Below are 50,884 nucleotides of genomic sequence, written 5' to 3'. Positions count from 1 at the left end.
GAAGCAGCTCTGAAATTTCTGTGCTGGGCTTCCTTATGAATAATGAGGAACTTCACTCCGGGAGATCCAATGTTCAGAAATAAACCAAAATCCATTTCCATGTAAACACTGTTTCCGAAATATCTGCAAAACCAGTGCTCTCTTTCCTCATCCTACAGCTATTTTGGACCAAAATAGATGATCTAATAATTCACAATATAATAATCACACATGCAAAGCCACCCCACACAGAAACAAAATAGACCCTGAGCCTTTCCCTGCATGAAGTGAGGTCTGTTTGCCCAGGGTAGTTATTTTCCATAGACACAAAAAGGTTTTTTTTTTAAATTGTGGCCGCTTCGAAATGTCACACAGACCTTTTGCAAAGCAGAGGTAAGGATCTGATTAAATGCTCTGGTTTGCTGTGAAGCAATGGTGGATGCTGAGGCTGAACGGGCTGCTCGAAGAATGGTGTGCAGTCACTTCAGGGTTACTGGTGGCTGCCTCTTGTTTTACTTGGCAGGAGCCTCGGCATCTGCCTTGTGTGTAATCTCTTACATTTTACTCCCAGTCCAGAGAGTTGCTTGTGAGTCTGGGGCAAGTGTCCTTGGGCTGGTTGGCACAGCAATGTTTCCAGCAGCACAGGGTGAGGTTCGTGGCACCCAGCTTCAGCCATGTGTAATGCATGAGTCTCCATCCGAGATGCAGACTGGTCCCTTTGGTGTTGGTGGAAGGAAATAACACACGAGAGGAGTGTGTTCATCTCTTCCTGGAATGAGAGGAGAAAGTGCCACATTGTCCCACTAACTCCAATAGACCCCTGGAGGAGCAGCTCATATTGGGTGCTTCCTGCATTTGGGTAGGGGAAGCTCACCCTCTAGGAAACCTGCTCTGGCAGCGGATTTTCCTTGACTGCCCTTCTCTTCCTGCATTTCCTTCCCATGCTCTGGCCTGACTCAACAAGCAGCTGCACTTGCACATAGCTAGGAATGGTGTTGCAGTGCTATATTTAACTACAGATTCTTTGGAGATGCTGAACATCGATCTGCGCCTAACAGCACAAAAATAAATTAGCATTAAGGAAAAGCAAATTAATTTGTCTCTAAGAATCCGTTCCGTTGAATGCCCTGGAGAGTTATTAAGTTAAGCTTGCCGCAATGCCCAAGCAATTTCTGTTGGCACTTTCCCAGCATGATGCACACAGCCGTACAGCTCCCGCTGCCTGCATTATGTCAGGGTCCTGGTGTCTGTGTGGCAGCCCTGCTTCTCCTCGCGGGTGCAGGGGGACAGTTCAGGTCATCCAGGTGAGTGCCATGCTCAAAGCTGCCCTGAGAGCCGTCGTTCGCTCTGCTATAGAGCACCGGGATGCTGCGTGGTGTGGGCACCTCTGTGCTCTTCCATCTGCACCTGCAGAGCTTCCTGAAGGCAGCTCTGAATCTCTGTGACATCAGGCTGTAGATGATGGGGTTGATGGCACTGTTCAGGTAGATGCACATCCGGCAGAAGAGGAGGAACCAGATGTTGAGGTACGGGGGGTCCACAAAGGAGTTCACCACCACCAGTGTGCGGTACGGCAGCCACAGAAGGGCAAAGAGGACCACCACGACAGCCAGCATCTTGGTTACCTGGTGAGTGGGGAGATGGAGAGGAGAAAGAGCCAGGTGAAGCTAAAGCTCCCGCAGAGCCTTCCTGCAGACAGGTAATTATGTCACTCCTATCAGTTGCAGACAGAATCACAAACCATGAGACTCTCTGCTCCTCTCTAAATCTGTTTTGTTCGTGATGCAGTCTTGCATAAGGAAAACCTTTAACTGATAGATTTTCACCCACCACTCATGGCCTTCCATCCAAGGCACTGGTACAGCTGCCCAGGGAGGCGGGGGAATCGCTGTCCCTGGACATGCTCAAGAAACGTGGAGATGTGACACTGAGGGACGTGGTTAGTGAGCATGGTGGGGTAGGCTGGGGTTGGGCTTGGTGACTTTAGTGGTCTTTCCAACCTTAATGGTTCTGTGGTTCCTCAGGACCAGCAGCCATCAGTCTGGAAATGAGTTAGAAATAATCATGGGAATTTCTGTGGCAGGGAAAAAAAAAAGAAAAAGAAAGAAAAGAAAATAGCAACAGATCAGTGAGGAACTGAAGCTGTGCAAAAGTGTGACGCTGAGTTTTGGGGGCGCCAAGGTGAATCTCACCTGCCTGGTGCATACTGGTTTGCTGTTCCCTCCCAGGGACAGGGCTCCTGGTACAGGTGAGAACTGCCTGGAGTCCTGCATGAATTCCTGACTTGGCTGATATGGGAGTTGCTCAGCTCATCAGTGTGGGTAAATTTAATTTACAGAACAGTGGAGGAGCACTCCATCTGTATATTAGGAGCAAGAAGATATTGAGAATTCAGAATGGAGCAGTAATCACCCTCAGCTTGACTCAAATTGCTGAAGAAAATGTTTTGTTTTTTCCTCTACTGAAACTCCAATGATCTTAATAACTTCAACAGCTCTTTTTGGTAGGTGGCAATCATCCTCCAGCAAGCAGTCACAGATTACGTGCGTCCCCGAGGAGGAAAGTATGAGTAAACATCAATGCTGCACTCATACTGAGGCAGTGGTGTTTCATATGTCAGAAAGGCGTTGTGCAATGACTCCAGCCCTCTATAAGGAAATGAGCACTTGGATCACACTCAGTCTTTCTGCTTTTCTTGGAGTGTTCTGTTGTTTGTTTGTTTGTTTTCTTTTACTTAGTTACAAACAGCGTTGCCTTCCTGCAATGCTTTGAGTAGAAACTGCGTGGTGGTAACAGAACTTTCCCTACAAGAAAGGAGCAATTGTCAAGCTGAGGCCAAAATAGAGGTGTTTTGCTGCATGTGGTTTAATGGGGATGTGAGGATGCTTCCCAGAGTGAGATCTCACAGCAATACCATGAGTGCTTGGGCTGTTGCTTACACTGCAGCGTGCTCTCTGCCTCTGGAGAAGATAGGGGTTGGTACAAGATGTGCCAGAATCTGGCCTCAGAGCTTATGGGGTGGTTGGTCATATTTCTGTCTGAGGTTTATATCCAGAGAGTGAAATTGATTTGAACAAAAATGTGATAACAGCTGAACTCTACAGCGAAATGCAAGCAGCTCCTCTGGTTAGGTGACTCTAAGAGCAATTTGTTTAGGATGTAACCCCCCTACACCAAGCAGTTCAGTGCTCCTCCTGGGAGACCCGGCAGGCTCTGTGCTTTGCCCATCCCGTGGAGACAGAGCTCCTTTTGAGGCTGAGGCAGCTCTGACTTTTTGCTGCTGTCTCTCTCCTTGCTCAGGAACACGAGAGAAGTGTGAAGCGTGAGCTGAGCTCTGCGCAGCCGTGACAGAGCCGGAGGGTGCACACAGCACATCCCCGGGTTGAGAGGCGTGGTGGTTCCAGTCCTTTCTGAGACTGAACACGGTGAAGCGTTGTGCAGAACCGGTCATTCATCTGCTTTTCAGCCTCAGTGCCTAAGTACCTGCAGAGTACCTGCAGAGGTCGTTAGGAATCCCTCCAGCGGACCGGAGCACGGAGGCTGCAGCTCGGCCCACGCTTTGCTCCAGCAGAGGATGGACACCGACCCTCCCTCCCCCCCCCCCCCCTCCCCGGCCGGCAGATCCTCCTTCACACCCTCGCGTTTGGAGCCTTTCCTATTAGAGCCGTTTCCGGCGCTGTGTCCTCACTTCGGATGCTCAGGACAGGACCCTTCAGCTCCTGGTGACATTTTCAAGGGCTGTCAGCACTTCCCCGCAGTGTGACAGACAGGTGCCATCACCCGGCACGCCGCCTCTTTCCTCCCACCACGGCCGCGGGTAATTAACGAGCCAAGAAAACCAGTTAGGAGCTGCTCATCATAACAGCCCTGCCGCACTCGGGCAGGGTTTGCTGCTCCTGCCTCAGACCGAATCCCCGCCATCGGAATTTTGCCCCGTCCTGCTCTGCCCCTCCGGCCCCCTGTGCCTTCCCACCGCAGTTTCTCTTGGAGGTGTCACTGACCCTGCAGGGCTCTCTGACTTCAGGGCGTTGTTTTTCTCCCCGCAGACAGATGCAGAATCACCACTCACCGCAGCTCCTGCACCTCCACCCATCGCACTGTGAGCTGCCAATCTCAGGCAGAGCCAAGGAAGATGCTCTGTAGGACACGGCTTTGCACTGCTGCTCATCCTGCCCCAAACCCTTATCGATGTACCTGTGTGGGGCACAGATAACTTGTTTCTCCTGTAAACCAGTCCCTCAGCAATGAATCAATTGAGTCTATACTCATAGAATCATTGAGGGTGGAAAAGAGCTCTGCAGTCATCTAGTCCAAACTCCAGCCCATCACTATCATGCTCACTAACTGGTTCAAGCTGGGTCCTCATTTTGCAATTAGGAATTCAACACCTCTCCAAATCTTCCAAAGTCCAGTGAGTCAGAAGCAAATTGCTCCCAAATAGTATGATAGTTACAGTGAAACACATGGACAGCCCTTATCTCTGTCTGCAAAGCAGGATTGGGGAATCAAACAGATTTACATTGTGGCTGTGACAGAGCTTTCCCTCCTGGATGAACAGCTGACTCATAACAGCTTCTCAGAGGCTTCAGCTCAGCTTTTGTTTGGGCTATTTGTTGGTAATGGTACAAATCATCACATAGCTCCCTATACAGCGAGAATATTGATTATGATATCATTAAACACAATGGCATTTTTACTCCTGTGACCCCAGCTCTGAGATGTAAGCAAGCCAGGGGAGGTTTTGTCTGCTGAGATACTGCAGAAGGTAATGGAGATCTCAAGAAAACTGCCAGAGAAAAGAGCACAGAATGCTTCCAGGGATTGGAATGCCATCAACCAGCCCTCAAGTTCTTAAAGAAATATGCACTCCTGAGATGCTCATTCAGCTTCTGTGACTCTGAATCATTTCTCCTGGTCAGTAGAAGACCCTGTGCAAGTCAAGCAAGAAGTTGGGGAAATAAGAACTTTGAGGGGCTGAAACCTACTGCAAGCTGGCTGGAAATAACATCTTGCTTGCTCAAAGGCAAGAGGAGTGGCGATTTCAAAGTCTTCAGCTAGTTTCCAAGCTTCAACCCTTAACTTTGATACATACCATGTCTCAGAGCTTGAAATATGAATGGGACAGCCTTCATGCAAAGACCCATGCACAGATACTGACTCATCCCAGGACCTAGCAGGCAATGAGCATTAATTATCCCAAACCCCTGCACTTCAGTCACTCCCAGTGAACGCAGGCAGCTCTGCAGAGCTCAGTCAAAGCAGAGGGAGCCCATTTTCCAGCAAAGTGACCCTCCTGGCTCCTCCAGGAGCAAGCTATTGGAGCACTCCCCCCACCCAAAGCACCAGTCCCCTGTGCACAGAGCCTGCAGCCCACCGGGGTTCCGTACCTGCTTGCGGGAGCTCAGGATCCCCCTGCTGCCCAGGCAGGATTGCTGGAGGGAGCCACCTCGATGTGCTGAGCCCAGGGCATGCTGCGGGGCGGCGGGCAGCGGGCTCATGTATAGAATGCGGGCAATGAGGCCGTAGAGGACGGCTGCAAGTCCCAACGGTATGACGTAGAAGACAGCAAAATCCAAGAAATAAATGGGCATGTAAAGGCTTCTGGAGACACGGTAGCCACAGCTGACCTGTTCTCCATCTGAAAACGTGACCTGGGACGTGTCCACTAAGAAGAACCACATGAGGCAATAGAGGGAGGTGAAGATCCACAGCGAGAAGATGATGCGCTTGGCGCGGGCCACGGTGCACAGGAGCTGTGCCTTGATGGCATGGCAGATTGCGATGTAGCGCTCCACTGTAAAGGCGGTGATGGACCAGGAGGAGATGTTGATGCCCAGGTACTGCAGGTAGGTGATGCAGAGGCAGCCGACGTAGCCGTACACCCAGGAAGACACCACTTCAGAGATGTTGGGCAGCCCAGCCACAAGCAGTACCAGCAGGTCGGCCACAGCCAGGCTCACCAGGTAGCAGTTGGTGGGGGTCACCATGTGCTTGGTGCGCAGCACCACCAGCACCACCATGGCATTGCCTGCTATGCCCACCCCGCAGACGAGCAGCACCAGCAGGATGGTGACCACCTGGAGCTCCAGGGGCTGTCGGGGCATCCTGCCCAAGGTTTGGTTGCCCAGCACGGCTCCTGGGCTGGCTGAACCGTTCTCCATGGATGCTGCACCGATTCTGCAAGCACTGATGAGCTCCCCTCCTTCCCAACCATTTCCCCCTCCCCTTTCTTCTCCACCCACCTCTCCTGCAAATCCCCTCCATCCTCCTACCCCCTCCAACCCCTCCCCCTCTGCTGAACCACTGCTAGGAGGAGCAGGGAGCATTCAGAAAACCCCAACCCCTGCAACCTCCTTCCCACCCCTGAGGACTCTCAGAATCCCTCCGCACCCCCTCATGCACCTGCTCCCCACTTACACTTGTTGGGTCCTGGTGCACTGCTGAGCCAAGGAGAGGAGGAGGAGGCACAGGAGGAGGTAGAGGAAGGAGCCCAGCTGGGGTCCTGTCTTCCTTCCACATCTCAGGAGGATGGGACCGGTGTGATGCCTTCCCCATTTCCTTTGGGCTGGGGCAGAGCAGTGCTTTCCCTGGGGGTCTTAAACCTCCTCCCATCAGCTGTCCCATGGTCACCCCATCTCAAAGGAACAGTGGTGTCACTCCACTGGGGAAAGTCTTACCCACCCTGTGCTGGGAGCTCTGCTGGATGGGCTGGGCTGTCTGTATCTATCCCAGGCTGTGAGATGTGTTTCCCACCAGTCAGGTTAATGCAGCAGCAGCCTGACTCTGCTGTCAGCTCTTGCTCGCTCCTGATGTCTCTGCAGAAAATGTATTTTCAGATGGAAAGAGCAACTGTGATTGCTAAGATAGAGTGCTCATCATACCCAACCTGTGGAGTGGAGGAAAGGGCGAGGAGAAAAGCTCACTTTTCAATTAGATTACATTGCAATTAGAAGCAGAGCCACGCCATTAATCCCAGGCACAGACACCCATCTCCAAAATGTGAAGGATTTCCAATGCTGAGATTCCAGTCTAGGGCTTCAAAGGCGCATTTCCAAACGTGGGTGCTACAATCCCAGTGTGGATAAAAAAACTCCTGCCCAGCCCCATGCTCTTCTGCCTAAACAGCATTCTGTCCCCAGGCTCTGCCTTGCAGTGACAAATAAGACTTTCCCCCTTTTCTCTGGGTATGCCCCCAGTTGGCTTTACAGGGTGCAGTCACTGCAGTTTTTCACTCCCTTTTGTGACGTTTTGTTCAGCTTGGGCTCAGTTGTGAAGGGCAAATGCCCTCTTCTTCCCTTTCCTTTTCTTCCCTTTGGACTCACTGCTTCCTGCCCCAGGACTTCGCTCTCTGGATCAGCCCTGGGCTGGGGATGCAGTGGCAGGTCCTTGCCATGCTCATCTCTCCTCAGGATGCACTTTGTTCTACCTTTCCTCACTTTTTTAATAGATTCATATTTCATGGTACTGTTTCATGACAGTGTTTATGCTGCATTCCCCTACTGAGGTGTGCAGGAAGGCAGGATGCAGCTCATGCAGCTGCTCTTCACCCACAGATAGCACTCGCTGCTGCAGCCAATCTGATGGTGTCCATTACACACCTTCCTGTGGTGCTGGGGAGCTGACAGACAGAAGGTACTGCCATGCTCATCAGTCAACATTGTTGTCCTCTGTCAGGAACACCGCCTGGCTGCTCTGACTGCAGCATCCTGTTGCTCTGTGCACTGTTTTTTAGCAGAGCTGCCATACATTATCCCTCTCTGAAGTTGCTCCCTGACCCCACTGTGGCTTCCACCTACCTTGGCCTTTCTACAATTTCCTTTGGCTGCTGTGGGCTCGTCTGGTCCAACACACAGAGAGACCTTTGAGATTTAGCATATTTTGTAGACACTGCTGGGAAAAAAATGATCCTCTCACCCACCTTTGTGGAAAACACCTCTCCATTCTCTGTTGCTTCACAATCTGTACATATTACACCCATAAAACTGCGCCACTGAGGCTGTACCAGCACTCAGTGATGGTGAAAGTAGAAAAGATGCAGCATAAAAAGGTCACAAATGGGAGGGTTTGGGGCTGGACTATGGAATTTTAGACTGCAGAGGTCTTCAAAGCCCAACCCATGGCCCCTAACCCAACCAATGGCCAGAACCCAATTAGTGGCCCTAAAACCAAACCATTGCAGCAGTGTCACCAAGCACAACCCTGACCCCAACTCTGTAGCACTGTGGTCACATGGCAGCAGTGTTTCCCTAGATGACAACAGGGAAGTTAGTTTTACTCCCAGCCCCATTTTGTGGACACAGAAATGCACCTTGCCACCCATTCCAACTGCGGGGAGTAATTGAAGATTGGAGCAGCCTATAACTAGTTAACATATGCAGATGTGATACTTTTTCCACACTCCATTTGCACACTGAAATAGTCTCTGGCAGTGACTTCATTTCCTCTGTTGATTATCTGCAAAGAAACCTACAAAGAGTGTGAGCAGCCCCTGGTCCATCCTGGCTGTGAGCATTTGTCTGGAGTGACTGCCACTGCTTTTTCCTCCTTTCTTTCTGTTTCTGTGGGCTGAAGGCTTGGTATGAAGCACAAATATGGAAATTCACAGTTCCGAAATAGGAAGCATTGAGTCAGAGTGAAACGTCACACAATCTTCAGTTAGAAAGAACCAAAATGAGGAAAACTGTGGTGCACTGCAAATCACTTGTGGAATCTCTGCAGCCGTCTCGTGTCTTCAGCTCATTACAGTACATTTTGGTTCCTCCTCGGGGGCGGGGAGGGGGAATCTCTAAAGGCTCTTGCCCAAAAGAATGGTTTTCTGACAGTTCCCAATTCACTGTGCATCTGACTGTTACTCAGACAGCAGCTGGGATCACTGCAGAAGCAACAGATGCTGTGCCTGGTCGTTGGCTACTGGTCCTGGTAGTCGAGGACCATCCTGTGCAGGGTGGGAAAGGGAGCAGAGCCAGAACACAAGGCTTTCCATGGCTGTCCAGCCATGTACCATAGCATGGAATAGATTTCATTTATGTTTATTCATATTCCCTTTTCTAAATCTTAGGGTATATAGCCATTACTTTTCCATTTCATTTACTGTGCAAATGCTGTAGATAGGATAACATAAAAATGTAACATAAAAACGGAGCTTGATTAAAAATCAGGAAGTATTTCTGGAGAGGTGGTTGAGTGATTCTCTGCTCTGGTGGATGTAGGTTGGTGGCTCTGAGTGAAATCCTTCCCAGTGTACTGCCTCGGCTGGACAGTTTTTACATTTGCTCCTCAGCATATTAAGGCCATTCATCCCCTGGACAGCCAGCCATAAGCAGAAATTTAGCATGTATTTTACTTACAATTGCACTTGTACAGGGTGACAAATCCATAAAAATTCACCACAAAAACCCAAGGGTAACCAGGGGCTTTAGGGCACACCCTGTCCCATGGCCGAGGACCTCCCACCCCCTGCTGCAACTGAGCTGGTGAAGGAAAGAGCAATCGATGGGCCTTTCTATGTGTAATTAACACTTTTATTTAGGTTAGAAAGAAATTCCAAACCTCCACAAGTGCAAGGGAGAAAGCAAACAAACATATCCTAGTCTGGCATCAGCAAGGATTTGAGTTGGTGTTGGTGTTAATGAGTGATGGGAGAGTTGAAAATGCCTGACCCTTCCTCAAGGTAGTTAAGGCTCTCCTCCACCTGCAGCAGTGAATGATAGGTGACAGGTATCATCATGACTTTCCTTCCTACATTCAATAAAAACCCTTTTGACACCAGTGCGATGACTATTCATGATTGTCCATGGTGTAACATGTCACCTTTATTGCTTCCTCCGTCATGAACCAACCCCAGCATTGCCACGACAGAACTCGCTGATCTCCTACTCTCCAATGTTTCTACAAAGCCCAAACTCTTCCCTTTCTCTCATCACTGAAACCACAGAAACTGGTGTCGTGTGTGCAAAAAATTCATACAAATCTCTTTTTCATCCCTGAAGACCAACCTGCAAAATGGCAATGGCAGCACAATGCTTCAGGTACAAGTTTATGACAGCTGTGATGCTGGAGGCATAAGCAGAGTGGCAGTACCTGACACTGATCATTATCCTTTCAAGCTAATGCAATTACCCTAATCAAGGTTTCTTCGATGCTGAACTTTGGTGTTTAAAAGTACAAACTTTCCATAATCAATCTTTAGTAGTTAAAATTTAGGAGGAGCTGAAGGAAACTGGAAAAGAGAACCAGTCTGGACTGAGGTTAGTTTGTCCTAGCAAAGAGGAATTTTTGGGTTGAGAATGGATATTTCAGAAGCTCCTCCCACGCTGCTCAAATGCCCTGGGAGTGGGGCACTGCAAGTGTGAAGGATGCAGTGGGAACCTGTGGGTGGGACTCAGTCCTCTTAGTCCAGATCTGTGGTCTTCTCTGCTCCAATTCCTCTGAACCTGGGGGACCCATCTCTGAGCAAAGCCATTGGGATGACCCAACACTGCCCTGACTTTTCCAGCCTCATCTGCCCCTGTACCCCATATTTCCCCATATCTCCTTCTGCATGCCCCAGCAGGGCTCCTCGCTGCTCCATGGGCTGACAGCTGGGACAGACCCTGGACACCGGCTTCCCAAAATGCTACTGGCCAACACTTTAACAATTTCTTACACGGCATTAAAAGATTGCTACACATCTCTTGCCAAACAGATGAGTCTTTCCAAGGAAAGCTGTTTTTGATGTGCTCATTGGAAGGCACTGTGCTTCTGGAATGGTTTGTGGCTGTAGGGTTTCCCTGCTCTCCTTACAGCTCCTTAACTCCTGACCCCAGGTAATTTTGGCTACTCAATTGGCAAATGGGAATCTTTTTGCTTTCCCCAAACAGAACATCACAGAGTATTAGCTGCAGAAACCACATATGGCACAACTGCCCAGGGAGGTGGTGAGGTCACCATCCCTGGAGGTGTTCAAGAACTGTGGGGATGTGGCACTGTGCTCAGTGGACATGGCGGGATGGGTTGGAGTTGGACTTGGTGACCTTAGGGGTCTTTCCAACCTCAACAATTCTATAATTCTCTGGCAAAGCAGCCTAGCTGCTGCAGAGGGGGAAAGATACTTGTATTAATCACCTTAACAGCAGGGAATTAAGAAACCTGGGGAGATAAATATACCAGGGTTTTGTTAGATTGATGCTCAAAAAATAATCCAGATCTACTTTGTTTCAAGCTTCTCAGAAGCTGATAGATCTTTGTGCATCTGCAGCTGCCACTTCACTTCTGTAATTTAATCTCTTTGAGGTGCATTATACCAAATAATTATCTTAATGAAGACTCTAATGGGAAAAGAGAGGGAAATAATAGATGTGCTTTGAAGAAATGAAGCTGCAAAGTTGCTTTGTTTTGAAGCTGGCTCTTGTCCTTATCCAGGTTCTGATGTGCCTCTTTCAAAAGATATGCTTCAATGATGGATTTTTACATATTAGTTACAATATCACCATTTCTGAGTTTGAAGCAACCCAACACATAAAACTAGCTATTGCTTTAGCAAAGCCCAGCCTTTCATGTCCTGCCCCATCCTGCTCCCTGCAGAGCTCTGGCTCCAATGTCAGGTTTCACTCCACCACTTCTATATCCTCCTGGATATTGGCCTGAGCTGACCTTTTTTTGGCTGCCTTCCTCCTCTTCTGTAGTCCTCCAGCTGCTCTATCTGTTATTCTGGAGAGCCCTGGTGAAGAGATTTCAGCAAGTCCTCACGCACTGATTCCTACTCTCTCCCATGCCCAAGAGGTGCTTCTCGGTGTCACATGGTCTTCAGTTTCTTTCAGCAGGTTAAAACAACACTTTATATCATAAATGATATGCATTCTAAATAATAAGTAAATAATAATAAATTAATTAATGCTCCTGGAGATTTTCAAGAGAAGTGTAGATGTCTCACTGAGTGACATGGTCTAGGGCAGTCAGAGGCATGGGCTGATGGTTGCACTGCATGGTTGTTGTGGTCTTTCCAACCTTAATGACTCTGTGATTCTACAATTGATTTTTAATCAACTCTAATGTTTTGGGGTTTTTTGCTTGCTTCCTGTAGGGATCACTTCAGGGAGAAAGGAAGCAGTTGGGTGAGATGATCTCATAGCTCTTTCCAACCTAAAGATGGTATGAATCGATGAAGGGTGCACTTCCTCCAGCAGTGACATGGGAAGGTGAAGGAGCACTTCCTCCACCCATCTCCCACGCACACTTAGCCTTGCATAATGCTGCCAACACCCTCACAGTCATAGGAATTATCTTGGGTTCCTTTTTCCAACATTCCTGGATGAGTTCTAGATTGAATTAAGAAAAGAAAGTGAATGTAGCTCATTTTTTCTCAGATTAATCAAAATATCACTTCTGGCCTTTTTCTCTCTTAAATTGGCAAATATTGCTCCCAGGCTCCAACCACTTCTCTGACTCTAGAGAGTGAATTCTGCGATCCCTTTGCATATCCAGTTATTGCCACAAGCTCTTTGTCATTCCCTGCATGTCCAAAATTGTCCTTCATTTCTCAGCTGTGTTGCTTCCTGTGCTGCCGGGACAGCTTGCCATAGAGGTAACGTGCCCGCTCGTCCTCCCGGCTCTCAAAGAAGGAAGCAGAAATTTTCCTGCACAGGCGGCGTGCGTAGGTCTCCAGAAACACGGTGGCGTAGATAATGCAGAAGAGCAGCCCCACAACCAGCAGCACGGAGGGGTTGGGAGGTATCGGGGGGCTGATCCTGCAGCCAGCAGAGCTGAAGGTCAGGGAGTGGTGGTAGCTCCTATCAACGTCCTTCACGGGAAGTGAGATTTTCAGGAAGTCTATTTCAGCCTGAAATAAAGAGAGTAAGAGGTTCAGTGAGGTATGAGCCTGGAGGTGTGTGGTTGCTGGTATAGCTTGTTTGAGTGCGTTTAGATGAGGGTACTGAAGCACAAATATACTTCAGGCAGGAGCTGTGGGTGCTGAGCCCCTGGCGTGGTGGGATCCAGTCCTGGCATCGTCATCTGCTGCTGCAGCATTCACACCGAGCCAGAGCACAGAGAGCAGCAGGGGCTGCATGTTTTAACAGAAAGGTTTGTTTCTAAGCCCTTATTGCTTCACTATAAGCAGTTATCTGAGCTAGGAAGTGCACAGGCTGGGGCAGGAGGAGGATGGCAAGATAAATAGGGAATTAAAAAGCATAATGAGAATTAGAATCATAGAATCATAGAAACATAAAGTTTGGAAAAGGCCTCTAAGATCATCCAGTTCAACCGTCCACCTACCATAAAAACTGCCCACTAAACAACATCCATCAGTGCCATATACTTGTGGTTTTGAATAGCCCAGGCGTGGTGACCCCCCCACTTTCCTGGGTAGTCTGTGCCACTGCATCACCTCTCTTTCTGAGAATCAATTCTTCCTTATTTCCAACCTGAACCTCTCCTTGCACAACTTAAAGCCACTGCCTCCCGTTCTATCTTAGGAGCAGAGGCCGACCCCCACCTCACACAACCTCCTTCAGGGAGCTGCAGACAGCAGTAAGGTCTCCCCTGAGCCTCCTTTTCTCCAGACTGAACCATCCCAGTTCCTCAGCTGCTCCCCATAAGTCCCCACTGTGCTCAGACCCCTCACAGCCCCGTTGCCCCTCTCTGGACGCGCTCCAGGCCCCGATGTCTGTGTGGCAGTGAGGGCCCACAGCTGAGCACAGCACTCGAGGTGCGGCCCCACCAGAGCTGAGCACAGCGATGATCACCTCCCTGTCCTGCTGGCTGCGCTCTGATGCACACCGGGATGCTGTTGGTCTTCTTGGCCACCCTGGCACACTGCTGGCTCACGTTCAGCCGAGCGTCGACCAACACCCCCAGCTCCATTTCTTCCACACAGTTTTCCAGCCACCCTGCCCCAAGGCTGTAGCAACGTGTGGGGTTGTTGTGACCAAAGCGCAGGACCCAACGCTTGGTCTTGTTGAACTTCATCCCATTGCCTCAGCCAGGTGAGCAGCCTGCCCAGGTCCCTCTGTGGGGCCTTCAGGTCCCATTTCCTCCCACCTTGGTGTCACCAGCACCTCTTTACTGAAGATACACTCAATTCTCTCACCCAGATCATCAATAAAGATATTAAACAGGGCTCCAGTACCAGCCCCTGGGGAACCCCACTCATGACTGGTTGTCAGCTGGATCTAAGACGATATTAAAATAGATTGAAACTGGGGAGTTTTGTGAAACAGGATACTGGGTGACAGAAAGGCAGCGGGCAGGGCTGTCCCCAAGGATCTCCTGCACACCGAGCAGCATCACAGCCCAGGGCAGCGCATTAGAGAAGCCAACCCATCTGTGTGCCCCAAGCAGCACTCACCTGGTATTTGATGCTGAGCGTGATGGGCACTGCGGACAGCTGAGCCATCCTCCTCACTGCCACGTCCGCTACGCCAAAGACGAGGTGCTCCAAGGCCACCACCACCAGCACCAGCAGCAGGGCCACCGAGAGGCGCAGCGCCTGCGCCAGGCACAGCATCAGCTCCTCACGGGACAGCCTGAGGCCCGTGGGGCGGATGAGGCGTTGGGCTGAGCCCACCAGCAAGTGGGAGGCTCCTCCATCCTCAGCCAAACGCTGCAGCTTCTTGGTGATGTAAATGTTGTCGAAGCGGAGGTTGGTGAGGTAATTCTTCAAGTACCAGATGGACTCAAAGCAGAGGTAGAGCACGGAGAAGGCAGCGACCAGTTTGTTGCCTGCTCGCACACAATCTTTGACCAGCACCTCGACAGCCAAAAAATCCTTCCTGGCTTTCTCACCAGCGAGGTGCACCTGGTTAATCCAGGAGTTGTTCTTCACCAGTGAAAACTGAAAATGTCCATCCATGGGCTTCAAAATAGCGTAATTTTTTATTTCATCCCCCAGCTTCCAGGAAGCGTTCTCCAGCAGATCAGTGGAGTTCAAAAGGCTCTCAGAGGAATTCTTGGAGATGCACAGGATGACCTGCAGTAAGGTCTTGATGTTGCTGATGATGTTGGGGGTGATGTTAACCACTGCTATCATGATGCAGGCTGACAAGAGGAGCTTCCGGCCCTGCTTGGTGCCCAGTGTCGGCATGGTGATGCTGAAGGCACAGCGCACAGGGTGCAGCAAGAACAGGGCAAGGAGGAGGAGCAGGCTGAAGGTGATGGCCATTGCGATGGAGATGTGCTGGGGGTACTCCAGGGATGCAAAGAGCCAGTTGTAGAAGAGGCCTCCAAGCAGCACGGTGATGCAGGAGCACTGCAGAAATAGGGACCACAGCTCCCGGCTGTCTGCTGGGACTGGTTTGGAGTATATGGACCATTGCTCTGTCATGATCCTCTGCAACTTTGGGAACAGGGAGTCTTCATAATAGGCGTTGTCATGCAATCTGTGCAAAGAATAAGCACCAAGGTGTTAGTAAGGAAATACAAAAATGCACTAATTTGGGGAATTTGTAACATCCCTCTCTGATCTCGCTCTTTGCCTCTCTGATATCTGAGTTGCTGGCACTGGGGTCTTCCCTGCAACCATGCAGGCCAGGACAGTTCATAGCATTTGTTGAAATCGCTGTCTACAACTCCCTGAAAGGCGGTTGTGGCCAGGTGGGGGTCAGCCTCTGCTCCCCAGTCATAGCAACAGGACGAGAGGCGGTGGCTTTAAGTTGCATGAGAGGAGGTTCAGGTTCAATATTAGGAAACATTTATTTTCTGAAAGAGTGCTGATGCAGTGGCACAGCTGCCCAGGGAGGTGGTGGGGTCGCTGTCCCTGGAGGTGTTCAAGAAATGTGGAGATGTGGCACTGAAGGACATAGCTAGTGGGCATGGTGGGGTGGGTTGGGGTTGGTCTTGGAGATCTGAGGTCTTTTCCAACCTCAGTGATTCCATGATTCTATGAAAGATCTGATACCAGTTATAAGCAACTCCTCCTCCTCTAATATCATTAGAGAAAAACATTATATTACTCTATAAAAAAGAAGTCATTCAGAGTAGGCTGAACTCTTTAGCTGTGTTTAAGAGCAGGTTTGGTGGCTTCTTAGAAGAGAGAGAAAGGAAGAAAGGACTCCCAGCTGCTCTGGAAATTGTTAGTTAGCTCAATAATAAAGGTGCTTAATGGAACAGAGGAGCTGGAGCAGGAGCTTTTGCCTGCCTGCTTCTTAATAAGAGATGAAAATCCAAGTAGGAGACTCAGCAAATCTATGGGTGACAAATACAGAACTGATCAGAGAAAACATTGTTTCACACAGATGCCTTAGTGACAGAGGAAATCTCCAAGGTTAAGAATTTGGCTACTGCAGGCAGGATGAAAAGTCCCAGGGAGCTATTTAAATGCCTAATGGAAACAAATGTTTGGGAAGAAGTACTATTTCTCAGGCGTCTGATGTGGAATGACTCTCCAGAGAGCAGAAAACCTGGCGGGGAGAAGGATTATCCCACTGCAGCTTTCAGTCCTGTCCCAAGGACGAGACCAGCCAGGAGAGCCCATCTGTCCTAGCCTGGCAGCAGCAGCAGTAACCCCAGAGTGGGAATTGTGCCCGGCTAATCCATTTACCAGACGTTTGCCAGTGGATAGGCAGTTCAAAGCTATTGGGACAAAAAGACTGAAGCAGGTATTACATACCTGGATGACGAGATGTGTCCCTGTCCTGTCTGTAGGCTCCCCATGTTCTGATGCCCTGTTACTGCCACTGTGGATACTGGAGGCAGCTGCTGGGACACCCACAGGAAGACACCAGGCAGCCAGGACTCAAAAAATGGGCTTCATAAGGCAATTTGAGTCAACAGATGCTGTAAATTCCTGTTGTGAGTGGACAAAGCTGGTATGTGGAGCCCAGGAGCAACCCTGCTGTCAGACTGCCTTGGATCTTGCTGAAGTGCAGAGGCTTGGTGCGATGACATGCTGCTGAGAGAAATGAGTCAGCTCCATATGGAATGAGTCAGTACTATATGGAAAGACTGGGGGGAACAAGGATCACATGGGAGTTGGGGTGTCACTGTCCTGAATTGGGAAATCAGCTGTCTCATCCCAGCAGTATGTTGAGCACTTAGAGAAAAGGGGGCTTTCCTCCAGCAGGCATCAGTCATGGCCCAAAGGCACTTCTGGGCATGGAAGGCTCCAACAAATGCTCTGGTCACTGTTGATCAGTTCTGGCAGGCTGCATTTCTCTGCTGAAACTGTGAACTCGTGTGCTGGGCTCACAGTGCTTAAAGGGCAACTCCTCTACAACTCTCACTTCTGTACCCCTTCCTTGGTGGAATCTGGCTGCTTCATTCTACCTAACTCAAAGAAGTTTGCATTTAGGAAGCTTGACTCGAGCTTTTTGCTGAGACCAGCAGCCTCGTGGGAGCTGTAGATGAGCATCTTTTGGGGCCACGGCCATTGGCCATGCACAACTGGATCTGGGTATCTTGTGGTTCTTGCAAAGGAAGACCTGCTCCTTTCCCAATTCCCTGTGGCCAACAAATCCACCATAAATGGATTCCTGGGATTCCTGAAGTTCCAGCTGGGACTGGAATTGGTTCCAGCCTCCAAACCTCAGGGAAGGACCAGCAATGATGGCTGCTCCAAGACATGGAGGGGAAGATGTGTCTCCCTGCCAGAAAAACAAAGATGCTGTCTACAAGAACTGTGCACAAATCCTGCCTTCCTCCACTCGCAGAGCACAAAGAAGATCACCAAACCTGTGCTGGGGCCTCCCCAAGTGATGCTGCTGCCTTCAGCCCTCCTGCCGGTGGGAACATGGGGCTCCCAGCCAGTTCCCATGCTCCCTACAGCGAGAGAGGGCGAAGGGCTGGGGCTCAGCTGGGACACAGCTCCCTCCCCAGGGATGTAGCCGGTCCCCACAGTGGTGCAGCCATTGGAGGATGAGCAAAGCTGAGCATGAGCCTATCTCTGTCTGCTCCCTCATCCCTTCATGTATGGCACAGCTGAGGTGTTCTTGGAGTGCCCAGGGACCTGTGCAGAGAGCTGAGTGAGGTACTCTGAGTGGCTGCAGCCTTCAAGAGGAGCACTGAATGGTTTGAGCTGGAAAAGACCCTCAAAGGCCATCTGGTCAACCCCCCCTGCAATGAACAGGGATACTCACAGCTCCGTCAGGAGCTCAGAGCCCTATCCAACCTGACCTTGGATGTCTTCACGGCATCCACCACCTCTCTGGGCAACCTGTACCAGTGCCTCACTGCTCTTATTGTGAAGAGCTTTTTCTTATACGCAATCTAAATCTCTCCTCCTGTAGTTTGAAACCAGCTCCCCTTGTCTTATCAAGAGACAGGCACCAGGAAAAGCGCTTTAGTTTGGAGCATCAACAGCAATTGCTTGCCCTGGCCATGACTTAGGTGGTGATACCACTTCGCAGTTTATAAAGGAATGTGCCAAAAGGCAAAACTCATCAGGCTCATAGTGGCTATCCCAAGACTCATTTTTCTCACTGTACCCCAGAGCTAGCTGATTATAGCACTTGAGACCCCTTTCAGAGCGAGCAGGTAGCTTTCTGAGGTGGGAAGAAATTATCAATAGACCATTAAGAACCGAAAAAGAAATCACAGACCATTAAGAAAACAAACAAATACATGAATGATTAACAAACACAAGGAGCAGAGCAGCGTGTTCTCTGAGTCTGCTGCAGAGGGGAGCTGGAGTCTGTGGGGATGCTGCATTTGAACGGTGATTCTGAGCAGCACCGAGTACTTGTAAGTACGGCCGAACCTGGCTGGAATGTTTCCCAAGGCTCCACAGCGTTCCCTATATGCTGGACTATATGGGTGGGGGCAAAAGGATACACCGCCTGTGCTGACAGTTTGCCAGTGAGCCATTTTCACTGCTTGATGTTTCTCAGGACACAGTGAACAGGCTCGCTTTGTGTAGAAACAAAATTCAAAACCAAGCGAACAAACAAATAAAATAAAGATTTATGCAAGTGAGGGAGTATGTGCGTTTACCCACAGGCTGGGCGCAGGACGAGGCAGGATCCGGCATCTTTGCGAAGCAACTGTGACACCTGGCGGTCACACTGCTCCGGCGCTTCTGTCTGCGTGCGTCTGGGCTCATAAACGATGGATGTCTGCGGATGGGTGACTTTTTATGGAAAGCAGAGGAAGTGGAGGAGAAATGGGATGTTGTCAGTCGTGAAAATGGTGCTTCACGTTGGAATTTCTTCTCTAAAAGAATGGTGATGCATTGGCACAGGCTGCCCGGGGAGTGGGGGAGTCACCGTCCCTGGGGTGTTAAGGAAAAGGAGGTGTATTACGAGGCACGCAGTCGGTGGGCACTATTGGTGGTAGGTGGGTGGTTGGGCTAAGTGGTCTTAGAGGCGTTTTCCAGCCTTAGTGATGCTGCAACAGTATGATGGCAGCTGGCTCTGCATGGCCCCCTCACCGCTGCGGGGCCCCGAGGAGGACCTCTGTGTGAACAGTTCACAAAGCCACTCGAATGCTTCTGGGATAAAAGACACTACATAACACTTCCCTACTGTAAATAAACCAGAACGAGTTTCCTCCGAGTGTCTCAGGAGAACATGTGGATGTTCATCCCAGATCGGATGGGGAACTTCAAAGGAGCGAGGCAGAGATATTCTGGATGTTGAATTTCAATGCACAAGTGAGGCATTTCCTGTTTAATTAAAATTCACAGGCGGGATGCTAATGTGAATGGCTTTGGTGGTGGCTGTTGAATGTTGACGTTCTTAGAGAAATGGTGTGCAGGCAAAGGCCCTCTGAAACAACAGGGCTTAAGTTACAGAAGGTTGATACAGCACTAGAAATGCCCTCTCCCGAGATTTTTCGTATCTCTGGTCTTATCACAGAACCCTCAACAACAACCAGGTTGGCTTACTGTAAAAATAGAAACTTCTTCCAGTCAATTTTAGCATAGCAATGGGCCAGTGATGCAGAGTGCCCGAGTCATGGGGGCTGGCAGGGAGCAATCCTGCTCCTCCAGGGGACAAACCCAAAGCTGTGGGGTTAAACAGGGGAGAAGGAGGCTCAGCTCTACAGAGCAAACAGGACGAAGGGATGTGCTAACAAATGTGCTTTATTGTACATTTTCCATGATCATTAAGGATTCTGTTAGATGTAAGGATTCTGTTGAACATTCAGGATTTTTTTTTTCCAGAACATGACTGATCAAAGTTCTACATTTAGTTGGCGTTGGTGGTTTCTGTTCAGACCCAAGACCCTGCCTGAGTGCAGCCTTAAGGTGGACCCCAACTGGCCCCAGGCTTCATGAGCAGCACAAGAGCAGGCGGGGTGGGCTGGATCCCACTGTGCCAGCTCCAAAGATCACACCATCAAAGGGACCCAGCAGAGCCCAGTATCCATCCAGTCACCAACCTGCCCTAAATCAGGAATCAGATCCTTTATCTTTCCATCCATCTATGTCAATGACAGATCTTTAAATATTTTTAGATTCTTAGAGAATTTTTTTTTTTACAAAGGATAAAATGGTGATTAAAATCACAGTCAATTTGCAATGCTTTCATTGAAAGTATCCAAGCAATCAGAAATACAAAGATGTTAAGAATCAAAGCCTACTTTTCAGCAATGTCAATGATACTGCAGTGCAGCTTGCCCGCTGACCTCAGCAGGCTCTCACAAGTAGGTCAGTCTCACAAACCTAAGACTGGCCACATTCACCAAAGTTGAAACACCACTGATGTCCACACAGTTATGTCAGAAACAAATTTGGCCCCAAACCTCCATCTGTGCACTCAGTGCCAAGAACCAGGCAGCAGCTGAAAACCAGGTTTTCAAACCATTGGACATGTTTGGAAACAAACGGTTGCCTTCCTGTTTCCAAAGCATGGAGTAACACACCGAATCCTATTGACACATCCCCTGAATCATCCTTTCATGCACAAGCCTGAAGAAATAGTCTTCATCCTACATGAGAGAATTACTCATGAGACCACAAAGAGCCTCCAGCCTCCACGGTCCTGCCAGAAGCCCACGTTGCCTTCTCCCTGGGCCAGATTCTGATACACTCACTCACATTGGGTTGCACATAAATCCATCCTGAGCTGCTCTCCAAAATGAGGAAGGGTATCAGAAGCTGGAGTAGCAAAGCTCGCTAGCTTTCATGGGGGGAGAGGCATCTCCCCAAAGATGCTCGATGCCTATGGGGTTGTCCAGGTAACAACCACCTATGATGGACAGATGAAATTGTCTGGGAGTATCTGATAGGTACCTGTGGAAGGTGGGGAAAGGACCTTCGGAGAAAATAACCAATAGATGTTGCAACACTGACCAGTATTTCTAAAAATAAAATTAAACCCAAGGGTCTCATATAGTGTGGGCAGCCATGTGGCTTTCTTCCTGTGCATATGCTGACGATTCCAGTGCCCGAGTCCTAAGTGAGTGAGTCCTTCCCCTGGGGTAGCTTTGTTCATATTTTATTTAGTGCACTTAAAGTGACATTTTCTACAGCTGGCAAGAGTGATGTGGCATTTTCTGCATGGATGTTAGCCCATGCAGGGAAGGTCCCCAGCTGGAAGATACTCTTGGCCCATGTGTTCATAGCCAAGCTAAGAAGTAGAACTCCCATAAGATTCATGAGCAACCCAGTTCTCACCTACAAAAGAAACACAAAGACAACTGTTGAGTTCAGCTTGGACATCTACAGTATGAAGTTAGTTGAATACAAATGTTATAAAATGGAAGGTTTAATTGCCATTAATACTAGCAATTTTCTAAGAGGGCTTTCTTAAGCCACAAAGACCATTCCGCAAATGCTTTGCCAAGCTTTGATCCATCAAAAACATTAGTGCCTGTTTAGCCTCAGGAATGTGAGCAGAAACTGGGACTGAGCCTAATTTTGTTCATAAGCTGTATTTCACTGAGCTGGGGAACATTTCCTTCACCCAGAAACCTCTGAAGGTTGAGCTGCTGACACTGGCTGGAACAGGAGCAGGATCTGAGAGATGCTGAGCACAATTGAAACCACTTTTGTCATCACTTGGAGCCACAGCAGCTCCAAATTTCACAGGGTCAGATGTTATACAGGCTTCTCCCATATCTCTGTGCCTTCCAACACTACCTTACAGAAGTTGATTGCTTTCAGTATATTGTATATCCAAAGCAACTTACCATATCCTTAACCATCAAGTGTCCAGAAGAAAATGCAATCGAGTTAGGAGGTGTTGAGACTGGCAGCATGAATGCGTAGGAGCATCCTATTGTTCCTGGTATCATTAAATAGAGTGGATTGACTTTCAGACGAATGGCCTTGAAAAACAGAAATGAACAGAAACTGTATGTTGGGGATTAGGAGGGAAAGGCAGACACATTGATGGATACAGATAGTGCACTGCGCAGAGGCATATCCCACACTCTGTGACAGATAATCACGCATCTCACCAACAAGTGCTTGAAGGAGTATTATTCATCAGTGCTCAATTATGCTACAGGCACTTGTTTTATGGCTCCCAAGGATTTCAAAGTGCCTACAGCCCTGATCCAGGAGAGGAGAACTGAATGGTGCCAGCTCCAGACCTAGCACCACACGCCTGCCGGCACAGAGCAACTCTGAGCACTGGCTGCTTACCAGCTCTGCCAGGACAGGCAGGAAGATGATAATAGTGGCCGTATTGCTGGCAAACTCAGTGAATAAGGCGATGACAATCGTGATGAGGATGACAGCCACGGGTGGGGGTACGCCCTCCAGGGGGTGCAGGCGGCCTCCTATCCAGACAGACAGACCAGACTCCTGCGGAAGGGAGAGCAAACAAGCTGGAGAGCGGGGCTCCTGCATATCTGCAGAAGAGCTGATCCTGTCATAGATCTGCAAACTGCATACGACCTTCAGCCACCCACACAACCACCTATGTGCAGTGCCATCAGGGTATTTAACAGCAAGCAGTTTGAGAGGAGTTGCAAGATTTATTAACCTCTCCTTAATTATCTGCTATGTGTTGCTGTCTCAGGAGAGTTGTGAAACATGTCTTCAGTAGAGAAACATGTCCTGTTAGTGCTGTGACCCTGCAGATGCAAATTTCCAGAGCCAAACAAGAACCCCAAACAGCACGGCTGTACCGGGTCGCACCTCACAGCCCTTTGCCATGGCAAAGCCCCCTCCGAGCAGCAGGATGATGTTCCAGGGCACTGTTTCCTGGGCCTTCCTCCACGTCAGCAAGGGCTGTGTCTCAGTGTTTGGTGCTAGAAAAAGAGAAAATCCCCGTATCAAGCACCCACCCAAAGAGGAGCACATCCATCATCATCTGACAGAATGACATTATCAGCCTGACGTCAGTGCTGAAGCTCATCAACCATGAGTTGCTGATGATAAAAATATACACATGGATTCCCTCAAGCTAGACAATTCATCATTTCACTTAATATAAAAAATGGAGTTTTAAAACAATGAAAAGAAAAGAAACTCTAGTAGTTAAGGCTTTTTTTGAGGCTTCCTTGAGGAGACTTCCAACATCAAGTTAATTCCCTCTCTGTAACAGACGTGAACATTGCTCTCAGTAGATGGGAGTCCAAGGTAGAAGAAGTTTTCTACCATCTGAACTGTGAAGATGTTAGTAATTTTCCACTACAGCATTAAAGTTTTAAAGCAAAAAAAGTGCACCCCCCCCTACAACCCATCCCTCAGCACATGACAAAATGATTTCTGCCATATGAAAGGATGCACTAATGGATCTGCAATTTTCTGTGGAACCAAGGCACACATCTTATCCAGAGGAGTCTGGACAGCACAACCAACACGTGTGACAGAGCTCTCCATCCTCCCAGGGATGTGGCAAGCCAGTCCCAGGGGCCTCACCAGCTGCATCTCCATATGAAGGCCGTCTCTCATCATAAGTGGTTTAGGATTTGAAGCTTTTATCTCATTGCTACTCAAAGGGACAAAGCCAGGACCTCAAAAGACTTTCTGGCATCAAAACTTGCTGGAGAGCTTGGGCTTTAGGAGTTTAACTTCTAATTCATTCTGGGCACTGAGGAAGAGGCCTTGGGGGATCAACTACTCACCTTTGAAGTCAAACCACCACCTAAGGGAAGGCTTTTGTGAGGGGAAGAAGAACAGTATGATCACAATGGTGATTCCTGTAACTGCGTCGGAGACAAACCTGCCCAAAAGCAGCAGAAACACTAGTAAGAAGCATGAGCCTGTACAAAGTTTATGAGAACAGGGATTTACCAAAGAAGATTACAAGTTTCCACTAGGTTTGAACAACAGCGCTTGTTCACAGTTCTTTTTAATTCCTATCAAGCTGTGAACCCCCTAAAAAACTGCCCCACGGCCCTGCAAATGTAAGAAAGCATGAATGAATTCCTCCTCAGCAGTGATGCTCCAATGTTCTGCCTGAAGAACTGTGCTCAGTCCACCGTCCCCTCCCCCACGAGGGCTGTGGGGACAGACTTCCCCAGCTCTTACAGGAGCAGAGCCCACGTGAGATCTTTACAAAATGCTCAGAGTGTACAGTGACATGCAGACTTTATATTTGATTATAAGAAGACATTCACTGATGAGGAAAAGGTTCATAACTATTTTGTTCTATTAAGGAGTCATTAATTAAGCTAGAGCTCTACTAAAACAATCCAAAAGTCAAGTATGATTTAAGTTCTGTTTAGAAATATCCTCTCCGAGATTCAGCATTCCCCAACTGCTCTGTTTGTCCTCCCAAGGTATGAATGGATGTCATAAGGGAGATAAACTCACAAAACAGGCAGAACAGCACAGCAAGCCAACTCCTACCATCTCTCTTTACTCTCTGGACCTCCACTGAAATTCAGCATGTCACTGTAAATGCACTACATAAGTGCAGTCAGCACTCCAGGGATGGCCTCAGATGGGCATACCTAAGAATCTGCAGTGCCAGTTCCCACTGGGCTTCATGCACATCCTTTGGGACACAGAAACAATAAAGCTGGCTCTAGGAGTTCAAGCTTAATTTATTCCAGGAAACCTGAGTAACAGTGTTCAGCAACACAGTCAGAAACCCAGGAATCCCAAAGACTTTGAAATGCCATTGAAAAATGTGAGAATGGAATGAAAATAAAATCTCACCCTGGTGCAAACAAGCTGGCCCAGCCTGGAATGAATTTGGGATCCCTGGAGAAAAGCATGATAGCAAACATGCAGAAGAGGAAGAAAATTGCCTGTTCCGCAAACCTGAAATGAAAGGAAATGCAGTTAAAATGATGTTGTGCTAAAGGGCCAGAGCTGAGACGGCAGTACTGAGCTCCGGCTGCAGCAGCTGGGTGAAAAGTGAGGCAGCTTCAATCAACTACAGTGAATCACTGGAATAAGTTGCACATCTATGAGCAGATACTGATATTTGGCAGCAATGATCAAGTGGAAGATCTTAAGATCTTAAGATCCAAGATCAAGCAAGGATCTTAGTGCAAGACATGAAGGACAGGCCAGATGGGCACCATGAAGACCCAGGGCAGATGTCAAAACACATGTATGCAAAACTGACCATCCAGATGGGGCAGAGAAAGGCAAGGAGCTGCTCATGGCCATTCCTCTCGTCACTGCCCTCTGGGATGTCCTTAGGGCACAGATCGGGCTAATACTGACCAGTTAAGAATGGTTTCGCTCCATTTTAAGCAATATAAAAGGAGAGCTAAGATTCAAATGATACATGAGACAGCAGGAATGATCTTCAAAATCAAAACCTAAGCAGGGTCCCTCAAACATATGACAAATAGCAGGGGGTTCTTTGAACAGGAGCATCATACACCAAGTATTAGGCTTGATTCTAATGGGGTTAAGATTTAACCAAGGCAATGCCTCAAAACACTGTTTGAAACCTCTCAGAGCACAAGGAAGGGCAGGCAAGCCATTGGGAAGAAACCACTTGCATTGATTTTAAGTTACAGGGTTGCTAATCAAATTGGTTGAGCATGGCTTAATGGACTTTCTCGCTCCTAGACCTCAAAGAGAGACTTTGATTCTTCCAGAGACATTTTACAGGCTGCTTCATAATGCTCTGGATGGAACAGCTAAACCAATTTCTTTCATTTACAGCACAGGCTCAGTCTTTGAAGAACCACTCCATTTTGCACACAAGAGCAATAATTACAATGTCAATAGCACAACACAGACATCACTGAACCTTCACAGCACCACTGTGAGTATATTCTTTTAAAGACGGAGAACCACAGACATTTTGAGGTTAAGACCTACACTTTCAAAAATCTCTACTAGCCCTGGTTGCCAGGGGCGGGTTGGACATACCTGGGCTTTGATGCTTGTAGATACTCAACTTTTCCTTTTTCTCTCTACTTTGGAACTTCTCATACGTTTCTCACATTTCTTTCTCCAACATGTGATCCCTATCAATTTGCACACCTCTTCCAGAAGACAAAACCTTTGAGAAACTTCAACTAAAAGTGTTGTGTTCTTTCTTCACATTATTAATAAAGTTGATTATCTATTCCACAAAATGAATTTAACTTCTTCCTATATATTTTCTTTGAGCACCACTCAAGATTTCTTAATGTATATCCACCATCCACATGATTCATAACACGATTCATCAGTCTGCTCGGTGAGCACTTCTGCTTTGCAGAACAGCTACAGATCTGCAGAAATCTCCAAAATCTGGCCTGTGTCAGTTACATAAAACATGTAAAGCTTTGGTTCTTGGAGCAAAAAATTTACAAACAGTAACTAAGCAGCCTAACATGAATCCACACAGTAATATGAACTTTGTTCTTGGTAAGAGCTGAGGGCAAGCTGCTATTTGCTGTTACTCCTGTAAGCGAAGATGAGGAGGCTGGAGCATGCAGAAAAGCAAACTTCAGCAGGTCACAAATACTGAGTGGAAACATTCCGTTCATTATTCCGTTTTCTTCTAAAAATATTAAACTCAGCCCACCACTCTCAGGACAGGACATTTCCACCCCACTTCATTTCTTTTTCATCTCAATCCCAACTTCACGACTCACTTTGTTGGGCCCAGTTTCTGGTAGTCCTCCTTTATCACTTCTCTGGCTCGGGCTTCTGCATCCACTCTTACATTTGACTTTTTTGTTCTCCAGCCCCTGTCAAGAAACACAGTTACACTTTTAAATGTCTGAACCGAGGAGGAAGGAGCATGGCACTGAATACCAGTGGAAAAGCCTCGCATATGGGAACACCCATAGTTATAGTCTGGTCCCAAACAGTAGCAAGGCCTCTTTTTAGATCCACTTTCTCTCTGCTCTCACACAAAGAAGGCCCCACAGAGGGCAGAAGTTTTCCCTCATTTATATTCTAAACCACTTCCAGCATGGGCTGTGATTGCCAAAAGAAAACCCCAATGTTGCAGGGTTTCATCTCTGACAGATAATTACTCGGGTGAAACACTGGGAGGTGGCTGACGTGCAAAACGAACCTGTCCCTTCCCTTCTCAAGGCACCTGCAATTTCCTGGAAAATCTCAGGATGCTGTCAAGAATCGACAAATGCACAGAATTTCTGCATGGCCAGGAATGTTAATGTGCTCCTGGCTAAGGCTCTGAACTCTGAGCGCTCACTGGGCCGACATGCTGTTTGCTCCTTTGTAGTACGCGCACACAACAACGTATTCACACCTCACGCTTTCTCTGCCATCATGTTCTGCCTGTGACCTTGATTAAACCTACAACACAAGGCTCTACCTCAGGTGCATCCACCAGATCCCTTCATTCAGTCTGTTTCAAAGGGAAATCCTGGCTGTGTCTTCTGCACAAGCAAATGGTTGGCAATTCGGAAAATCCTGCATCTCAAAGAGATGTAACTGGCCCTTTGAGTTCTGGGGTGTTACGAATGGCAGCTTTATCTTCACTCAATCAGCCTACAGATTTCAGATTCGAACAGTGCCAGCCTGTTTTTGGCGAGGCGTCCATCTGTCTGTGCTTTCCTGCCCAGAGCAGCCGAGGAAACTCCTGCAGAAACACGGCTGTGCTTGTGCAGCTCTGCACTGTCCCTTCCGAGGCACTTTGCCACTGGGGAATAGTGCTCTGCAGCTATCCCAATAAAGCTGGGCTTCACACGGACAGAGATGAGCCAAACCAAACAAAAAGCATCACGTCCTCCAAGTATCAATGTGACATTTTGCTGGGGGCTTTGGCAAGCAGAACTCCCTCCTACCTCACCTGCTGAGCAGGCACCAGGGCCATGTCCCAGCCCTACACACAGGACGCAGGAATTGGGACACGGCACGAGGCAGCTCTGGGCTCATGACTACAGGGCAGAGCATCTCCCAGCCCATGCCTGCGATTTAAGGAGCAGCCTTTGTCATTTTCTGGGTTGTAACTTTCCCATTGATTTTTTTTCCTGTTGCTGAGAAAATGTAAATATTTGGACACCTGTTCTCTCTCTCTCTCTCCCCTTTTTTTTTTCTCCCTGCTTTTTAAACTCAAAATAACAAAGTCTTTTCTAAATATTAGAAATTCTGCATTGTCCCTAGGGGAAGCATGGCTGTGAGTTCATTTTTATCACACATGAGAGTCTATAGGAGGGAAAAGGCTCCAAATTAACCAGTGTGGCACTGCTGCCATTGTTGTAAGCAGCGTGCACTGAGGGCTGTACGTATCCAGCAAAGGTTTACCAGTAAAACACATTACTCTCAATTATAGATCAACATGTTGCTGTAAAACAAAGCCCTGCTATGAAGCACTCTCTTCCAAATCCAAGTTTCAGCATTAGGAGCAAATCTCAGCAGTTGTGTTCCAGGAGATTTCTGCTACTAATTCCAGGGCAACCAAGATTCCTTCAAGGTCTGACCCTGCTTTCCCTTTTACCAATGCAGTTCTGCCACTGACTTTTCCCAGAGCAGCTCAGGCAGTAAAACAGTGTACAAAAATTATGTTTCAGTGAATTAATATGTTAACACATTCCCTGCATGTGTGTATTTCAGTCAGGAAAAGTGTATGCAACTCTGAGAGTTCTTTAAAATTCCCCTGGTGCATATCTGCAACTGCTTACTGCATGCAGCCAAAGGCTCAAAACTGCTTGGAACTAGAAAGAAAAGGATGGGGACTTTTTAGGGAATATTCAATCTTAACTTTGATATATCCATGGAAGCCTCTTTTAATAGCAAGCATCTGCCTGAATGCCAGATCTCTGGGGGCAGATCCTGGGTCATTGTGTATCACACAGCTGTTTTGGTGTGATATGGCAATGCCCACTCGTGGATTGTGCCTGAGGGGTTATCCATGCCTGTGGCATGAACTTTGGGCACAGACATTTCTAAAAAGGGGTTTTGGTATGCAATGTTAATATGCTAGTGATCAATATTATTATTATTATTATTATTATTATTATTAAATTTTTTTTGCTTCTTCAGTGTTTTCTGATCTTTTAATCCCTTACAAGCCTGAATCACCCCTGGCCCCTTTCTGCACAGCCCCCATCAGCTCAAGCCCTTCCTGCAGCAGCCAGCTATCAGCAGTGAGCAGGGTGGAAGCAGAAAGCAGATGCTCTTAGTAGGAAAGATAAAAGACAATCATGGGAGCAACGTTCGGAAAACATTTACAGGACTGGGGCCTTGAGCTGAAGATGACACATGGGCAGCTGCTTAGAAATAGAGGATGAACATTCTAAAGTTAGCTATGAAACCCTCCCTGTCAAGATTCTGGGTGTTATCTGTAGATTTAGTATGAGAATTGTATGAAGGTGTATTCACAATGCTGTGATAATGAGCATAGAGTGAATATAAACATACCTCAGATCAATTCCTCCGTACAGGATGGAGATCCATAGCCATCCCATGAGAAGAAAAATCAGCATTAAAGGAAATGCAAACATAAACCAAGAACCAAAGTTCACCACATCACATTCTGGAAAATAACTAAGCAAATGGGAAAAAATCAAGTTAATGCAAGAAGGGAAAACCACCCTCCAATTTAAGGGCAAGCAAACATCTGAAACCAGTAGCAAAATATCCCACATAGTCACCACTTGTGCACTTAGGAACATTTCCCCTCTGTACTAGCAGCTGGGAGAGGCTTAACATGCTGCTTATGGAGGCCAGTGTTAAGAAATACCTGGAGGCACTTGGCATGGCACAAGGCCATAGTTCTATACACATAGGAAGTATTTTTTTATGCCCAAGAAAACAAGCCAGAAGTAGCAGATTCCTTATTTTCCTTTGCTACCATACAGCCCTACGTACAGTTGGCCACAGAACACTACCCAGCCTGTTTCATCACAGGAGTTACAAGGCTAGTTTTAAGCACGTGGCCGGGTTCTATTACAGTCAGCAGGGCTAAGAGCAGAAGTAGGGTGAAGCACACACACACTGGGTTGGCTGGCAGCCTGCTGGCTATGCTGGGAATCTGCTCCCCAACAGGCTGGGGATACAACTGCTCTCAGCCTTCATCCACTCCCAAAGTTTCCCAAAAGATGCTGGAAGGGCATGAATTTTCCAAGTTAGCTCTTGGCACAGAAAGGAATTTCCCACAGGGTTGGAGAATATCTCTTGGCTGTGCAGGATTTACCCTGGCAGACAGGCAGGGCTTTCCAGGAGAGCCTCCCATACCTCTTCAGCTGTCCCAGAAGGATGAGGTTTGGTGCGGTTCCTGTCAGCGTTGCTGTACCCCCAATGCTGGCTGCATACGGGATGGAGATGAGGAAGCCTTTCCATATATTTGTTTTGTACTCTTCCTCCTTCTTTAAGTCTGAGAGAGTGTCACTGGTAATTTCCTTCTCCTCCGCCAGATCTTTGCTTTAAAACAGTCCAAAAGAGAATCCGGTGAAAGCCCTGGTTTAAATACAGCGCAAGCAATTCAGAGCCTTGACAGAAGGAACATTCCCAGATTTTAGAAAGCCAAGCTAATGCTGCTCTGCAGGACTCAGCCAAGTGCCCCCTCACAGGGTCTGAGGTGCACTGAGGCCCTTCAGTGGCTTGCAAAAATCAGCATAGAGTTCATAGGACTGACCAGCAGAAAAAAAAAAATTGATAGCACCAAGAGGAAACAAAACCCTATTCCTGAAAAGCTGTTTAATTCCCACTGTTGTTATCAAAGCAGGACCACCAATGCTGTGTAAATCCTGGTGGTTTTTACACCACTTTCCATGCTCCTGGGAAAGCCAAGGGACAATTTCCCAGCAGGAGACACCTCTGGTTACTGCTCCAGAGAGACTGGAGGATCCCTGCAGTGATTTGGACGTGCAGAATAATGCCAGAGAAGGGGTTCAGCTCCATGGTCAGTCTGCTAGCAATTGGGAGCTGTGGTGTAATCAAACAGTTCAGTGACTGCATTTCAAATTCCTAAAACTCGGTCGGCTCAGGGGATAATTCTGTGTCTCAGTGCTGTAATACAAACTTTATGGTTAACTTACTCCTCAGTACTTGCCAGAAACTGCATCTCAGTTGGTACAGTGTAAAGTTTATTCTGCTGTAAAGGTGCTGAAAAAGAAAGATTAGGACTTTAAAACAGTTCAAAGCATCTAAAAAATTCTCCTTGAACCAAACAGTGGAACTGCTCACAAAAAGAAGGGCAAATTGCCCTTTACAGAGAAAGGACAGTGCAAAGAAAGAGAAAGCTCACACCACTGTGATGGGGTCAGAGGGGAAGAACAAGCCTGGTGACAACACAGCACCCAGCTTCTCCTCCAGCGCCCACAGGCACTCCTCCTGTCACTGCTTCAGACTCTGGAACATTGCAGATTGATGGGAGCTGGAGGGTGTCCCTTCTCTGCTGTTGGTTTTGTGCCCTGGGGGGGGGGTAAACCACAGCTCACTCTTAGGAACAAGAATTACTGGGCCTGCTGTATCCTCAGGGCACACCCCTCAAAGCCTGGACCTCAACACCAGTTTGGGGCCACCTGGGGGACGTGCTTGCACACCCAGTTCTTAGGGACCCTCCTGCACATTTCACACAGGCTTTGCCTCAGTGCACTTCTCATCCATCCCACTAAAGGTGAGCAGGGCACAGGGAAAGGATCTGTTTGGATCGCAATGACCCATCTCTCTTGGTCAGTGAACTGGGAGCTGCACACCATGCTACCGTACATCTATGGGCATATGCACCAGGTCTCAGAGATTGCAGGACAGACCAGAAATACAATCACGCAGGTTTTCTTAAACCATATCTCATACTAAGGTTTGTACCATTCACTGTGGCTATGGGAGCAGGGATGTGCTGATAAACTCTATTTTCTATACCCTCTACAGGACTGGAGCCTGTGTGGAGCCAGGGCTTGGACTCGATGATCCCTATGGGTTCCTTCCAACACAGGATATTCTATGATTCAATGACCTTTAACCTCTTTTAGCCCAGGTCACCACAGCTTCTGCCACTTTCCCTCAGGCACTGCTGTGTCTGACCTGAGGCCCACAGCCCCCTCCCACCACGGTCACCCCAGCAGCCCCCAAACTTCCTCGGGCCTCAACTCAACCCTCGTTGCTCTGCCTGTGCACCAGAAGCCGAAAGCAGTGTATGGAAGGAGCCAGTGGTCAAAGTCTCTGGACTAGCTCACCAATGACAAGCCGCTTGTTCCAGCTCAGTGAGCCAGACAGCTTGCACTCTCGTGTTTTACACGTGGCTAATTAACCGAAATTGAGTTAATTGGCTTGGATGCACACATGCTGAGCTTTCATCTCAAGGGTACTGCGATGGAGGGATGTAATTTGCAGAACATTAACCCGTGGCTGACTGTTGGTCTCCCACTGGATTTAGCCGGTCTCTTAGCATTGATGCCTAGTGCCGGCTCTGCAAACATACATATTTCATTCCACCTCTTCACATTTTTCCATTTTTTTTTTGCTGCTAAGCCCCACCTCCACCCCATCTCACCAGGAACACCTGTAAGTTACCTCTCAAGGAAGGTCTGTTAAAGGCAGACTTGCTGCAAAGTAATCTTCTCCTGTGAAGCCTGGAAAAAGGGGCTGAACATTTCTATAGGTCCATATGCCAGAGGAAGTCAAAAAACACTGAGCTGGGTGCTGGCTGTACACACCTTGCACAGAGCAGTATGAGAGATCAGTGGCCAATTCACCCCAATACCTCATATACCTTGTCCTGGAGAACTTTGGCCTTAATGATGTTTCTACAGCTCCTAAAAGACTGAAAAGGGCCAAGGAAGAGTATTGCCACCCTCTGAGAGGTGCAGGTGGCAGTGCTGGGCCACATCCTGCCCACACCGCCGTGGCAGCAATGACCAACAATGCACATTTCCCACCTGCCCCTATAGAGACATCGTTTCCAGGTCTGTGACCTCAGGAAACATCACAAACACTGACTGCAGTTCATCCTGAATCTGCAGAAGATTCAGACTCCTCTATGCAGGGAAGAAGATTATTTTAAAATATACAGATAATTAATCACTATTTGCAACTGGAAATACTTAATTTGCTTAGAGAAGTGAAATATTGGCAATGATGGGTTAGTGGGCAGAGAGCAGGACAGTCAGGCTCACAGTGACAGCAGTTTTCAGTTTGGCACACAACCAGCACATGGTTTGGCAATAGGAATGGAGATGTCAGACAGAGCTGTACAGAATTTATAACTCAGAATTTCAGACACACCAAGTCATCTAACTGATTTCTTCTGTCAAGCTGTGCAAAAATCACAAGAAAAGATTCCAAGCTTTGGCTCTCAACAACTCATGCATGCAAATATTTGCTTATCTTCAAAATTTTGCCCACATGGTTGAGCATGGGCACAGCTGATTGCAACCTGGAGGTTCTCAGCAGCACGGAAATATGGTCAATTGATCAGAGACCAGTGGGATGTGTCAGCAAAGCAATGCACCAACCACGCTGATTCACACACTTGACATTCCTTCAGAGAGCCAAATGCCTTTATGGGCACTGTAACGGATACATTATTTAGCATGTTTCTTTCCTATATATCTTTATTTTCTTTTTTTAGTCCCCTGCACACACCTTCTTTGTTATTAAAACATATCCAAGCCAATATGCAGATCGATGCTATCATACATAATCATAACAGTTCACTTCCACACACAGTCTACACTGCAAAAAAAGCTTCCTTGTCTGTGTCAGCCCTCAGATGACAACTCTTTAGATCACAAAGATCAAGCTGATTTCTAAATAAACATACCATCTTCTTACACTGAAGCAGGTCAGATCTACAAACAACAAAGGGCAACAACCCATCCAAGAAGTGCAGCCAGTCCTAACTGCAGGCGACACCTGATGGACAGGAAAGCCTTGCACAAAGCTCACCTTCACCTCCCCTCTCCCACGTATACAGCAGACTCATTGGTTTCGACTGCCTTCAGGCTCAGGGCATCTTCCCAGCAATGTTTTTCTCATCCATTCAGAACGATTACAGAAAAGGATGAGCCCATCCTGAGGTACTGCAGTTCAAATAAAAAGTCTACAAGAATATCTGCCTTTTGGACATTTTGCAGATCACTGCTCCTTCCCTTGTATTTATTATTTCTGTAAGTTTCTACCTCAAAAGAAAAATACATCATCACACAGTTACATGATAGTTGCAAAGTGTCATTTTATTCATTCATCTGCTTGCAGCCCCTCCCCTTGCTGGTTTCTCTCACAGTCCTAAGCATTTTGAGCCAAGGTCATTAACTTTGTGCTTGCCAATGTCTAGGACAACAGAACTCTGGATTTTGCATGTTCTCAAACTCCACTGTCCCAGCTACACACTGAAATCATGTTAGAGGATGGAGTCAAGAAAGTTAAAAACAGGTTCACGTAAAACAATGCTTCTGCAGAAGGAGAAATCACAGCAAGAAGGGCAGTGGGGTGGATTTTGATAGATGTGTATGGTCAAAAATTCATAAAGCAAATGTGACAGAGCAACACGGAGTGCAAACATCTCATGATTGCTAGACATGAAGAATGAATTATTAGTTATATCCTTATTAGAGCATGCATACTTCAGTTCTCTGAACTCATCAACCTGCCTTAGGACTCAGTGGAAACCAAAACACTGTTGTCTTTAAATTGTAGAGAAAGTAGAGCAGCTAATTAGCGCTAAAAAGAGAACCTACAGCTGTTGCTCCAGTTACCAGTAGGAGCTACAAAGGGGACTTCACTGCTTCACTTCTGTCTTTCACCCCTGCCTGCCAGAATCCCAAGCTCTCAGGGAATGACCTGTGAAAGCAGGGCTGGAGTAAGGCCTTCTCTGACTGCACAACCCTGCCAAAGCCCATCCACCACCTACCTGCTTACTGCCAACACCAAGCAGCAACACAGGGCTGGACCAGGGGAAATCACAAAGCACTTTTAACCAGGCTTTCAGCCAGCTGTCTTGCCCTTCATCTGTGCCTTCTCTCTCAGTCCCCCATTTTATGAGGGGAGAAATAGAAGAAAGAACCTATGCACAAGCACGTGGCACCCTACAGATATCAGCACACTGCATCCGAGTGGGCATGCAGAGCTGGCCTTCTGCTTGTGCCAGTGCTGGGTTTAGGGAGCAGTGGGGATCACTGCTTTGTGGTGTTTCCACATATTTCCAACTTGTTAGTGTGACATGAGGAAGGGAAAGGATGAGAGGGAGCCATATGTCAATACCCTTCCATCACAGTAACAAAGAACATATTAAACTGGGACCAAATTTGATGGCAGAAGGGCCGACCTCAGCTGGCTCATACTTCTGCCCTGTCTCAATTACCTTGTGTTTCTTCATTTTCCCTGATCATATCCTTAGATGTGTCTTTCTCCCCAAAGAGGCTTTTCAAAATTGCATTTGCAATTGGAAGCATCATAGCAGTGGAGGCAGTGTTACTTAACCACATAGACAGGAAAGACGTTGTCAACATCATCCCTAAAATTAGTCTGAAAGAGAGAAAAAAAGAAAAAGCTGAATTGAAGTTTGACAGATTCTAACACATTCTGGCTGCGGGAAGAAAAACTCATGTGCAGGGACATTTTAAAATTAAATGAAAGAGCATTGTGTGCAGAGCAGAGCTGCATCTCGGCTCCTGCAGCCCATGCCCCCCATGCACACCCCCTGCCCCAGCAGTCACCTGGCTGGCTGCACTCCCACACACATCAGCACCCTGAGTGCGATCCTGCGGTGTAAATTCCACTCCTCGATGGCTGATGCCATGATCAAACCACTGAGAAAGAGGAAATTGGTGTCTAAAAAATACTGTGGGCAAACTTTGTTAGATGGGAGGATGCCCAGGAAGGGAAAGAGGACGATGGGCAGCAGAGCTGTCACAGCCAGGGGCAGTGCCTCTGTGCACCAGTACAGTGCCATCAGTAGGATCACGTAGAGGCATCTTCCTTCCTGCAAGAGAAACAGAGAGGGAAAACAACATAAGCAGTGTCTGAGAAGTCTTTTCACTTGGAGATACCAAGACAAGCAACATGCATCAGTTATTCTTCCAAGGATACCCTATTTCCCCTCAAATCATTTCCATCAACAGCAACATCTTCTCCCCACCAGATTGCATAGGGGGCTCAGGACTCATCCTCTGAAAGCGTAATAAAATCCCAAATCCCTCCCAGTTTCCTGAGCCTCAATGCTGGAGGACAGCAGTGCAGAGTCTTCAATCCAGGAGGCTCTGGAGGGAAGGAGGTGCCTCTGGAGGTGAAGTGGGGTGCCAATGCTCAGGATGCACTGCTATTAATGCCCTTACTTGGCCAACTATCCGACAGCTGCTACACCAATTCATCTGTGCTTCCCCTCCAACTTTGTATGGCTACAAGAAAACAGCTCTGAGAGATGGATGCACCGAGCCCCCTCCCATTAGCAGCAGGAGGCACACAGAAAGGTTTCTTTTGCTAGCTCAGAGCCTCCTGAGAGATCTGTGAGAAACCTTTCCAAGGCACCCAGTCCCTGCAGAAATCAGTAAATCAAGCACTCTGATCAGGAAGTGCCACTTCCTGAGGAGCCTGCCCAAGTGCTGTGCTGCCATGGCTGGCGGAAACCCAGTGCTCCCAGTGCCCATTCATTCACTGAACTGGGAGGCAAAGGAGAGCAAAGCTTCTTGTCCTGGAAAGCCAGGGAAAGGAGCTGGGACAACAGCCCTGAGCAGAGGAGTGGAGCCTGGGAGGAAACTGGGAGCCTAGCACAAAGCCACGGGGGGCTGAAGGGGTCACTGGCAGCAAGCAGAGGCAGGGTGCCCACAGAGCTATAAATAACCACTGAGAGCCTTTTGGAAGCCCCAGAGCTATTTATTTCCCCACTCTTTTCCAGCTTGTTGAACGGGTTGGATTGTTTCTCAAAGGCCCCTCTGTATCTCCTGTTGGACCTCCATTCCCTGCCCCAGGGCTGGGGCTGCCAGGGCCCCCCAGGAGGCTCAGGGCTCGGCCAGGTTTTGGGGCAGCACCGTGTGTGAATGGCCTTCAGGACAGAGCTCAGCCTGGTGGATGTGCTGAGCCTGCAGCAAGGCATGAGAGCAGGTAGGGCTGAGCCAAAAGGTGTCAGGCCACCTGCAGCACTGCTAGTTCACCATGAGAAGGAACAGCAATATATCATTCAATCCACCTGCGGCATGCCTCTAAAAACTGGCCAGAGTGACAGAACTGGTCATTTGCCTTTGGCATTCTAGTTTTGCATTTCACAAGCAATTTTCTTCATAAAACTCAAGTGCACCATGCACATAGAAAAGTGAATATTAAAGAACTGAGAACTATTTGCTTTTATTATTGAGTGTATGAATCACAAGGAAGCCACCATTTCACATCAGGTTCTTAAGTTCTGGATTCAAAGAACATTCATGGTCTTAAATTTAGACTATGGTGCAATGGCGTGTGAGATACAGTGAAATAAAACCTTGTGTTCCCAGAGCAGAGCTCAGATGTGGCATCCAGCAGTTCCCAGGAAATCTCCATGGCTTTACTTCATCTGCTCCAATGGGACTGGCACCACAAACCCAACAGTACTAAACTTTGCAAAAGTAAAAAATCACGTTTAAAACGTTCACACAGCAGATGAGTGATTTCACCCCCATGGCAATCGGTAATGCCTCTTGGCTCTGCCTCTTTCTGTATTCCAGAGAAATAGTTCTACTCTCATTAAGTCATTTTCCATTCATTCTCTAAAGGCCTTATAAATGAGTTTGTCTCCCAGCAGAAAAGTGCCCTTCAGTTTTCTGGAAAGTTGCACCACTGGACTACAAAACAAACATATTTTGCCTCTTACACAGGGAGAGCAACTGCAAGTATTGAACACTGAGCAGCCATCAGTGGTCAGCAGATTGCAGTTGGCTTCATTAAAGAGATGAAGTCTGATTTAGAAAGTTAATTACGAATTAAAGCAGAGTTCTTTTCTGGTGCACGAAGATGTGCGCAAAGCATTCTGACAAACATAACAGTGAAATACAGCATGAATCTAATATACAATGCTCACTGCAAGATCAAATGCCAAGGAGTAAAACTGAATAGGATAAAAAAAAACCCTGCTGTATGGAGGGCTTTGCTCAAATGATGAAACCCACATGAACTGACAGCAAATGACACCAAAAAGAAAGCTGCAGAAGGACAGGGACAGACCCAGCTGTCCTCAGTGCAGCCCTGGTGCGTGCAGCACTGTCACCCCCACACTTCTCATCCTTCAGGCCTCATGCTGGGTCACCACCAGATCCCCTTCTACTCTTCTCTCACCTCCATGCAGCTTCATTTTGTGTTTTTTTGCAGAATAAGCCTATCAAAGTTCAGAGGGGAAAATGGTAGCAAATAGGGGCTTCTAAACGGGTCTTGTGATTGGGTTAATTTTATAACCATTTAATGATTTCCAGGGAAGCGCTTGATGGCTATGGACTGGAGCAGCTCTCCTTGCCATTGCACAAGACACTTGGGAGCGACCTCTGCCCACCCCGAGACAGATGCTGCCTTGGCTGCACTGAAGACACCGGGGATTTTCCACACCAGGACTTGCTGAGCTGCAGCCCAGGGAGCAGAGCCCCACAGCTCCCATGGGCAGGCTGGGAGGGAGATGGGGTTGAGGTGCTGGCAGGGAATGGGGGTCAGATCAGGAGAACAGCTCAACAGCTGTGAACCCAGACACAGCACCAAGGCATGGGGGTGAGCTGTCAGTCCCACTGCCAAGCTGGAGGACACAACAGGAGCTTCAGCTGGATCTAGACCCTACAGGCCCAGCAAGCTCCTAGCAGACCTGATGCTTGAAAGAGCTCTGCCTAAAGGCACAGCCATGCTTTGGGTTTGCTCCACCAACCTCTGCATGTTCAGTGGCCAACACAGCCTCAACACCTCTCATTGACTCTCCCCAACACCCATCCTATGATCAAGCAAATGAGGAACATGAAGGTTCTTCCAGAACCTCAATCCCAATACCAGAGATATTTTGGCCAGAGCTGGAGCTTTTCAAGATTCATTATCCCACTGCCATTACAAAGGAACTTCCTATCCAGGACACTCAGAGCTCCTGAGTACCAGCAGCTGTCAGCATCTCGTTCACAAACCGTCCCCAGTTCTCAGCTCTGATGGTGTCACAGGCCCCCCAGTCACACTGCCTGCTGTCCAATAGGATGGGTATTTGAATCCGATTTCTACCAACACAGCTCCTGCAAACATTATGTAATCTGGACATAAAACAAGCCCTGTTTACCAGCATTCCTGCCAGCGGAGTTCTTTTGCTCTGGGTATTTGCGGAGTGGCTGGAAAGGGGCCCTTAACATAGGGGCATCAGCTGCTAGAGCTGCAGTGAACGCTGGTGAAGATACTTTTGCTCTTGAGTTACCCTAAAGACACAAAGCTTATGAAACACAAAACACTTCAAAAAGTATAAGCAGTTGGCAGAAAAACAGAATCATTTTCTCTGCTTTACAAAAGTGACAGTAGAGGCTCGGGGAAAGTAGACAAACTGACCACAATCACGTAGGGAAATAATGACAAAGATGGGCATCTTCCAGAGAACTGGCCCTGCCTCACAGGTCTGAGCCTCACACGCACTCCTGGGGGCAGCGATGGCTCCTGCAGCTTCAGATGGACTGCAGAGCTGGAACAGCCCAGTGGCAGTTTGACACCATGTAAGGATAGCAGTACGCCCTGCCTGAAGTCAGCTCCATTCCTGCATTATTTTTAGGAAAGATCCACCATATTTTAAAACAGAAAATGAACCATTTTCCATGATGGTGAGCCATTAAGTTCACTCTTAGCGTCATGTTGCTGTGATCTGACAGCTTCTGTCCTCTGCATCTCATTTTATGCACTACCTGGGCTTCTCTGAACTCTGGTTATGATGGATGCGCCCTCACAACTCGTTGTACTTTGAAAGAAACAGGCCAAGCTCATAAAGTCTTTCACCACTGTGGCATGTTCTCTTGTCCAGTTTGCTAAAGCCATCTTTGAACTACAGAAGCAAGGCTGCAAGGGCATTCTGCTAAAAGCTACCACCTCAGCAAACAGCAGCCTGTGGGCTCTCATTGCCCATGCTCAACTTTCACGTCCCTGTACACACAAATACCATACTGAGCCTCTTGGCTATGGGTATCCAGTCTGCTAGTCATGTTCAGCTAAATACAGGGGGCCATCTTCCAAGCTCTTTTTGGGGAATCTGATTTCCAAGGGGACTGCAGCTCAGCCCAGCTTGTGGTCAGCATTCCTGGCAATCCCAACAGCCTATCAGATTCCTTTTGTCCACACATCCTGAAATATTGCTCGTTACCCTCAACACCCTGATGAGGAATTTCTTCCTCATCCCTTCTCATGGCTTCTATGGTCCTTAGCTTCCAATTAACATTAATTCTTGCCAGCTTTTCTTTCCCTGCCCTGAGCATCACTGCTCTCACCTTCTTTGTGCCAGCTTGCTCTGAGCCAGGCTTGCCTTGACCAAAGCTTGCAGTGCACATAATCACACAGCTTCCAGTTATCATTCTTCTATCTTCATTGAAGTTAAAAGAGATGAAAATAAGAGCTTATCTTTGCATTCGGTTTTGTGAAATTGGCTTTTCTAAATCACCAGGCACATACGTAACTCAGAGGTGGACTTTGTGCACGACACATAACAGGGCTACCACCACCATTTCCCTGCCAGGCTGCTCTCCCACCAGCAGCCACTCGTGTTCCTACAGCTCAGCAAGCACTGCTCCAGCCCAAGATTCAGACCCCTACCCCCTGCACACTGTGCCCCCAGCTCGCCATGTCGCCTACATTTGCATCACCCATTCCCTCACAATGCCTTCCATTGGAGATGCCCCATGTTCCTTGCTTTTGAGTGCAAGCAAAGTCATTTTTCTTCTGGAAGTTCTTAAAGTCTCCTTGTTCTCATCAGGAGGACTCATTACATCCAAGTCGATTTTAAATTGCTCTATGTCCACTGAGGAAGTCAAGCCTGTTTTCTGAAGGCATTGGGACCCATTTGCCTGCTCAGAGCTCCTTTTAGCAGATTTGGCTGCCTCAGCTGTTACCAAGCCAAGAGGCCGTAGACATTGAGTTCATTAGAAGCTGTTGGAACAAGCTCTTTGCACAGCTCATTAAAAGTGTCCCCCATGCCCCTTCCAGCACAGCAGTTCCTCCAGCCCCCCCTGCCCCACAGAGCTCCTGGCAATCATTCACCACTTCGTGAGCCAGGGGGTCGTGGGCACTTCCGCACCCGGGACAAACATTCTGCCATTTCAGCAGCCACCAGAGCTGGAGCTGACACAGACCCTTGTGCTTAGTGGGGAGCATGGGGTATTATGCTCTGGGCTGGGTTATGTTACAGGCACGACTCATTTCTCAGTGTTCCAAACTCAGTTTGGAGAGCACATCTGGGGGTTTTGGTAACCTGCTGACAGAGCAGAAATTTCATTTCTCTATTGAAGAGAAAGGAGATTGCAAAGGAAATCCCTTCATAGAATCTCCTCCTCCAGGGCTTCATCAAATTCGCCACCCTGATCTGGTTGGGGGCAGCCAGCCCATGGCCAGGGTTGGAGATCGATGATTTTTAATCCCACCCAACCATTCTGTGATCCTATGAAAACAAGGAATGTCAGTAAAACGTCAGCACCAGTGCAGCCCTGACACTGTACCTCTGAAAGGAGGGGCACAGCAGCCTGGAGAGCCCCCAGCCTGGGTGACAGCTGATATGTAGCATTGTAGCTATGGATACTGGATGTCAGCAGCAATAAGCAAGGCCAGACCTGAAGTGTCCTCTTCCTCAAAAGGTTTCAGCTCTGGGGAGGGGTAACTGAGGTGCAGGTTTCACAGGGGAACCCATTGCACATAGACCTCGAGGTTTCACCCAAGAGCACATATGGATCCAAGAAATCACATCCTACTTGTGTTTCTCTGCTCTATCAACTTTAGATTATGATATCTCAGTCTCCCGATCCAACTGAGATGCTGCCCTTGAAGCCAGACCTCAGGTGGCTCCCTATAGCTCTGATCCTTGTGGATGCCTTCCAGCTTGGTATATTCCATGTGTATACGGTCTCTGTGGAGATGAGAGTTGCTGAGCATCTCACTGGGGAGAAGGTAAATTCTCACTTGACATGACAAGAGATTTCAGTATCCCCAGAGCAGGAGAGTGCCACAGAGATACCTCTCAGTAGACACCTACATGAGGAAAGCCTCATCCCAAGGCTGCACCCCAATGTTCTCATGCCCTATGGGCTTCTCTCACCACACAGCACAACGACCACTCAATGGGAGCATGTGGCTCTCCAGTCCACCCAACTGCCATGCTCCAGATGTGCAAAAACTCAGTAACACAAAACTTGCTCCAACAGCTGCACCTTGCTCGACAGCTCCTCCAGCCCCACCTTGCTGTGGGTTCCTGTCTGGAGGAGCATTCCAATGACACCAGCATCAGATTAGTAAGCTGATTTCCCACTGTATGAAGCTTGCTGAATGCTGGAGGCAGCTCCCATGCCTTCCGCTGCTCCTACTCCCCCTTCCCCAAGCCCTCACACTGCTGCAAGAAGTTTGAGCCCTTCCCTTTGCTTCCTACAGCCCTGTAGCTCAGGCTCCGGGTGGCTGCGCCTAATCCTGTGTTGACACAACAGCAACATTCCCTCTGTGCTGAACAGCAAGGGGCAATTCCATGAGGATAGCGCAGAGGAATTGCTGCTCCCTGAACACAAGCAGAGATTTTTTATTCCATTCCTTCCTCAAACACTCAAATCTTTGCAACTTGGGTGTCAGCACACTCTTCCATGAGCATCTGTTAAAGCAACGGTCATATTAGTATTAATTGTTTTAATTCCGGAGAGTCATTTTGCTGTCTTGCATGTAGAGATTTCACAGATAAGCACTGCACAGGCAGAAGTAGATCCGAGAAGGGTTGGGTAGGAAGGGACCTCAGAGACCATCTACTTCCACCCCCATGCCATGGTTAGGGTTGCCAACCACCAGACCATGCACTGGATCAGGCTGCCCACAGAAACGCACTCAACAAATGCACCTGCGTGGCATTCGCTGCATCCGAATCACGCCGTCATCGCTACGCACCAAACATCACCTATCCTCTGATACAACCTGAGTCATTCTCAGAGGGATCTGAGTCGCAACATCAGGCAAAACCCCACACACTGAGGTCAGTGGCACAAGTTTCCCTGTGACCTCACAGCCCCGTGTGCTTCCACCCGAGGATGCTCCCGGTGCGTGAGGGACAGTTGCAAAACCCTTCAGCCTCATTCACATCCCAAAGCCCAAACCTTTCCAAAGCAATTTTATCCCGCACCTACAGAACATGAATATCTCACGAAACCTTTCAGAATCCAGCACCATCGGTTCCATACAACTCCCCGACAGAAGCCTACATGAGCACAGTTCGCTCAGCCCACCCCTTCAAATGTCAACGCGGCCCGACGACGCCCGTCCACGCACCAGCTGGACACCTCGGCTCTGCACACCTCGGCTCTGCACACCTCGGCTCCGCGCCCCCCGCTCCGCGCCCCGCTCTGTGTCTGACAGCCCCGGCAGCAGCGCGGTGCCCACGCGGTACCTTGGCGGGCAGGCTGAGCAGCACGGGCAGCAGCGCCAGCGGCGCCCCCAGCAGCACCACGGCACGCCGCACGCTCCACGCCTTCTTCACCACCGCCCCCAGCGCCGCCATCCCGCATCCCGCACCCCGCGCCGTTCCGCAGCTTTATACCGGGGCGGGATGGATGAGGGAGGGGGGAACGAGGCCGCCCCGCCCGCCGGGAGGAGCGCCCGCAGCCCGGCCCGCCCCGCTCCGGACTCGGGTCTCTGTCCGACAGCGGCTCCGCTGCGGTTGCGTGATTCTGTTATTCGGTCTAAGCGGGGGCTCGGATGTCTGACGATTTGTTTCGCGGTGCCGCGTGAAGCGCTTTTCTTGTTAAAAATAAATGAACGCTGAACAAAAGCGCAGCGGTGCGGAGCGGGACGGGACCATGGAAACACCGGAAAGGCAAAGTCTTGGCCGCCACCAGGGTAAGGCTCAGGAATCAAGTGAGGAGCGTATGACTGCAGCCCGGCCGGCCCTGGTACAGCCTGACGGGAGAGGATGCTTCAGTCTGAGCCGAAAAGGAAATTGAGGAGCTGCAGCCCTGGACAGGACCCCTCCTGCACTGCTGTGCACAGGGCCGAGAGAGGGGCACACACCATAGCACTTAGGCTGAAGCTCTGACAGGTGGATCAAAGCCGGAGGAGCTGAGCATTCTCTGCTTTTTGCATCAAGGTTGGGGTTAAAGGAAGCTAAGGAGAGGAGGGAAGGCAATATAAACCTCTGCCTTAGTGCTCCAGCAGCGTCCTCTGAGTGCTTTAAAAGCATTCAGAACCTGTGAGAGTTGGGGCCCAGATACATGGGGGATGTGTAGAAATCTTGCTCAGCATGGAGACCCATCCCTTCCTGCAAATAATCAGCTCTCTGCAGAGCTGCCTCCATGCCCATCACTCCTACTGCATCAAAGGCGTTAGAGGCAAGTGAATCAGATGAAAAGGCAGACAGCCCACTGGGGAAAGCTCTTGTCTTACAGAAGCCCTGAATCATTGGCACAGAGGGGACGAGAAGTTAAGAGGCTGAGTGTGGTGGTACAGCACAGAGCCAGGCTGCTCCCCCTGCACAGCCATGCTCCAAATGTTCCCCTCCGCTTCCTTAACAGAACATGGACAGCTTTGCACAAATGGTAACAAATCAGTCCATCCCCACACCCACTCCAGGCAGGGGCTGAAGCATCGTTACTGTGGCTGCTTTTGGAGCTGAACAGACACAAAAGGTTGGCTGGGCACTGCTGGGGCTGCTGGCACAGTGAGGATCCAACATCCGCCTGGTTCTGGCCCTGCAGCCATACAGCCCCACTGGCAAACGCTCCTTCTTTTGGGGCCCAGAGAAAGCACAGAGCTGACCAAAGGAGAGCTATGGGGACTTTTCTCTGGCCTTTCTGTGCATAACATCAGGAATAAAACTGTATCGGGATAGGAAAATAAAAAGGAGGTTCCTGTGCTGTCTCCATTCATTTCCCAGCTGAGAGCACTGCAGGCTGTGAGCTGCCTCACCCGGCCCCCAGCTCCTCGTATGGGGAGAAAGGTGGTGGGACGCAGCCTGTGCCTGGCCAGGGAGAGGCTTTATCTCCCTGTGGTGACCCTCACACACTGAACTCTGGGCTACAAATGAGCTTTTATGCTTTTATGGCACTGACTTGGTTTCCTATCAGCACTGATGGGTTGCAAAAGGTTATCAGTGTTTTGCATCTTGCAAAACTGGGAAATATCAATTTCCTGCAGACATCAAGGCACAGACTAAAAAAACCCACACTGTATCACCTACATGCAGAGCTTACATATGCACACAGCAACTGCCCACACAGAAGAGGTGATGTTCAAAAGTCATGTAACAGCATACCCAGGTTATGCAACTGCATTCTCATCCCTATTTCTTGCCATACTAGTATGCATTTTCTCCCACAACTGTTTTTCTTCTTGGAGGACTTAGAGGTCTACAACCCACAGGTTTCCAAAAATCCCATTATTTTAGTTCTGTACTTATGCCATTAGTGGGCTAAGCAAAGTTCATTATTATTACTGAAAAAGTAATATTACTTAAAAGTTATATAGTTATAAAAATAATTCTACCAGGCTGGTGAACCTGAGCTGGGTGGCTGCCTGCCCTTTTCCATAAGAGAAATCACCAACAGCAATCAAACACCAGAAACACAATCTCATCAATAACCAGCAGTCCCATTCAAACCCTTAACACTCAATTCTTTCTATGAAACTCTATTACTTCTGTTCCCTTTGCCATTCCCTCTTTCCTTTTTCCCTCCTTCCCAGCTTGCCTGCACACCCTCCATATTCCTTCCACTTTGGGAGAAGCCAAGGGCAGACTGCTCCCAAAGCAGTGGGAATGAAACACTGGAAATGAAGCTGTTTGTGGCAGTCTGCCCTTGGTCTCCTGCAACATTTGAGATGTAGAAAGCAGCAGACCGACCAGCTGCCTGTCCAGCACACAACTACAAATATTTGCTGTTGGAAGACCTTTTTTTCCCCAAATGCAGACTTTTTTTCAGTGCTGGTGACGATGGCAGGGAGACACCCAGTGGCTGTGTGCAATGCAAGCCATCACCCTGCACTATCCCACCATTCCATGTCCTCTCAGGTGGCAGAAAGGACCTCTTTGGGATTTGTGAAGGCCAGCATACCCCTAGGGTTGGTGCAAACAGCTCACCTGGATAAGCTGGGGCAGAACATCACCGGTTCTCCTGGTGTCACACACAACTGTGACCCAAGGATCAGCTCCAAGTACTATAGCAGTGACACAGGCAGGGATGCAGGGAGGTGCAGGTCGGTATTCTGCAGGTCTGGAGCCTCCTCTTTGTGGATACATCACAGATGGTAACAGTGACACTACGCTAATAAGAGAGAAGCTAGAATTATTTATTGATATAATATAGATATGATACAGTGCTTAACAAAGCTTGATTGTAAATAAGTACACAACAAGACTTGAGATGGCTGGATACAGTGGATTGCTTACTGATGAAGGGCAGGGAAAAGCCACACACAGAGGAGCTCCTCCCATTGAGTCATGCAGTTGAGAGCGGACCCCTTTTCTTTCTAAACTGCTTGAACCACATAGGTAAGGAGCTGAATCCACTCCTATAGTGTCATATTTGGTCAGTAGTTGATGTCTAAGGGGATTATACATGCACAAAGATACGATCTTAGCAAAGCTAACAAAGCCTAAAGCAAACTGTTGATCACTTACTGAGGATCTGTGTTGGCAAAGCATCTTGGCATCAATGTGTAAAAGATCAGTGCAGGCATAACCTCCAGGGCATCCCTGCTCCAGGGCAGATCCTGTCATGCTGCCATGCAGGAGAGCTCAGGTACTCTTGGGCCATTCAATATTTATGGAGTCAGATGACGGATTCATGGTATTTTAGCCACATACCAACTGGCCCTCTGCTGTTGAACTGCCCCTCAGTTTGAGACAGGTCTGTGGCCATGAATCTGTCTTAGCCCAAGTGCTATGAGTGCTGTTGTTCACAGCCCTCCTGTGCAAGGGCCGAGGGAGGGAGCTGGAGGAAGAAGTGCATGTATGGGGGGAGCACACCACTACAATACGCACCTGCTGGGATTTTTCCACTCTCAGCTCAGCGCTCATTACAGCATCCCGGCCATAAAAACTTGCAGTCCATCAGCTTTGTTTCTACTCCATGCTCCTGCAGAGAGGACTGCATTTTAATAAACATACTCATAGTTAGAAACAGACTGCTTCAAAGGGCTCTGCAAACATAACAGCCCTGGCATCACCGGGAGGCAGGCAGAGCAGTGTTTGTACAGATGGGGCGGTGGGCAGGGAAGGCGGCGTGCTGGGGGTGTGGGGGGCTCCGATCAGGGGCTCATTAGCTCACATCCACCTGCTCCCACTGCGCTGCAAGGCCCGGGTCCAGCACCCTGCAGGAGCCTCAGCGGCTGAATGTTGCTGCATTCGCTCTCTGCGCAGCCCAGCCTGCCGGGCTACAGGGAACTGCCGCAGGGCTGTGCGCGGGGCAGATGCACAGGTTAGCAAGCCTTGGCGGCATCCCTTGTAACTTTAAAAACAAAACAGAAGAAAACAACCCATCGCGACCCAGGGGCAAAGCTGTATCTGAGGCGGTGGAACCCGGGCCCCACGCTGGAGCCGAGCACTCGCCCAGTGCCTCCTCTGGCAAGGAAGTGAATGCGCGCCGGGCACGGGCAGCCCGCAGCGCTAGGACACTTGCACCGCGCGGGCCGCGAACCGCGAAACTTCGACCGACAAAGCGGCGACATCAGCGCTGCGCCACCGCCGAAAGCTTCCCGAGCGCCGCTCGCGGCCTTCTTCCCTGCCTCGCCGCCCCCAGCGCAGCGCCGCACACAGCAGCGCACAGCGTGGGGCGGAGCTGCGGGCTCGGCCCCTCCGTTCAGCCCGTTCTCAAAGCCCTTGCGGCTCCATCACAGCAGCAAGAGGGAACAGCGTTCCCTTCTCCTAAGGGGCACAGAACCTCAACTCATTTCTGAAAGCGTCAAAGCTCACAGAGCACGTAATGCAGGACTGGTCGCCCTGTACCATGGGCTCATAAACTTCCTCTGCGCCATCTTACATTCACACCATTACACCATGAATCAATTAATACAAGGAAAAGTTACCAAAACCCACCAATACCTCCCACAGGTAGGCAGGACATCACAGTGCAAGCAGATCACCACATAAACCTACAAAAACAGAAATTTGCAGCAGATTTCTTGCATCAATTGATGTTTCTGAGCAGAAAACTCTTCATTAACAACTGTTGCATATACTTAACAACAGAATATCAACTGAAAACTAACTCAAAATTACTACTGAAAAAAAGAAGCAACTGAACTTGTCCTGTGTTTAGTATTCTATTTCAACCATTGCTCGTGTCCTGGAATTCAGAGTCTTGAGACGTTTTAGCATGTGCAGAGGCCATGATAATGGATTGAAACACTCTGTAGCCTGAGAAAAACAGCACATCTGTTTTCCTTGATGACCTTTTGTTGATGCTCTGTAGGTACTCCCTCACCCCTCACCTCCCAGGAAACCGCAATCCCTGGGCTGAAAAGATTACCAGGTGTTGTACCTGCACAGAGAACAAGGCCCATGGAGCAGAGCTGCTTTTCAACAGAAACATCTAATGCTGAGGTCAGAAGCGACCTTCAGTACTCACATTTCAACATTATTTGGGTAACTTTACAACAGTTAGAAATCCAATCCAATTTATTTTATACAAGACACTATTATCAAAATAGTAATCTGTGCAATAAATGTAGCTGGAAGTATAAATAACCTCCCAGGCAGAACCAAGCAGGAATATTTCCCCATCGCTGCCTGCTGTCACCCAATCATGGACCTCTTCCTCCCCCTGAGCCGCACCTCATCCAGACGTTTGATCACTGGGCCGGATTTCTTAGATGCGGCCGCATAGCTCTGTAGCAGAGCCTGGAACACAGTTTCTGTATCGGGATGGGTACTAAGGAAGGCTTTTTCCAGCACATATAGATCGACTCCCTTATCCTCAGGAAGACCTGAAACAAAGCTGAGCCCAAAGTCAATCAGCACCAAGTCCAGCTGCTCCGCGGGCGGCCGCAGCAGCACGTTGGACGTCGTGAGGTCGCCGTGGATGAGGTCCTCGTCGTGCATCCTGGCCAGCAGCTGGCCCATCTTCTCTGCCAAGCCGAGGAGGCTGCCGGCATCGCTGCCGCTCCGCTGCACGGAGTAGATGTGATCCTGAACGGCGATCGCGCCAACAATATCTTCAAGGTAGATGCAGTTGGACGCATAATCCACGAAGTAGACCACGGGAGCCGGGATCCCTGTTTGAAAACAACACAACACAACGAATGGAACGCTGGCCGCAGGCAGACGGGAGCTCCCGGCTCTGCGTTACCGCCAGCACAGCGGTGCCCGCCCCGGCAGCGCCCACCTGCCCGCCGGCAGCGCAGCAGGGATCGCGCCTCCTGCGCCGTGCGCCGCCGGCCGAGCCGCTCCTCCAGCGCCGGGTGCCGGTAGCGCTTGGGGAAGCGGAGCTTGGCCACGGCCGCCCGCCCCAGGAAACTGCCCCGGTAGACGCACGCCTCGGCGCCCTGCTGCACCAGCTGCAGCCCCGGTAGCGGCGGCGGCGCCGCCTCGGCTCCTCCAGGGCCCGGCGCGCCCGTCTCTGCCCCGTCCTCCGCCCCGGCTGTGCCCGCGCCGCCCGCCGCCGCAGCCGCCGCCTCCGCCGCCATCACCGGGCCCCGCCGCAACACCGCGCATGCGCGTCGATCGCCGCTTCGGCAATCTTCGGCGGCCAGCGCCGGAAAGCGTCGAACTCGGCGCGCTCCTCCGCCCCCAGGGGACGGCGGGGCCCCGCATCCCCCGCCGGGCAGCGCCAGGGCTTCGGCTCGGATCGGTTGCCGGTACCGTGGGTGTCTCTTCTTCCTTGGGTGTCCCCAGACCCACAGCTCCACGTGGGTGAAGGACGGCCAGCCCTCACTGCCTGGAGCAGTGCTCGGGGCTTCGTGGCGCAACGAAAACCCCCTGCTTTGCAGATAACACGACTTATGGTCCAAGAGACCATGTAAATAAAATAAAAAACTGCTGTGGCACCCTTGGCTGTGCCACAATTCCATTTTGTCCTTGTTTTCTCCTCCACAACATTTGTTTCTTCTTCAGAATATTTATCTTTTATTACCACATTCCGTGCTTGTTGCTCACACGGTGGGATCTTGCCTAGCAAATATTGACACTGCTTCAGTCCGTTCCTAAACAACATTCCCAAGCAGTCCCTGATGCGGGTGAGCCATCCTGCTGCTGCCCTACCCTGCAGGATCCCGCCTGCTGGGCCAAGGAAGCAGATGTGTCACTGCACTCTGTATTTACAGTTTGCCAATGCCACAAACAGCCAAAGGAACAAGAGGTTTTCTTGGCACTGTGGGCATATTTTAGCTAATAGCTCCTGCACAGCCCCAACAGACACGGACACAACCTGTGAGATGCCCTCCATTCATCACATTGGCAATCGCACCAGCCTTCTCCCATGCTGGGGTTAAGGAGAGGTTCTGCACCAGGTCAGGATTCTCTCTCCTCTTGCACTGCTATTTTCATTGTGATCGTGAGGGCTTTCTCTGCTGCTGCTGCCCTCAGGCACAGGGAGTTCCAGCGATCAGAGCCAAGCAAAGCAGGCTGCAGACACCTGGCTGTGGCACCCAATGCAGGCT

General features: G+C 49.0%; 4 protein-coding genes across 5 annotated transcripts; all 4 read right to left on the bottom strand.

Moving 5' to 3' along the window:
• Positions 1–1,122: 1,122 nt before the first annotated feature.
• Positions 1,123–6,155, bottom strand: LOC128080900 (thyrotropin-releasing hormone receptor-like). Its single transcript, XM_052683678.1, has 2 exons — positions 5,367–6,155; positions 1,123–1,604 (listed from the first exon to the last, which is right to left on the bottom strand). Exons 1-2 carry the CDS (start codon positions 6,138–6,140, stop codon positions 1,212–1,214), a joined length of 1,167 nt encoding a protein of 388 aa, XP_052539638.1. The 5' UTR covers positions 6,141–6,155; the 3' UTR covers positions 1,123–1,211.
• A 5,860-nt stretch (positions 6,156–12,015) lies between these two features.
• OCSTAMP (osteoclast stimulatory transmembrane protein) lies at positions 12,016–17,439 on the bottom strand. Its single transcript, XM_052683639.1, has 2 exons — positions 14,303–17,439; positions 12,016–12,796 (listed from the first exon to the last, which is right to left on the bottom strand). The coding sequence occupies exons 1-2, from the start codon at positions 15,275–15,277 to the stop codon at positions 12,497–12,499; spliced, it is 1,275 nt and encodes a 424-aa protein (XP_052539599.1). The 5' UTR covers positions 15,278–17,439; the 3' UTR covers positions 12,016–12,496.
• A 2,512-nt stretch (positions 17,440–19,951) lies between these two features.
• SLC13A3 (solute carrier family 13 member 3) lies at positions 19,952–47,876 on the bottom strand. 2 transcript variants are annotated; one of them, XM_052683633.1, is made up of 14 exons: positions 47,271–47,876; positions 46,368–46,551; positions 35,815–36,080; positions 35,460–35,623; positions 31,195–31,261; positions 30,392–30,577; positions 29,576–29,701; positions 26,836–26,931; positions 24,947–25,051; positions 23,908–24,005; positions 22,976–23,088; positions 22,478–22,639; positions 22,021–22,158; positions 19,952–21,505 (listed from the first exon to the last, which is right to left on the bottom strand). In XM_052683633.1, the coding sequence occupies exons 2-14, from the start codon at positions 46,524–46,526 to the stop codon at positions 21,320–21,322; spliced, it is 1,866 nt and encodes a 621-aa protein (XP_052539593.1). In that variant the 5' UTR covers positions 46,527–46,551; positions 47,271–47,876; the 3' UTR covers positions 19,952–21,319. The 2 variants fall into 2 exon arrangements, with proteins under 2 accessions (XP_052539593.1, XP_052539594.1); XM_052683634.1 differs by lacking the exons at positions 46,368–46,551; positions 47,271–47,876 and adding an exon at positions 43,686–43,823.
• Positions 47,877–48,887: 1,011 nt separating this feature from the next.
• TP53RK (TP53 regulating kinase) lies at positions 48,888–50,498 on the bottom strand. The gene is given in 7 exon segments (XM_052683638.1): positions 48,888–49,501; positions 49,612–49,959; positions 49,962–50,008; positions 50,010–50,077; positions 50,080–50,164; positions 50,166–50,260; positions 50,262–50,498. Coding segments are annotated over 7 exon segments (1,185 nt in total). The 5' UTR covers positions 50,325–50,498; the 3' UTR covers positions 48,888–49,022.
• Between the last annotated feature and the right edge of the window lie 386 nt (positions 50,499–50,884).

This window comes from Tympanuchus pallidicinctus, unplaced genomic scaffold, assembly GCF_026119805.1.
Source record: "Tympanuchus pallidicinctus isolate F22 unplaced genomic scaffold, pur_lepc_1.0 scaffold20, whole genome shotgun sequence".
Taxonomy (NCBI): domain Eukaryota; kingdom Metazoa; phylum Chordata; class Aves; order Galliformes; family Phasianidae; genus Tympanuchus; species Tympanuchus pallidicinctus.
The sequence above is the reverse complement of the archived record's forward strand: the minus strand, read 5'-3'. Positions and strand labels throughout refer to the sequence as shown.

Bases quoted from the DNA above. Each gene is read 5' to 3' on its own strand.
- LOC128080900 (XM_052683678.1), bottom strand. From the start codon at position 6,140: ATGGAGAACGGTTCAGCCAGCCCAGGAGCCGTGCTGGGCAACCAAACC. The intron at 1,605-5,366 runs GTACGGAACCCC...CCCACTCACCAG, and splicing joins TCCTGAGCTCCCGCAAGCAG to GTAACCAAGATGCTGGCTGT.
- OCSTAMP (XM_052683639.1), bottom strand. From the start codon at position 15,277: ATGACAGAGCAATGGTCCATATACTCCAAACCAGTCCCAGCAGACAGC. The intron at 12,797-14,302 runs GTGAGTGCTGCT...TCTTTATTTCAG, and splicing joins CGCTCAGCATCAAATACCAG to GCTGAAATAGACTTCCTGAA.
- SLC13A3 (XM_052683633.1), bottom strand. From the start codon at position 46,526: ATGTATCCACAAAGAGGAGGCTCCAGACCTGCAGAATACCGACCTGCA. The intron at 31,262-35,459 runs GTAATTGAGACA...TTTCTTTTTCAG, and splicing joins GGAAAATGAAGAAACACAAG to CACCTTTACAGCAGAATAAA. The intron at 22,640-22,975 runs GTGCGACCCGGT...TCCCTTCCGCAG, and splicing joins CCATGGCAAAGGGCTGTGAG to GAGTCTGGTCTGTCTGTCTG.